General features: G+C 37.8%; 5 protein-coding genes and 1 pseudogene across 7 annotated transcripts; 4 read left to right on the forward strand and 2 right to left on the reverse strand.

Moving 5' to 3' along the window:
- The first annotated feature begins 281 nt into the window (after positions 1-281).
- LOC122022825 lies at positions 282-6,056 on the forward strand (annotated as a pseudogene).
- Positions 6,057-6,827: 771 nt separating this feature from the next.
- On the forward strand, positions 6,828-19,040 carry LOC122023457 (FAD synthase-like). 2 transcript variants are annotated; one of them, XM_042581573.1, is made up of 17 exons: positions 6,828-6,943; positions 7,077-7,314; positions 7,960-8,005; positions 8,081-8,250; positions 8,406-8,523; positions 8,681-8,763; positions 8,859-8,918; positions 9,090-9,335; positions 14,396-14,492; positions 15,024-15,074; positions 15,177-15,257; positions 16,362-16,433; positions 16,913-16,975; positions 17,819-17,965; positions 18,234-18,291; positions 18,442-18,494; positions 18,625-19,040. In XM_042581573.1, the coding sequence occupies exons 2-17, from the start codon at positions 7,214-7,216 to the stop codon at positions 18,706-18,708; spliced, it is 1,530 nt and encodes a 509-aa protein (XP_042437507.1). In that variant the 5' UTR covers positions 6,828-6,943; positions 7,077-7,213; the 3' UTR covers positions 18,709-19,040. The 2 variants fall into 2 exon arrangements, with proteins under 2 accessions (XP_042437507.1, XP_042437506.1); XM_042581572.1 differs by having other exon boundaries at positions 6,896-7,314.
- Positions 19,041-20,449: 1,409 nt separating this feature from the next.
- LOC122023458 (transcription factor RAX2-like) lies at positions 20,450-21,495 on the reverse strand. Its single transcript, XM_042581574.1, has 3 exons — positions 21,244-21,495; positions 21,037-21,166; positions 20,450-20,966 (listed from the first exon to the last, which is right to left on the reverse strand). Exons 1-3 carry the CDS (start codon positions 21,419-21,421, stop codon positions 20,621-20,623), a joined length of 654 nt encoding a protein of 217 aa, XP_042437508.1. The 5' UTR covers positions 21,422-21,495; the 3' UTR covers positions 20,450-20,620.
- Positions 21,496-48,985: 27,490 nt separating this feature from the next.
- Positions 48,986-52,385, forward strand: LOC122024247 (protein SOSEKI 3-like). 2 transcript variants are annotated; one of them, XR_006123383.1, is made up of 7 exons: positions 48,986-49,625; positions 49,711-49,780; positions 49,858-49,973; positions 50,050-50,950; positions 51,166-51,477; positions 51,570-51,698; positions 52,170-52,385. XR_006123383.1 is itself a non-coding variant. In XM_042582823.1 (6 exons), the coding sequence occupies exons 1-6, from the start codon at positions 49,415-49,417 to the stop codon at positions 51,634-51,636; spliced, it is 1,677 nt and encodes a 558-aa protein (XP_042438757.1). In that variant the 5' UTR covers positions 48,986-49,414; the 3' UTR covers positions 51,637-52,069. The 2 variants fall into 2 exon arrangements, 1 of the variants encoding a protein (XP_042438757.1); XM_042582823.1 differs by lacking the exon at positions 52,170-52,385 and having other exon boundaries at positions 51,570-52,069.
- A 2,362-nt stretch (positions 52,386-54,747) lies between these two features.
- On the forward strand, positions 54,748-56,467 carry LOC122024535 (nicotinate N-methyltransferase 1-like). Its single transcript, XM_042583189.1, has 3 exons — positions 54,748-55,571; positions 55,670-55,734; positions 55,838-56,467. The coding sequence occupies exons 1-3, from the start codon at positions 54,782-54,784 to the stop codon at positions 56,141-56,143; spliced, it is 1,161 nt and encodes a 386-aa protein (XP_042439123.1). The 5' UTR covers positions 54,748-54,781; the 3' UTR covers positions 56,144-56,467.
- Positions 56,468-67,296: 10,829 nt separating this feature from the next.
- LOC122022826 (uncharacterized protein At2g39795, mitochondrial-like) lies at positions 67,297-68,128 on the reverse strand. The gene is made up of 4 exons (XM_042580940.1): positions 68,033-68,128; positions 67,861-67,938; positions 67,604-67,704; positions 67,297-67,456 (listed from the first exon to the last, which is right to left on the reverse strand). Exons 1-4 carry the CDS (start codon positions 68,126-68,128, stop codon positions 67,297-67,299), a joined length of 435 nt encoding a protein of 144 aa, XP_042436874.1.
- Positions 68,129-70,969: the final 2,841 nt, after the last annotated feature.

Consider the following 70,969-nt stretch of genomic DNA (forward strand, 5'->3'; position numbering starts at 1 on the left):
TCACGATTGTTTTTCCTTTTTTTTTTTTTAACGAAAGCGCTAAAAAACCAAAGAAAAATTCGTGGCTGAGATTTGTCGTCCGTCGCCGAACCTCCGCTCTCTCCCGCCCTAGATCTCCTCCCTCTTCTCTCGCGGAGAAAAGATCTTGGAGCTCTATTCTCCCTCTTTTTGAGATTTTGTTTCAGTCAGTGAAATAATGTAGTAGAGGTGGCGGCGATGATTTTGAATCATCGATGCTGCGCTAATGATTCGTTGTTTCTATTTCCGTTCCGTTGCAGATCATGTCGGTTGGTGAAGTTTTGTGAGGAATGGATCTATGTCACGTTTCCAGTTCTTGGTGTTTGATTTTTTTTATTTCGTTGTCTTGTGGATTTCAGCGAGTTATGAGGTACTTCTTTCGTCAAATTGAGCGTGTGGTTGCAGATATGGAAGGAGGATTTTTGCTGTTTGTCGACGACTTCAAGTCCAATTGATCTTTTGTGTGTTTTCGTTATTGTGCTTCTGGCGATTGAGATTAGGTTATGGAAGGGAAATCTTCTGCAGAAGATGTCGTCCTTGTCAAGTTGGGAAGTAGTTGATCGCTTCTGCCCTATCTTTTAACACATGTGGATGCTTAAAAAAAGTGATTTTGTTGTCGACGACAAAACCGTACACGATTACAAAGCAAAGAGAGAGGTGGTCTGAGGAGGAGCACAACCATTTTCTGGAAGTTTTGAAGCTGTATGGAAGGGCATGCCAACACATTGAAGGTGTGTGGATTTGAATTTCCTTCTTTTTTTTTCATGTTTCAACTTAGAAGCTCCGGATGATGCTTTGTTTTGTAGCAATTCACTTTTCTCCCTTGAATGTCTGTTTTGAAGCTTGAGATTTAGAATGTTGATGTCTATGAAACTAGTGTTTCAGTATGTAGTTCCCTTAAAAGTGAGGATTATATTTATTGAAATTGTTTAATACATAACCAAAAAGAAATTCTTTGATACTTCATGGGTTTGGCATGTCTCAGTGTGTTTCATGAAAGATGAAGTGGAGTTATAATTGATGGTAGCAAGTATTCCTTTATAACAAACATAGATAAGATCATGCTAGAAATTCATCTTCTCTTTGGATTTATTATGCTTGTGGCAGAACATATTGGTACTAAGACAACTGTGCAAATTAGAAGCCATGCTCAAAAGTTCTTCACTAAAGTGAGTTGCCATTTGTGAAATCTATGAGTTTATACTAGTACAAACTGCATATATTCTTCTAATTTCAGCTTAGTAAATTTCTTTATGTTCTTTAGTTAATCATAATGATACACTATGTTGTAGTTTCGAGTTACTTTATTTTTATACTTAATATCTCTTGGATTATGTGGAACCTTAAATTTTCTGTGCATGAGTATGTCTTGTCTCATGATAAGTCAATCAACTTTTTGAGACTTACCAAGAAAAAATAATTCGTACAACCAGTATCTATTGGATCCTGAATTTGTTCTTCAATAGTGGATAAAGGCATATGACATCTTCGAAGATTTATCATATGTTTGTGATGGAAGAGGGACACAAATGTTATTTTTGATTAGTCTTTTTACAGATGGAACTATCAAAATGTTCATCATGTGCTGAATTAGAACAAGATAGTCATTGTAGAGATTTTTGCCAACTGTTAAATACAATCTTTATCATAGCATACATATCTCAAATACTAGCATGTTTATTACATGCCCTTCTGTATTCAACTCATTCATGGTACGAAGTGATTTTTACAACTTTGATTTTTGACATACATCATCTTTGGATCATCCTGGAAAATTTTCACAAAAAAGGCATCTCCAGTATGTTACATAAATTAAGGACTCTGAACTCCCTGTAGAAGACCTCTCTAGCACCAGTTGTTGATGTTGACGCTACTAAGAAACCACTGATGAGGCAATACCAACAAAGTAGATATTTGAATATGTCGTCTCAAACCTCCATGATTCACACATTGAAGTCATCAAAGTTGTGTTATTAACTCCATCTTGATCGAACTCACATATTATTGATCTAGTTGATTGATATGTGTTTTTACTCTTTTAATGTTTCTAAGATATAGTGTGCTACCTTTCTTAACAACTCAAAAAATGATTAACCAGGCTAGGTTACATCGAGCCTTGGGTGACCGGCCCACCTCCACGACATTACCCAACTTGTGGTGACCAGCCAGACCTTTATGGAAGTTTTCTACCGACTACTAGGATAAATCGAGAAGCACTTGTGGTGGGCGGCTCAGAAGCTTAGCATCCTTTAGTTGCAAGTCCTATTTGGAGGAAAAATCCTTACAAATACACCATAGTTGGGAATCGAACCGTGGGTACCTGGGAGACAACTGAGCGCTCTTACCACTGCACCATAACCTAGTGGCAAAAAAAATGATATGATTTTTAGAGCAAATGGTCAGCTAATCTTTAATAATAATGACAATAATTAAAAAAGGAATAATTTACTTAGCATTAAATGGTATGATATAAAAAAATTATTTGTGATAAGAAAAAAATTATCTGTTATAGGATATATCATATGTCAAATGTTAAAATGTTTAATAGAATGTGAATATATTCTTGTTAAGGTTGTCAAACATAGATCCTACATAAGAAAGGTTAGCATGCATAGGATTAGATAGTTGATTGGTAATGACATAACACAATCCAAATCTTAGTCAAGATCTAGATCGTTTAGGTTGGTTTGGATCATGAGATTCTAAGTTTTAGATCATAATCTTCGCAACCATGGTCCGAGGTTAGGTGTATCACTGGCAAAGAGAGATCGTTGAAGGAGCTGAAGGGGCTCAAGTTCAGTCCCATTGCTCAATCTCATAGAGGGTGTTGAGGTAGCCCCAATATATGTCACACCAAGGCTGCAGTTGGCCACTGGATTCATGAAGTGATCATGGCGTTGTTCTCTTCAGCAGTAAAGGGATCTCACATGAAGAAAATAAAAAATATCACAGCGGGAGAGCAGGTGACAATAGGAGCCATAGAGGAGGGCAGCAGCACACACATCAACAGGTTCCACAAAAAAGAACGAAAAAAAATGGATAAAAGCATTGGATCGGAAAGAAAGAGGAAGAAACTGCCTTACCACAGTTTAATTTAAGTAACATAATCTGTAAGAGCTGAAATTAAAACTTCTTATGAAGCATCGTCCTACCTTTATAATTGGAGGTTCTTGAGCTGCTGGGAGTAAGCAAGTGAATTGAGAGTGAATGCAAATGGTGTAACCTTGTGCGAGTTTGTTCGTCCACTAAGAGTGATTCCAGTGGGTGCTGATTGTTTGTCTATAAATTGTTGCTTTCTTATATTTAATTGAAGGTGGTTCCTTAAATATCAGTATCATACTGATCCAAGTTTGGACTGGTAATAGGACCATACTGTGACCTAAAACTTCAGCCATATATTATGTACTCAATGGTCGCTCTACTGGTCATGGTTGAGTAGATTCTTTAAGAGGAAAAATAATAATAAAACTGAGGAGATAAAGCATGTTTTGTTGAATTACATGACTAGTTTAAGATGAATGATTTTCTAATGTTGTCCTATCATCTCGATTAGGAATTTTTATACATTCATTGGAAGTGAAAAAATGGTCATCAACAAGATGGAATTTTAAAATGAAAAGATAAAAATGTTATTCATTGATGATGCGATTAATAAATTCCATATGGAGGTACATATTCATCAAGAGTCCTGGTAACTCGGTATCAATTGATTGCTAAACACAAGTCAATTACAGCTTGAGAAGGAAGCTCTTGAGAAAGGTGTTCCACCAGGACAATCTCATGACATTGATATCCCAGCACCAAGGCCTAAAAGGAAACCGAGCAATCCGTATCCACGGAAGTCCAGTTTGGGTTCTCTTGCTCCTCTTGGTGAAGTAATAAATGGGAAACCGTCTCAATAAATGTCTCTCTATGGAGAAAGTATAGTGATGGAAATTGGAAGTGAAGACCCACTGGAGATAAATGGTTTCAGTGGGTACTTTCATTGTTCCAATTGTCCAGTTGGAGTAACAGAATTTTACAGTTAATCTACTTTGTTTCATATTTTATACTGGTTAGCTACTTTGACTAGAAATTCACAGCATTGCAGAAGTTGCAAAGTAAATGCTTCCGAAGGTTCAGGTCGCTCAGAGGTTCTTAATGTCTTCCAAGAATCTCTATCTACTTCTGCTTCTTCTGCAAGCAAGATCTCTTCTGCAAGCAAGATCTCTTCCAATCAAAGAAAGTATCTGGAACTCTTCCCCTTCAAGAAGAAAATGGACGGTGATATTTCAATCGACAAATCCTTGATTCCTCATTATGTGGAAGAGGACCTAGGTAAAAGTTTTCTTTGTGTCGATAAAACAGGACAATCTACAAAGCAACAAATCAATTTGTCTCTGGAAGGGGGCAAATATTCATCAAACCTTCGAGATGCGACATCAAAGGATATCTTGGAAGTTGATCACACCCAGATAAAGCATCATCATCCTTCATGTTCTAATGTCACTGAAACTGAAAATACAGATGTTCAGCTGCTGCTGTAAGAGAACAATTAGGAGGGCAGATGAATACCAAACCATCCTCAAATGCTGCAGTTTCTTCGTCGCCATTCCTGAATCTACCATCAATTGGTTCCATGCATCAACAATTTCCAGTCTTTTTGCCCTTGGCTTACTTCCACAATAATCAAGATGCCTATTGGTCATTTCTAGACATGTCATCCACCTTTCCAAATCTGATTCTTTCCACCTTATCACAAAAACCATCAGTTCAATCAACAGCAAGTCTTGCATAATCATCATGGCCATCTGCTGAAGTTGAGACTCCTGTCCAACCAATCACAGGAATCCTAACTGGTGAAATTCTGGAAAAGTGTGCAAATCCAGCCACAAACTTGGGGACCATTGCTGTTGCTACAGTTGTCCTGTCCCTGCTTGGTGGACATCTTCTTGCCATGGTTCCCTCAGCCTTTTGCCAATTTTGCATTTTCTACACAGTATGCAAGCACTGCCCTCTACACATGCCCAGCCGGAGCTCGAGAACATGATGGAACTATTGAGGAATCTTCAGATGGGAACCCACAAGTTGGAAATGAAAATCAATTTGATGCTCTAAAACCTAGATACCACTCTTCTAAATCCTAATCATCATCAAACTCAGATGGTAGTGGAAGAGATGAGAATTTCAACAAGCAAGCCACTGGGTTCGATAAGATCAAGCCAGATAGTGGACTTCAGGATTCAGACAAGGCAAGAAATAAGAAAACACCGGACCGTTCTTCGTGTGGATCAAATACACCATCCAGTAGCAAAGTAGAAACAGACAGTATACAGAAAAAACATGAGAAAGTAAATGATGAGTCTAAGGAAGCCTACTTATAGATTTTCAGCTTGCGGAACCAATCATCTCAGGCTTAGAAATAGTGGAAGCTTGAATCATGGAAGGAGGTTTCCGAAGAGGTTGTAATGGAAACTTCTAGCTATCTGAATTTCCCAGCCACTGCCATTGGAGCACCATCACTACTCTTAATGTATCTTTCTCTCCTTTTGCCAGGATCAATTCGCCTTCCGAGCACTGTTCAAGAGAGAGGTGCTTCCACAATGCTCCTCTTCCACATACTGAAGAAGTTGCAGCCAGAGTTTACTGAATTGCCAGCTGATGTCAACAAGAACATATGCACTACAACCAATTTTAACAATCTTCCTGATGACTCTGAAAACAAGTTGTCTATCAGAAATAACAACTGCGCGGTGTCTGGGAGGTTCAAGCCTAGCCGGACTGGTTTGAAGCCTTACAAGAGGTGTTCAGTGGAAGCCAAGGAGAACAGATCAGCTGCCATAGAAAAAAGTGGCAACAAGAGAATTCGTCTGCAAGGGGAAGCTTCCACCTGATAACACACTTGCAGAGCACCATTCCTAATGGCATGTTGTTTATCTATGAATTTATAAGACTTTGTGCTTGCTAAACATCAAACTTTACAACTTAAATCTTGTATCTTCTTCGAATTGTAACATAATCCATTCGATCAGCTCTTCTACGAGGTAAACTGCTTGTAAGGTTGTGTTTTAAAGTGAACATATTGTCAATGTCTGGAGTTCATCCTTTCTTGCTCCGTCTTTACCAATATAATTTTGTTAGAAAATTAAAAGGAATTCCTAACTATCTATATCATTAAAAACGTGTCATATTTTTTTAAAAAATATTTTACCTGTAATTTAATACTAAAATATCCATCTGCGTTTCATCTGACAATAATTTTGATCAAAATTTATTAAAGTTGTTCTAACTCGAAGATATATTAGTAATTTTAATCAAAATTATACCATTTTGAAACTGTCTTAATTAAAATAGTATCATTTTAAAGTAATTTTGATCAAAAGTCGCTATAAAATTGAGCATCAAATTGGGTTGTTTTGATAAAATTTTAAAAGATATATATAGCTTTTTTTCCTTTGACGATATGGATAAAAAGGATGACTTTTTAACTTTTTGCCAATAATTTTTTTTATTGTCTTGATAGCTACCCAAACACAATGCTTGCTTATTTCTAAAAGATTCTTCATTTATTGGATCGTTAATTTTTTTAAGACGAAATTGCCCATTATAATTTATTTAACATATTTATTTTAATTTTCTAAATTATTATTTAGAGCAAAAAGATATTGCCCATCCCAAACATTCAGAGGATATTTTATTAATAAAAAAATTAAAAATATTTTATAATAAAATGATAATTGACTGTCACCAGAGGGAGCGGGTTAATTAATGATTGAGAAAATATTCTATAAATAGCAAAAAGTTATTTAGCAACAGAAAAGGGCTTTTACGTCCATATATGCGCGCGATGAAATCTCGATCCCCGAACCAGCCACAAATCTAAAGGCGTAAACGTAATCGTTGAAGAGTCAGAATGCAAGTAAACGCAAGATCTTTTTCGGCTGCGGTAAAATTCCTAATCGATTCTCTGCCGAAAGCGAGGGCGAGCGGATCGACGAACGCTCGTCGATGATCTTCACGGCGTACGCCCACCAATCATCTCCCCTGATAAGTTACTCTTTTGTTTCCCTCTCTCGCAGTCGCACGAGCGCACGCAATCGCTGCACGCCGCCCGCACCTCACCATCTGATTCTTACGCGGCCCTCTTGGGAGTAATACTCAGCGACTCCGACGGAAACGGTTCCCGTGGAGCTGGTGTTGGTGCCGCAGTGAAGCGATGGAGATCGATAGGGCCATCAGGGAAAGCACCGATCGGCGGCTGCAGACAAAGTACCAGAACGCCGTCTACGTGATTCAGAGGGCTTTTGCGCTCTACGAGTCAGATTCCTAACCTCCGCCGTTTAGTATGTTGGGTGATTTTTGCATATTTGTTTGCTTTTTGATTTTGTTGTGGTTTGCGTTGGATTTCTTTATGGTATGTAGTTTTGCGCTGCGATCCAAATCTTGGTTAAAAATAAATTTTTTGCTGGAATAGGTTGTTCAGTCTTGACCAAGGGGATCCTTTTCCTGCGTCAGTTGCATTTTCAACCTGAATTTGCAGTACTCATTTGTGTTTCTTCTTCGCCCTAGTAGTTACATCACTGAACTACAGTTTTAGAGCTTAGGTGCTAGGTAGGTCGATTATTCTTACGGCTTTCCTTGTTCGTCATTTTGTCTCGGCTTAGAAAGGGAGTGAATTACTGCTTATTTTAAACTGTATAGTTTAATTTAAACAGATTGATTAATTCAGGATGGTGCTGACATGTTGTTATTGACCTGATTGATTTTCAGTCATGGAACCTTCGTAAATATTCACAATTCACTGTAGCAAAAATTGCATATCAAAATGTTATTGTCATTGCATCTCAGAGTGTTGCAGTTGCCATGTTGCTTCTTTGATCATGACTGCAAGTTTGGCATATGATTCTTTACTTTGTTATTCCGAAAATAAGTTATAGTAACAGTTCAAAAAATTCTTAACAGATTTGAGCAGGTCGCCTTCAGTTTTAATGGGGGAAAGGACTCAACGGTACAGACTTTCATACCTGTCTTTGTTTTGCTTGTATCACATTTTAACACTTGTTCAATTGTTTTGTCATTGCAGGTATTGCTTCATTTGCTGCGAGCTGGCTATTATTTGCATCAAGGAAAATCAGAATGTTCAAATCACCATCTTTCAGATGATGCACACAAGTGTCCAATTCGGACCATATATTTTGAGACTCCATGTGCTTTCCCTGAGATTAATTCCTTTACTTATGAAACTGCTGCTGAGTAAGAATGCACTTTCGCACTTTTACTTTCTCATGCAAGGCCTTGTTTGTCTTTTGAAGTTAATGATGCTCCAACTTTTAAGCATGCCTTGTATCTGAAACTATGGGTTTATTTACTCCACTTCTGTTTTTTTTTTTTTTTTTTCTTTTTCTTAGTTACAACTTGCAACTGGAAAGTATCCACTCAGATTTCAAGTCTGGCCTAGAGGCTCTTTTGAAGGAAAAACCTACTAAAGCTATTTTTCTTGGAACCAGGATTGGCGATCCTAATGCAGTATGTCTTGTAGTAAATTACAAAAAGTTGCAGTACATTGTGTTTTTTTATCCAAGTTATTCAAATTTGCAGTAAAATGGGATTTTTTTTTCTAAGTTATTAATTTGCTCTTGGTGCAGATGAGAGTTTACATCTTTTACTTTATTTCGCCTCACAGGTTGGACAGGAGCAATTTTCCCCGAGTTCAATTGGATGGCCTCCTTTCATGAGGGTGAACCCTATCTTGGACTGGTCATACAGGTTATTTTTTGGATATACTTGTTAACTAATATACCAATTGAAGATATTTAGATTGTTATTTAAGTCTTTTCATCCCTTCAATTTGTCATTGTCAGGGATGTTTGGGCTTTCCTTTTAACTTCCAAGGTTAAGTACTGCAGTCTCTATGATCAAGGGTAAGCCACAAATTGTTTGATGCTGTCATTTGCTTGCCAATGTTGTTCCATTATGGTGCCATCATATCTTAATTTAAATTCATAACAGTTTGTGTCATTGTCATTTTGTGATACTACTTACATTGTTTAATTTCATCATTATTAAACCTTGTAAGTTCTATGATTGTTTAGATATACATCAATTGGGAGCATATACGACACAGTTCCAAATGCATTGTTAAGCATTGCTGATTCATCAAGCACGAAAAATAATTTTAAACCTGCATATATGCTCTCTGATGGAAGATTAGAAAGAGCTGGAAGAAACAAGAAGTTAGCTCTTAAATGTGATAATGCTTCTCTAAACAATGGTGTGATTGGCATTTCTCTGAATGGTTCCTTCAAGGCATCAATTATCATCGTAGGTGATGAGATTCTGTAAGTCATTTTTTGGATGTCATACCCTTTATATAATCTACTGATAAAAATTTTAAACAAATATTGTGTATCTTCTGGATAAAACTTTGTTGGATCTTTTTACCTACATTCTTCCAAATTTTTGTACCATTTTCTATTTTGCAGTATTACTTTTTCTTTGTATTTTATTATTAACCTAGTTGTCTACTCTCCAATGATGGCCCATTTTCATGCTATTAACAAGTGGAGCAATCTCTTACAGATAAAAAGGTCTATAAATTGTGAAAGATTTCATATTTTTTGTGTTTATAATTTATACTAATGAGTTATCTTTTAAAACTACTATGACAACAATAAGGGAATTCATAGTTCTTTTTCCATTTTTTATTACAGATTGACCTACTAGGAAACAACTCTTGGACCAGGTAGGTGGCCAGGAAGAGGGGGGTGAATTGTCTGTCGAAATAAAACAAACATCTTTCCCGTTCTTTCGACTATATTTAAAAGCAACAATAATGATAAGTTAAAATAATGACTAGAAAGAAGAGGCATAAGGTTTACTTGGTTACAACCTAGATGGTTGTTAATCCAAGGCAAGTGCAAGCGCAATAAAAATCTTCTTCGTTGAAGGCGGAGAAGCCTCTTACACTCATTGAAAAGCTCAGACAATTGATAGGAAATGATTACAATAGTTGATCTCTATTTCCTAGGTCTAGGGGTTTTTTTTATAGCCCCTGGGAATAGTTATCCGTGGTTGGAAGGCACCTTCAACAGGCTGGAAGGCGCCTCCAGCAAGCGCCAAAGGATAAAGTTTTATCCTTTGGCAACGACAATATTAGCCTGGTCGAAGGCGCCTTCCATAGAGTTGGAAGGCGCCTTCGTACTGTTCATCGAAGGCGCCTTCGTACTGTTCATCGAAGGCGCCTTCCATAGTGAATCTGTGGAGGCGTGCAGAGGCGTGCAGAGGCGCCTCGAAGGAGCCTTCAACTCCCTTTAAAGGCGCCTTCAGCAGCACTTACAACTACCTTTTGCTCTTTTGCTGCTCTGATCGCGTGGGTGATCGTGGCCATCCGGGATAGGGCTCACCCGAACCCATTTCCCGGTCTTCTCTTCGAGCAAGTTTTCGCTCCGGCTTCTCGTCCCTCGGAACGTCGCGCACATCCTTCTCATTCATTGGTGTACTCTTACGTTGGAACCTCGTCCCTCGGATGCATCGAGCCCGTCGCTCCCTTCCCGTGCCATCCTTCTCGCTAGCTGCGTCTTCTGCTCGACTTCTTGTGTTCCTAAACTCCTGCACACTTAGACACAAGGTTCAAACATAACAGGACCTAACTTTAACTTGGTTGATCACATCAAAACTACCATGAGATTCCAACAATTTCTCCCTTTTTGATGTGCATCAACCCAAGTTCAAGTTAAGGTAAAAAAAATGTAATAAAGGTATTGTAAAAAAATTGTAATAATAACATTTTTGGAACATTAAGTATAATGTTGCAAAATTCAAAATTTGTAAAATTTAAAATGTTAAAGTTAAAATCCAAAATTTTAAAATCTCCCCCTAAACTTATATCTATTCCTCCTCCTTTGATCACATCAAAAAATAGGAAAATAACATAAAAAGTTAGAAAGTTTGAAATAAATTTTTAGGGGACTTAAAAGAAATTTCAATAAAGTCATACTTTGTATTCGACTAGAAAGAGTTTTAAAGAAAACATTTTGTCAATTCTAAAAACTCAACTGATCCTAAAAAAACTTGTTAAATGATTATGACAGTAAATCGTTTAACAGTTAGTCAATTAAGTATTAAATTCAATAATTGGCTTCTGGCGAGACACTAGACCTTCTTGGATATTGGAACAACAACCACTTTCTTAGACAAAGTCTTTTAAAGAAATTAATATTTAATTTCCTTTTTGATATTTTAACCCTGTTTTTTTTTTTAAATTTTAGTCTAAGCATGACTTTGGAACTAATATAGGTTCCTATCTACTAGATTAATTAGAAATTTTGGAGGTATATAACTTTTGGGGATCTTTCTAATTTGACCCTGTGAAATCGTAAATACCAGTTTATCCTATCATGATTTCTAATTTTTTATTTTTGACAATTATTCAAATTCAAGCATGCATGGTCATTTTTCAATTTTTTTATTTCTATCTTTAATTTTTCGTTTTCTAATTTTAGATTATCATACAATTCTAGAGGACATGCATTAGCTAATTATTTTTTTAAATCAATACTTTCTTTTTCTAATTTGTACAAATTTTTAGAAAGCATTTTGATAAAATTAGAAGATTGTTCGGGAGATAGTGCATGTACCTCACTTATCTCGTGATCTGATGCTCCCCCTTCATCACGGCTTTCTTCTGATGATCTTCCCCCTTCATCGATGCTCATTTCTAAGCTTCTTTCATCTTCTGTTTGATAGTTTGCCATTAGGACTAGTCCAGAGAAGGCCTCGATCTCGGACTCAGAGGATGATGATTCATCCCATGTGGCCTTCAAGTTCTTGTGTTTTGGTTTGTTGCCCTTATCTTTCTCCTTCTTTAGTTTAGGACATTCATCCTTGATGTGCCCTTCTTCGTTGCAGTTGTAGCATCGAACCTTCTTTTTGTTTTAATAATCCTTTTTCGTTTGCGATTTAAGCTTATTAAATCGAATAAACTTATTAAATCTCCTTACTATTAAAGTCATTTCGTCTTCATCAATTGACTCTTCAGAGTCTGGATCGTCCGTTCTTGCCTTTAGGACATTATTCTGACTCGGCCCCTTTCTTTGTCTTGCACACCGAGATTCGTGTAATTCGAAAGTGGAGAAAAGATTTTCTAAAGTACTCATCTCGAGATCTTTAGAGATATAATAGGAGTCTACTATAGATGTTCATTCCGGTGTTCTCGGGAACGCATTTAAAGCATACCTTAGCGTGTCTCGATTGGTTACCATTTCTCCGAGGTTCGTTAAGCTAGTAATTAGCTCTTTAATTCTTCTATGTAGTTGAGCAACCAATTTGCCTTCTTCCATTCGGAGATTTCTTATTTGATTCCGGAGTAGGTCCCGTTTTGCGAGTTTGGCTTCGGACGTATCTTCATGTAGTTCCAGGAATTTCTCCCAAAGTTCCATTGTTGATTCGTAGGTGCCGATTCTGTTGACTTCTTGCGGAGGTAGCACGCTCAGTAGATGGAATTCCGCTCATCCATTTGCTACGAAATCTGCTTGCTCCATTTTGGTCCATTGATACTCCTCATTTTCTTTCGGTGCTACAAATCCATATTTTAATATTAACAATAATTCAAAATCGGTTTTAAAAAATACCTCCATGCGTTTCTTCCAAAACGCAAATTCTCCCTCGAATTTTGGTGGGTAAATTGTCGGTCCGACCATCGTTTCAGTGCTTCAGTCGATGATTAGTCCTTGTGAGGCGTTCTGACTCTGATACCACTTCTTGGACCAGGTAGGTGGTCGACAAGAGGGGGTGAATTGCTTGTCGAAATAAAACAAACACCTTTCCCATTCTTTCTACTCTAATTAAAAGCAACAATAATGATAAGTTAAAATAACGACTTGAAAGAAGAGGCACAAGGTTTATTTGATTACAACCTAGATGGTTGTTAATCCAAGGCAAGTGAAAGCGCAATAAAAATCTCCTTCGTTGAAGGCGGAGAAGTCTCTTACACTCGTTGAAAAGTTCAGACAGTTGCTAGGAAATGATAACAAGAGTTGATCTCTATTTCCTAGGTCCAGCGGTCTTTTTATAGCCCTTGGGAAAAGTTATTCGTGGCTGGAAGGCACCTCCAACAGGCTTGAAGACGCCTCTAGCTAGGTGCCAAAAGATAAAGCTTTATCCTTTGGCAATGACAATATCAGCCTAGTCAAAGGTGCCTTCCATAGGGCTGGAAGGCACCTTCGTACCCTTCATCGAGGATGCCTTCCAGCCATGGAAGGCACCTTCGACAGTGAAGGTGCGGAGGCGCCTTCAACTCCCTTTGAAGGCGCCTCCAGCAGCACTTACAACCACCTTTTGCTCTTCTGCTACTTCGATCGCCTGGGTGATCGTGGTCATCCGGGATAGGGCTCACCCGAACCCATTTCCTTGTCTTCTCCTCGAGCAGGCTTCCGCTCTCGCTTCTCGTCCCTCGGAATGTTTCGCACGTCCTTCTTGTCCACCAGTGTACTCTTCTGCAGCACCTCGTCCCTCGGATGCACTGAGCCCGTCGGCTCCCTTCTCGTGTCATCCTTCTCGTTAACTGTGTCTTCTGCTCGATTTCTTGTGTTCCTAAGCTCCTGCACATTTAGACACAAGGTTCAAACATAACGGGACCTAACTTTAACTTGGTTGATCACATCAAAACTACCACGAGGTTCCAACAACAACTTGTCCAGAAAATTACAATGTCCGGTGGAGGATTCTGTGATGGATGACTTGTATTATTTGCAAGGGCGATTCAAGGATCACTAGAGTTTTTTTTAGTTGATATTTGGGACAAAAAGCCTTTTTTGTTTATGTTAAACAATAATAATGTTCAATGTGAACCTTTTGAATATTACTGCCTTCAATTTCCCTTTCGCTATATAAACATGGAATTGTTGGTTTCTCCCTGAAGCACAACCCTTGAAGGGCTTGGGTGAGTGAAAAGAGCTTCCCGTAAGGGGAAAATTGCAATAAATTTATAAAGAATATTTTTGACTGAGTTCATGAGAGTTCAACCAAGACTTTTGGAGGTGGTTATAATGCTTTGCAACAATAATTCTAAACAAATTTAATCACAAATTATTCCTTCTCCTTTATACTATGTTTTCCCTTATCCTCTTCCAAGAAGATGGGTGTTCACTTTTCCAGAATGAATGCTTGAGCTATAGTGGTCACGTAGCCAAACAAATGCTAGTTACTCTCACCCACTGGATCTTATTCCTCGTATATCTAACATTATCCAGACATATTTTGGAGAGTTTTTTTTTCCATTTTTTTTTACTCGTTTACTGATTTTGCTAATTGATTCATCATAAACATTAGCTTTTGGCATTCAACAGTTCTTTTTATGGCTAAAGGGGCATTCATTATTCTTGATGCACATTTATTTCAGATTTGGCACTACAGAGGACAAGCTGAGTGCGGCACTGTGCAAAAAGTTAAATGCTATTGGATGGCAAACAACTCGTATAGCAGTTGTTCAGAATGAAGTGAGACAAATTTATGCAATAATAACTATCTCTATACTTTAACTCAAATTATGCAGATAATATGATCTTTTCCTATCTTTTCTGCCAATATTCATAATTTGTATATTGTCTTCAATTTAAACAGTTGCAACAAAAATTTACTTTTATTGAATACCGTGAGATTTTCACTGATGAGGATTAATCTTATATTTTTCTCCTTGAACTGTTACAACCAGCATGGTCCATGGCTTTGGAAGCTTGTTTTCTGGTCTGATTTATGCTTTGTTCTTTGCTATGAAGATGGAATTTATCTTCAAATTATTCTTAAATCTTCACCACTTTTTTATTTGTTTGCATCTGTTGCAATTACACTGTGATAGTTATAGGCTAAAGCTTTCAACTATGTTCAACTGTGCTTGCTAGTTTTCATAAATTTTTCTTGTAAATGATTTTATGCTAGATATATGCTACCACAAAGAACTTTCAAATTTTTCCTAGTATTTTTTTTCCATTCTCAATTAGAGTATATTGTGACCTCTTTTGTTCATCCAGATTGATTCTGTGGCTGAAGAAGTGGAACAGAGGAAGTCTACAAATGACATGGTTTCTTTCAGTGACCTTCAGTTATCTAAGTTCTTAATCTCTGAAGTTCTAATATTTTTACCGCAGTTCATACACATTTGATCTTTGAACATCTATTTACAGGTCTTCCTGTTTGGAGGGTTTGGCCCTATGAGTTCTGATGTTTCACTAGCAGGTGTAGCAAAAGCTTTTGGAGTTCGGCTGGTTAGTTGATGTGGGATTTGGGTTTCAACCAAAATATTTCATGGTTTAAACTTGGATTATCTAATCCATCATATAATGTTGCAATATGCTTTATGAAAAAAAAATCCTGCCTTCACAAGTTTATTTTGTCTTTTTTTTTTTGTCAATAAATCACAGTCATAATGCAATCCGCAACTGAAAAACCACATTATCTTGCTTCAAGTGGTGAAGTTTTGGTGAACTCTAGAATCTACATGGTACATATGCCATGTCCTATACCTGGTGTTAGGCTTCTAGTAGCCATATGTACTTGGAGAAATATAAATGCAAAGGGATCTAGTGCTTTTACATATCCTATATATGTATGAGAGTTTGCTTTAAATAGTGAAGAATATCATATGTTGCAGTTAAGAATCCACAATTAGGTTCTAACTAGAACTAATAACAAATTATTATAAATGTTTGTTATACTCATCAACATTTGTTTAGTACAATATCCATCACATGCTTTTGTAGATACATTGCTTTTACTTAAGAAACAATCTCAAATGATTTCCTTATTTTGGATGATTTTTGGATATTGATACTTGTATAAGGCATTTTCAAAATTTTTTTGGTTGAGCATGCTATATGACTAATTCTTTCCACTAGAGGGCAATTCCAAATTGTTTCCCAAGCTTCAATGTGTATAAAGTGAGTCCTAAAACTTTAATGATTGTTACAACCATGTCCTAAGTTTAGTTTTACTATATAATTGATAAATGATGATATGTCTCCACAACCATTTTAGACTACGCATCAACTATGGACCTGCCAAACTAAACAATGCTATGTTGAGTTCTATGAATGAAGAGATTAAATATTCATCTCCTTTCATTCTGTCTGAGCCCTCATTATGAGCCTTTCTTTCCAAAGCTTTGCAGTATTTATTTGACTACTGAAAAGTGAAAACATTAATCGCATTCTTTTTAGTCTGGATTTTACTCTAATCAGTTTTATATTCAGTGTAATAGTTAGGCCTACTTTCTCAGAGGTCCAGTCAATTTGCAGGACATTGATCTTTGTTATTTTGCATATAGCCTAAGGCAATATATTTCTTACGAATTATCTGTACTTTGTTTCCAGGCTCCTGATGAAGAGTTTGAGGAGTACCTCAGACATCTTATAGGACAGCACTGCATTGGGGACAGGAATGAGGTAATAAATAAATATTTGGCTTTTGCATGCTTTCTGTCATTTCTGTTAATATCTATTAAGTAATGGTAAGGCCATTTGCATGCACAGCAACATAGAAGTCCTTTACTAAACTTCGTATCCTGCAAACAGGTTGTCTGTTGCTGTTTCTGAAGTCCTTTTTTGGTTTGAATTTATTGTTGATTGAATTGGATGATACTCTGTGTCTGAGGGGAACCATGCCTATGTATATGCTCCAACTAATATGAGAGATGGTATCTTAGTTAAGGTCATTATAATAGCATCATATGTGACTGAAAAATGTTTCTTATACATTTATACAAGTTTTATTGCATATTGATATTCTTCAAGGCAAGACATTACCATTTAATATAGAGATCCACCATTTATGTGCAGAATGAATTATATTTGATAGTGCACCTAATGTTTATTTCTAAATTCTAAATGCTGACATTCTAACTCGTTTTTTCTTACTTTCTCAGATGGCTTTATTGCCTGAAGGTATAACAGAATTATTGCATCACAAAAACCTTCCTCTTCCATTGGTATGCTTGACATATTCTCTGGATATTTTGTTTTTCTATGTTTACTTAATTTATTTATTTTGAATAAACAGATTGTCTGTTACTTGTTGTTTTTAACTCCTATTATATTTGATATGCATTTAATAGTTTACCCTGTGTGTACTTGACACAAGGAGCAAAATGAACATCTATGAACTAATGTCTTAGTTTGCATGTTAATCTCTTTATCATTTTTGAAAAGAAACAGAATAACTCACCTAATATGCATAATGTGAATATTTTTAAAGGTCTCAACTCTTAACCTCTATTTACTTGAAACTAGGAGCAAAAAAGAACATTTATTAACTACTGTCTTGGTTTGCTTGTGAATCTCTTTATTGCTTTTGGAAACAGACAGACAAACTCAGCTAAGAGGTTTAATGTGAACATCTTTAAAGTTCTCAAGCTGATGTCAGTTTGAACATGTAATATTAGATTGTATAAATTTGAAAGGAAGTTGGTTAAAGGGAGGTGTGTAACAAATGAGCACGGAAACTGAATTATCTGGTGCACAATCGTGGTGGATCCAGAATTTGTGAAGTTAGGGTCAAATCAATGCTATATCTTTAAAGTAATAATTCAAGGAGCAAATGCCTAAAGTTACTGGTATTTTTTCAAAACAAGAAGTTAATAACTTTAATTACATTGTGTTGGGTTTGAATAATTTCTTAGTCCGTCTCTGGTGCACAATGCATGGAGTACATTTGAGAGTTTGCCTGCATTGAAATGGCAACAAGCCAGTAGTCTTTTTGAATACTATCTAAGAGTTTTCCTGATTGATGAGGAACTTTCTTTGTGCCTGATCTGTTGCTTCTTTCTTTGCAGATCAAATGTCACAACGTTATTATTCTTTCTGCAACAAATATATGTGAATTGGAAACTCAATGGGATTGTCTTTTCGAATTACCTAATGTGCCATTAGTGCAATTGGCACCATTCACATTGAAGCATCTTAGCACCACACTTTCTGATGTAAATCTCCATCTTATGTTTAAATGGTTCCCTCTCTCCGCTCCTTAGTCATTTGAAATTACTTAACTGTACCATCTGCGACGGATGTGATCTGCACCGAATGTTAATTTTAGTGTTGGTACAAGCAATTCTTTATGGTGCCATACTAATGTTTGGACCATAGTACATTTTAAATTTGTTTAGTAAATTACAATTTCTACTAGATGTATTTTCTCAATATTTTATTTTGCTAACAAACTCTCAAACATTACTGTTCTGTATTTTGCAGGTTGAAATTGCTCAGACCATGTCGCAACTGTGCCTTGAATTCTCAGATATTTACATAGGTAAGGACCAGAACTTTTCCACATAAGTGAACCATATCAGGTTTCCAAGCAGGAACTGCTGCTGCTGCTTAAATGTTTATCATACAGAGCTTTCAATCAATAATATAATTTCTTGTATCCCTATTGATTATTCATCACTGTGAAATATAGGATGCCATCGCATGTCCCGTGCCACACCTTCCATAATAAATTTCATCGGGAAGGTGAGTTCTTTAAGCATCAATAAATAATATCCGTCTTTGTTTTGTTTTACTGCCATTTAATAAAACACACATTTCTAACTTTCTCTGCGAACATGAAACTCCTAATATGCTCCCTTGACATTTTCTCTAGGACAAGTCTAGACTTGAATCGGCTGTCAAGAAACTGTCCAGTAGTTTCCCACCTGGAGCTTTCTTTGAACACAAGTGTGACTGATATACTTGGTTAAAGTTTAACTTCCAGAGGTCATGACCACCCAAAGTTGGTGTTAGAAGCTGATCTTGATTAAATATCGACATCAGTTTCTTCTAAAGGCTTCCTCTGCCCAACTACCTTTTCCCATTTGAAGAAGCAATCGCTGCAGTTTCTTTGGCAGAAAGTACCAGTTAAGCTGCACATCCTAAAAACTTTGGAAGCTCACTGATTAAACCACCAAAGTTCAAGCTAAATCGCCCATATGTATACAAGATTATTAGCTCGTATGTATACACGATTAAGAGCATCATGAAGAAATTGTCATAAGTTAAACTCAAATGACTTTTGGATCAGGTTGCAATGTCGTCTCTTGCTTATCTGTTAATTCTTTGTACAGCCAAAAGACATGATTCTTCTGCTGTGGCAGAGTGTTCAACCATTTCATCAAAATGTGTATCATCAACTCTTTTTTGGGGGTTGGGAATGGCACCGGCCAGATCACATTTTGCAGGAGAAAGAGGAGCAAACAGTCACTGCTTGGTAAGGTTTTTACTCTTGTTTCGAGCTCCTCTTCTTGTTTTTGATATGCGATAATGACATCTAAGGTCACTTGTTCTTGGCCTTGCCCACAATTTTTTTTTGTACCACTGGATACTATTGCCTGACCCGAAGACTATAGACTCGATAAGTGTAACTTCATACTTTGCCTAGTCAAGTTTCTCCTCTTGTTTCAAGCTCCTCATCTTGTTTTCGACATGTGAATGTGACATCTGAGATCACTTGTCGTTGGCCTCATTCACAGATGTTTTTGTGCCATTGGATACTATGCCTGACGAGAAGAACATAGACTCAATAAGAGTAACTTCAGGCTTTATTCCTTTGAGACGAGAATCTCTTTGACAATTCATTTTAGATGGTTTTTCACATTCCTTACTGAACTTAGGGTTGTAGTTTGAGATTAACGTTTAGACTTGTGATGTCAGTTTGTGATCTCAGTAGTTATTACTTGCAATCCAAGCTGTTCTTGCCCTTGCTGAAATAGCTATCAATTTGAATGTTCAAAACAGGTGGGTCCTCTTTTGATCAATTTTGATCCATTCGAACTGTTTGTCAAGTCACTGAAATGTGAGAGGGCCAAGTTTACTGATAGCCTGCCAAGATATCAGGAGACTAGATGGTATTCAACTTTTCTAGCCTTCAATGAGAACTAGTGCTATGCTGATGAGCCTAAAACTTAACCTTAGACATGCCTCTCAATTTTCACGGCGAACTGAAGAGATATACCTTCATTTACCAACTTTGCACCACCATTTAGCGAAGCTTTGATCATTCCACTTGTGGCCATCTAGATGCATTTATCGATTGCACATTATCTCATAGTTTCTCTTAAATCTCTCTGTTTGGTATAGTTATTCCTTCTAAGATGAAATCTTCACTTGTTGGGGTTTGTTCTTGTTTCCTATAAATCATATTATGTCGAAAGCCAGAGTTATATATACTAACAGTCTGCCTAAACGAATGTTGTTTTAAGCTCTATTTATCCTCTTGAAGAACTTCCATCACCATTTATTTAGTCTTCATCATCTGAAGTTGCGTCCAAACCTCTCCTCGATGCCTTTTGAGCCCTCACAAGCCGAGCCTTTATTTCACGTTCATTCGCCACTCCTAAGCCCTCGCCGGTGACACTCAAAGTCCTTGCCACCACATGAACCCCCCTCATCCTCTCCACTAGCGCTCGACTAGAGTAAATAAGCTAAAGAAGTGGAGCTCAACAATCATCTCTGTTCGTTTCTACCACTCGATGACAGAAAAAGGGCACCAGTCTCCACATGTTCAGTAAATCTCTGAACGATGAAGAGTTCACTGGATGCCATCAGGACCAGACTTAACACAACAACCACCACCTTGTCACTGCTATTTCTTGTCACTACAGTCAGCAATGGTACAGAGACGAAACCCATGACGCTTCCCCAGTCCCATACAACCCGTCGCCCTGAAACTCCTCAAACCTGACCAGGCCACCATTTTGGTGGCCTAAGCTTGTGAAGGAGCTCATCGGGCATGGAGGAATCGGAATGCCTTCCAAGTCTGTTACTGCTGGTGCTGCTACTGACGACAAGGTTGAAGGCAACAACAGTGGCTGCAGCAGCTGCTGCTGCTGAGGCTTCTTCATGTGTTTTGTTGTTAGCCCAAGCAGCTTCTTCTTCAGCTTGGTGTTCCAGTAGTTCTTGATGTCGTTGTCGGTCCGCCCCGGTAGATGAGCCGCAATGATCGACCATCTGCACTTTATCAACTCGGTTCATATTTTGCTCAAAAAACATAAGAAACCTCCAGCTAAATCATCATCACCTGCTTCCAATGGCAGCGACCAAGCCACAGATGATCCTGTCTTCATCCTCATTGAAATCTCCAAGCTTTATGTTCGGTCTCAGGTAGTTCAGCCACCTGAGCCTGCAACTCTTCCCACACCTCCTCAGACCTGTTCCACAGCCACAAAGCATTCATTCAATCGATGGATATGGAACTAATCATGAAGTAGTGCAGTACTTTCCTCACCAGCCTTCTGAGGCAGCGCGATCCAATTTCCTCCGGTGCCATGCCTCTCTATGAACTCCTTCAGTTGCTTGTCTTCCTCAGGAGACCAGGGGCCTCTCTTCACGTTGGCCTTGTCACAACAAGGAGCCCTCCCCATGCTTTGAGTTAACAATATTAGTTGCCGCAAGCAAGGAGACATTGGCACAAAGCTATATAGAGAGAGAACCCTGTCTAGTTTCAATCAAGTTTATCGAACTGCTCATGTACTTTAGGAGACCCTACATCAGGTCATCTATTCACCTTCTTTTGGCTTTCTCCTCCATTGCGTGCAGTTTACTATAACAAAAAGTCCTGGCTGTGGCAAGGAAGTCAGTGCTCCTGTTAGGTTGGTCTAGTCCATGATGTGCATGTACCATGCAGAGCTTTGAGTCTAAGGCCTCTGTCTAGAGTTGCCACCCCTACAGCAATAGACATTAAATAAGAAACAATTAGATGATGTATGATCTGCCAAACCTAATGCTTGATGATGTATGTGTTCTGTCAGTAGCCTAGACCTAGGCTGTGAATTCATGTTCTGATCATTTATTAATTGTTGGTCACTTTCATAATATATCTTTACTTAGTTATCTATCACTATTGGATGATGCAAGAATGTAGATGAAATGGACTTGCCAATTACTTTAGCACAAAAAAAAAATTTAGTTACTTGTAAAAGGCGTCATCTGAATTGAAAGCTTCTTTGATGTGGAGGCAAAAGGGAGAAGAAAGTAGCACACTATGATAAAGCCCTATTTGCCATGTTGTTATTGTAAGTCCTCTATCGATCCGATCCACATATTTTCGAAATGAATAATACATAACATCGATAACTACATCATCATTTTTGTGTCTACCAATTGTATGTTGTAATTACACATCTTATAAAAATGTTTACTCGATTGTCGGAGTGTGACCCTTATTGAACGCGTTCCTAACTCATCCTGTTTTATGTTTTCAAACTATCTAGACTTCCATCGAATCACTAAGAATGCCTAATTCTCGTTCCACAAATACCATTCCTCATCGGATATATAGCTAAACTAGTACATAAAATAAGAAGCTCTTCTGTTTGGTAAAACCTCTTTATTGTACAACTAAGCTATCTATTTGATTCATTGCATATTTGTATCTTCCACACATTATAATTGTTTTAAAGGAAGATGACTGCCAATAAATTTTTCAGCTGCTGCTTTCCTCAGTGTTCGGTGAAGACTAATCAATATCAATAAGACATAGGAAATGACTAAGAAAGTACTCTTCTAATCTCTAAAATTCAACAATGAACTCTGTCCACATCATTTAATCAATCAAGAAGAGAAATACCATCAAGAGTTTTAGATCTACAGCAGGATTGTGACTGTCACCAATGATTGATACATATCTAGCCATGACTTTGTTGAGTATTAGACATCAAAGCTTGTAAAATGACCACCATGAGGACATTGATTCACAAGTTTAGGGCTCAAGGAATCTTCAAAGGCACAAAATGCCAAAAAATAGTCTGATTACCATAGTGTTGGTTTCCTTTGCAGTAGCATGTCTTTGGCGGTGGCAAATGGAAGGACTTCAATTTTTCGATTGAATCGGTCAAAAGTCAGGTTCAACCATCGACTGGTTCGAGGAAATCTGTGACCTTAGGCACACCTTACCATTCATTAATATGATCAATTGTTTCATAATCAATGTTTAGACTAAATGGGGATTAGAAATATATCTTAGGGAAAAAAAAGGTTAAGGTGCTTTAGATCAAACATAATTCTTAGTATCCATGGTGTAGCATTGGTTTCTGGGACAAGAGAAGGCTTTGGAACCAAGGCTAGAAAACACCAAAATGGAGGAGCTACCAAACAAAGAGAAATAAAAAACCAAGCATGACAATGAAAGCTCTCTCTTGCTTGACTTGTCCTCTTCTCCCCCTTCTTCCTCTTTCTCATTTCCTCCCTTCCCTAGAAAGATAAAATGAGTCTTGTCAACCTCACTTGCACATAAACGTAGGCCTCTTTCAGTTTCAAGCTACTGTTTTGTTCCTTATTATGTTCATATCTGATCTTTATTCCTGAGTTTGCTATAGGAATGGGAGTATCTGTTTTGTGTTCAGAGGGAATTCATAGAGAGCTCTTCATTTCACCATCTTTATCAATATTCATGTTGGTGTATCTACTTTTAAGAGTGACCGCAATGCTGGGTTTACAAAATCCTAGGGGGTTGTTTGGTTGAGGGTCATCCGTGATAATCTTGGTTATCCATCCAAGGTTATCAATGATAACCGTGTTTGATTTAGAGAATCAACTATTCTCAAGTAATCATATATGCCTGCCAACATAAGCAAACATCATCAATTTGGGAATGAAGTCCGGAATGAGATTACCTTCAATTTTGGAGGTTTTTATCTATTCCTGAGGTTATCGAGAATCAGCGCACCCATTCGCATTCCTTCGTGAGGACTCGTTGAGGCCGCACTAAAGACTCGCTAGGGAGGGAGGACTCGTCGGGGTCGGAGGCCTTGCCGAGGTAGGAGGACTCGCCAGGGTCGGAGGTGGCAGCAGGTGACTCACCTCTGGCTCGACTAGCCTCCGAAAGTTATCCCGTGGTCGCTGTCCTAGCGAGAAGCTCACACACGCCACTCGCTGAAGGCAGTTGTTGGATGCCGGAGGTCGTAGTAGGCGGCTCATCTCCGGCTCGATGAGCCTCCGACTAGCTGTGCCCTTCGTCACCGTTCCAACGAGAAGCTCACACACGTCGACCGCCGAATGCAATTGTCGAAGGCCGGAGGTGGCAGCGACTCGCCGACGGCTCATTGGGCCGGAGGTGGCATGCGGCTCTTCAGGCCAGAGGTAGCAGCGACTTGGCAGGCGACGATTCTACTAGCGGCGTGCGTGAGAGACAATCACATTTTTTTTAATTAGATTTTTTTTAACTTAGGTTTTTAATAAAATTTTAATCAATTGAATCACTCTAACTCCTAACTATAGTTGGGATAAAGCCCAACAAAATTATCCTAAAAAAATTTCTAAAATAATAACAAATTCTAAAATATTACTGAATTTATTTATTTATATAATCACCATTAATATTATATATATATATAATTTTATTAGTTAATTTGGATAGTGATACAATTATCATTACTAAGTTATATATTAAAATCTCCAAACAAATAACTTGTTATTACATTATCTAAAATTAAATTAAATAATATTTAGTTATATTTTATTTTTCATAACCTAATCATACACTTTGAACCAAATATACCCTAGAAGTTGGATTTTGTAAATCTAATAGCATTGCAAATCACATGGGTTAAATTCAAGAACCCAACATCTAAAATTGGATGTTGATTCAGAATAATTTAAAAATGAAAAAGAATTAGTGGGTTTGACCCGAGCCACAATGACGGGTGGCCACTTGCTTTTTTTTATATTTTTTAAATGGAAAATTTAATAAATGGTCCTATTATAAAAATAGAAAATGATGTGGTGGGAATATAAAATTGTCTTTTGGATTTATAATTATGGGGAGAGGTTTATAAAAATTATGGGTTTTATATTTTAATGTGACAGTTATATGATATAGCAGGTCCCATAATAAAATTGGGTTTACAGATTCAGGTTATTATTACCCTAACGCATGCAGAACAATGAAGTGGATCTTTAGAGAGTTCAATGAAGTGCATGCCCTATTGTCTTATGATGGTTCATTAGCTATGATCACTTATTTCCTTGGAAAGCGGCGACTGGCGCTTCTCTTCCCAGCATCCTCTCTAGTGGACTGCTGCCATTACCAAGCAAGCAACAAATTGTCATCGCATCTTCTTCCTTTCTTTCTTTGCACAGTAGAAACAAAACCAGTTAAAATTATAAAATTTATGGTGAATTATATCGATACAAACACACAAATGATTCTTTAGATTCTTTCACTCAATGCTTCTACGTTCTTGACACGAACTAGAGATCCAAAGAGAGCTGCTTGGTGTCAGTTAACTGCACGTTTAGTGTCAGCTTGATATGGATGGCCATGTGGAAGCTGTTGAGCTTCTCTCAGTTGCTTGTTGGTTTAGTACGTACTCTGATCTATCTAACTCTTATTCTTCGTATTCTTTTTTGTTCTCTTAGTTGCTTCATGCTTGCACCGAATTTGATCTCTAATTGGCAGTATAAAACTAGTACACTTGCTCCAATACTAAATACACTTGCTTCGCAGTCAATGCTAACCACAAGGAGGTGTACTCATTTTTCCAACAGATGGGAAACCATGAATTTTCTTGTGTGAGTTCAATGACACAAACTTTGTAGGACCTTGCAAAATGGTATGCAGTGAAAGAAAACTAGTTACTTCATCTATTATAGATTACCAAGTAAAAGATCTTGAGTTTTCTTATGATTCAGTTATTTAAAGAAAATGATGCTTTGCCTTCGGTGAATTGTCACAGACAAGTCCAAGGACTCTACTACTTGAAGCAACACAATTAGCATTTATTATGTGGTACTTCGATCTGTTGGGATCCATCTCTTTAAGATAATTAATTCAAGGATCCGATCCTCTCTCACACATACACTATGAAAGAGTTCCTTCTCGGAAACAATCCGAAGATGGAGAAACCTTGTATAAGCTCAACCACGAAGAAATACAAGAAGAAGAGGATGAGAAGCTAATGTAAATGAAATCTTATAAGATTACAACAATAAAATCCTAGCTTGCTCTCTTCTTGCTTGAAACCACCTCTTGATCAACTTGGAAATGCATCAGCACCCTAAGTCTCTAAGAACTTGTTGTGTGTGGTTGAGTTGTTGTGAGCGAGAGTTCTGTTCGAAATGTCCATAAAAATCCTTTTCTAGGGTTCTTCGACGCCTCCCAATCGTTTCAGTTTTTTCCCTAATCTACTGTCATGTCATCCAATTGTCCAATACCTATAGAACGACTTTTTTTTCGAACCCTAATCGATTGGTGAGTCATCCCAATCGGTTCAGAAAGCCTTAATCGATTACTCAATCGATTCTGTAACTCTCTGTTCACTTACAAAAGGACCTTAATCGATTAGCCCAATCGAGTAAGCCTTCTTAATCAATTGCCTCAATCGATTCCCTCTACCGGGGACAAAGCACTGCCTAATCGATTGACCCAATTAATTAGAAGTGGCTGAATCGATTGGGCTAATCAATTCAACCTTGTTTTTCGTGTATTCCTCTTTGCGAATCTCCTGGCCCTAATCGATTGGTCCAATCTCCCAATCAATTAACCAATCGATTCGGACCCTTCTGTGTTCTCGCAAGAACCTCCTAATTGATTAGCTTAGGTCCAATCGATTGTCCAATCCTAACTTATTTAATCCAAGTTTAGTCCTTTGCTCAATATTAGGTTAACCGTGATCTATTGGGCTTCTCCACCAAGTGTTCGGTCAATCCTTTGACCCACCTGGATTTTCCAATGTCTAGCTTCACTCACTAGGACTTTTTGTAGGGGATTGGTGGTCGGCTAGAAGGGGGTTGGATAGCTGGTCACCCCCAATTCGATTGCTTCTCTACAAGGTGTTAGTGCATAAGCGGAAATACAAAAACTAAACAATGAAAGCGATAAGTAAAAGAGCAAACGCTAACACGATTCCTTTACGTGGTTCGGAGATTGCTTACTCCTACTCCACGGCGTGTCTTGAGGTGGACGAACCCTTGATCCTTTGGTGGATCAGTCTTCGGCAATCTCCGACTAAAGCTTTTTCCTTCTCGGTGGAGCAAATCTCTCACAAAAGATCTCTTCCTCTTTATAAGATGAAGTTTAGGCTTGGGAGGAAGAGAGTAGGTTTTGGAAGCTCTGAGCAATGACTAAGGAGTTCTTCAACAAGTATCAGTAACCTCCTTCATACCCCAAAGCTTCCTATAAATAAGATGAGAGAGTTGATCAACAAATCAACTCATCTCGGCACTAGTCGACTGACACTTCCATCACTTGACTGATGCTACCATTAGAGGTAGCCAACGGCTACTTCGCAGTGCTAACAGTTTGCCAACAGCTACTTACCAGTCGACTGGTCACTGTTGGCTGAGCGAACAGAATACTTCTGTTCGCTCCCAATTGACTGCATAGTCGACTGGACTAGTCGACGGGAACTTTCACCAGTCGACTGGTCCCAGTCACATATTCACACTCATCCTCTCCGGAGTCGCCCCCCTCTTCCTCGGCCTTCATCCCTCAAATGCACCTGAGTCCGCGGCTCTTCTCCGTGTCATCATTCACGTTGCCTTGAAGTCCGCTTCACTCGGCTCCACTCTGTTGCTCCTCGTCCGACGGTCCCTCGGATGTCTTCCACACCATCCTTCACCGACTCAAGGATCCGAGCTCTAGGATGATCTTCCCAAGCTTAGCTGCACCAAGCTCCTCATGTGTATTTCATCAAGTCCTGCAAGACTCAAACACACATATCAAACATATATGAAAGCCTAACTTAAACTCTTTGACACACACATCAAAACCATGTACCGATCAGACCTAGGTCGATTGCCCCAACACTTTTCTCCACCTAGCTTCACTTACTAGGATTTTTCCACCTGGCTTCACTCACCAGAGTTTTCTCACTGCCTAGCTTCATTCACTAGGACTTTCCAGCTGCATGGCTTCACTCATCAGGATTTTCCATCTACTACTTCACTCACTAGGACTTTCCATCTGTCTGGCTTTACTCACCAAGCCTCACTCACCAAGCTCGATCTCACACCAAGTGTTTGGTCAACATTGACTCACTTGGTTTTTCTTCTTCTACCAACTATTTCGTTGATTTTGGCCTTGCCTAACCTCCAGTTAGGACTTTCCTAGTCAAGTATCCAATCAACTTTGACATACTTGACTATTCTATCATATCAAATTGGTCAACTTTTGACAGAGGAGACATGCACCAACATTCTTCCTAATGGACAATTGCACCTACAATCTCCATGTATTGTCAAACATCTAAACTCAAACTTGAGTTAAACTGGTCAACTTTGACCCAGGGATAATTGTACCAATAATCTCTCTCCTTTTTGATGTTTGACAATACATTTAAGTTATGTTAACCCATATTAGCCCAACTTCAACTTCATCCCATGCTCGAAGCATGAATGTGAGTTTCTAACTTAAACTCCACATTTTTTCCCCTTTGACAAACATCAAAAACTCTTTTCCTTAAGAATCAATTTTGTCAAAGTAACTCAATGAAAGTCTCATACCCTTTATTTTATCCTATGCTTGCCCTTGAGCATATATTGTATGCTCACCCTAGAGCATTCATTTGTTTCAATGAAAATTTCCAATATTTCATTATAGAAAAATATTTAAATCATGCTTTTAAGGATAAACTCCCTCTCAAAACATACTCCAAACTTCTATCATTACACTCATAATGATTTAGAATTCATAAACCTTTAGGAAACCCAAAATTAAAGTTTTGAGGTTCAAAATTTAACTTTGAAATTAAACCTTCTCATAAACTTCAAGTTAGTCTTTCTTAACCATTTCGTTCTTGTTTTCATAAAGAAAACTTCCCTTAAATACTTATAAATGCATTTCAGAGGGTTAGGGATGGTTAACTCGACTAAATGTGGCTTAATGGATTGCAATCAGACAATTTCAACCAAAATCAGTATTCTTAATCAATTGATTTTCAGCTACCAATCGATTATAACCTCTCTGAATCGATTGAAGTTGGGTTTCAATTGATTACCTCAGTTCTAATCGATTGAGCTAATCGAATAGTACCTCTTAATCGATCACTTGATCGATTCCATAAACCTTTGTGCTTGCGAAAATTCACTCCAATCGATTGCCCATATCGATTGGAGTGCGGTAATTGATTGAACTAATCGATTACCATAACTGAATTTCTGATTTCGGTTCAGACCGAATTTCATAAATATATAAATAATTCTATAAAATTTTAAAAATAATGAAATTTTGAGTAGGCATTACTTATATCATTTACTATTAGGAAAAAGATAATTTCTATGAAAATAACCCTCGTTTTCAAAAATTGACATGTAATTGGAAACTATTGAAAACTTCAATCTTTCTCTCAAGTTTGTGTCTAAGTATTTAATGGTAATTGTTATCAACAAATAGTTTTCACCATGTTTTCAAAATATTTTTAAAATCATTTTTAAAAATCAATTTCCAACCATGATTTTTGAGCTAAATGCACATGATTTGTACACATACTTTTCCTATAATTGGATAACACATAATCTATGTATTTTGATGAAACTAAAACTTAAATAGATGTACTAAATCAATATCTTGAGTTTTGTTCATCCTCCTGACATCTCACTATATCCATATGCATCAAAACACATACAAGCTAACTTATTATTTTTTTGAGATATAGATATTGATTTTTCCTAATCTAAGGGATCATGTATTTCTAACTATACATTTTAAATTTTAATCATCTACCTAAGATGTCATTTGATAATTAATGTCATTGTCCTTAATTATAAGGAATTTAAACTAATGTATGAAAATGATTATGTCATACATCAAATGCATATTTTTCAAAAGAAAAATTATTATAAATAATGATATATATATATATGACATGACATATGTCATTTTTCATAAACATATTGTTAGAGTGTATACTAAAAGCCTAGCTTTTGGTATGAACATTTATCTAGAAATAAAAATCACATTGGTCAAATGTCTACATTTATGATAAATGTAGTTGCTTAATTAATTTATATTGTAGATAACATGGTGTGTGGTGTCACACACAGAAGATCATGTTATCGGTTCCTTATAAATTATAAATAGTGGCTCACGACCAAGATGGAAAGGAACAAACCATTGGAAGGTCGTAGTGTAATTAGATATTAGTTTATCTTAACTATATAATTACACTAGTACACTTAGAGTGTATTGAGTAGGACCATTTGAGGTCGTTTCTTTTATACTGACTTTATAAAGGAACAAAGACCTCAGTTATTATGGAAGTGTGTGCTCTTAAATCCTAATATAATAACAAGCACATATATTTGATATTTATTTCTTTAATTTATCAATGGGTGAGATTTAGTTCAATAAATCAATAAGCTCGATAAATTGGGAAATGATATCACTTATAGTGTGTGTTGTTGATTATAGAAGGAAACTGTGTCCTAGTGATCTAGGTTGAGAATGTCCCCAAGAGGAGCTCATAAGGATTGTCATATTAAACCCTGCAGGTGGACTTAGTCCGACATGACGATGAAGTTGAGTGGTACTACTCTTGGAGCTAGATATTAATTAAGTGAGTTGTCAGTAACTTACTTAATTAGTGGACATTTGTTATCTTAAACACAGGGAGACTAACACACTCATGATAAAAAGGAGCCCAAAATGTAATTTGGGATTGGTGCGGTAGTTCAATAATAGTTCTCTAGTGGAATGAATTATTATTGATAAAATTAAGTTGTGTGTTCGGGGCGAGCACGGGATGCTTAATTTTATCGGGAGACCAAAATCAATTCCTCCTCTCGGTCCCTATCGTAGCCTCTAGAGTACTATACCCACCTATACCCACCTTCTTACACATCCTATAGGGGCCGACCAAGCTAGCTTGGAGACCAAGCTAGGGCCGGCCATGGGTATATTCATGGGTGAATTCATGTGGCCGTCCCTATTAAAATAAAAAGGAATTTTAATTTTAAAAATTTTCTTATGTGGATAATATAATTTAAAAGAGAGTTTAAAAATTTAAATCCTTCCTTTTATAAGATTCTACAAAAGATTAAGAGAAGAGTTAAAATCTCTTTCCTTATTTGTAGATTAAAAGGTTGATTTTAATTTTGGTAAAAACTTTCCTTTTAATTATATTCATGATTTAAAAGAAAGTTTGAAAATTAAAAATTCTCTTTTATTAGTTTCTACAAAAGATTAAGAAAAGATTTAATATCTTTCCTTATTTGTAGATTGAAAGGAGATTTTAATTTTTAGAGATAACTTTCCTTTTTGGAAATTATCCACATGTTTAAAAGAAAGATTTTAATTTATAAAATTTCTTTTTATTAACCAATCATGAAGGGATTAAAATTATTGGAGAAATTTTTATAAATTTCTAGAAACAAATTAGGAAGTTTTAATTTTTGTTTTAATTAAAACTCTCCTTGTTTTGGGGAGAAGAGTGGCCGACCATTATAATTTGAAAAGAGAAAATTATTTTAATTAAATAAATTTTCCTTATCAATGGCAAAAGAATTAAGGAAGTTTTTATTAAATTTTCCTTATTTTCCAAGACCAAGGATTATAAAAGAGGGGGTAGAGGAGGCTTTAAGGCTAACGACTCTATTCTATTTTTCCTCTCTTTTCTCTTTGGGTGTGGCCGGCCCTTTTCTTTCCTCTCCTCTCCTTTGTGTGGCCGAAACCTTCTCATGGTGGAGATAGCTTTGATGGCCGGATCTAAGAAGGAGAAGAAGGAGAGAAAAGAAGCCTCTTTTCTAGCATCCCTTGGAGCATGGTGGTGGTGGCCGAACCTCTTCATCCTAGGAGAAGTTTTGATGGCCGAAACTTGTAAGGAAGAAGAAGGTGCTTAGGTGGTTCTCATCTCGGAAGATCGTTGCTCACACAACGTCCGAGGTTAGAAGAGGAATACGGTAGAAGATCAAGAGGCCTTTCTAAAAGGTATAACTAGTAATTTTTGTTTCCGCATCATACTAGTTATTTTTGGAAATAATACTAAATACAAGAGGCATACGATTCTAGAGTTTCGAATTTGTTTTCGATATAATGTTCTTTTGTTTTTCTTTTCCTTGTGATTTGATTGTTCTTTTCGGTTAACCTAAAGTTATTTTAGGAAATTAAATATTAGCTTTCCATAAAAGGTTTTGTCTAGTCGGTGGTGGTTGCTTCCATATCCAAGAAGGCCATGTGCCTCGCCACGTCAGTACTGGAAACCAATTATGGAAATTAATATTTAATATAATTAATAACTTAAGGTGATTTGGGTCGAACGTGTTAAGTTCCGCAGGAGACCCAAGCCAAAACCTAAAAGAACGAATAGATTAAGTTTTGGATCAAACGTGTTAAGTTCCGCAGGCGATCCAAAATTTAATTTAAAAGAACACATGGTAGCTAGGAAAAGGTTCAGACCTTTGTACAAAATTTTTGTACAGTGGAACCTCTAGGTTTTCCTAGTAGCAACCAACAATTGGTATCAGAGCTAGGGTTTTGCCTCTGTGTATTTGGTATTAGTTTAATTATGCACATGTCATACATAATTTAGGCAGGATAATAGTAGGATGTGCTAACTTTGTGGATGCAGGATCCAACTATTATGGCTTATAGTTATTATGTGTGTGATTGGACCCTTGGACATGTCAAGGGCATTTTATTGTGTGTGCATGATTGTATTATAAAATACAGCAGGAGCTGTATTTAGTTTTATTAGGATTTTATTTTTGATCTAGTTACATGTACATTCCTTTTATGGAATATAGGATCAATGGATATAAATTTTATTTTATGTTCGATCTAGTTTACATGTACATTCCTTCGAGGTATATAGGATCAAAATGTAAAATTCTATTTATGTCGCGGATCGAATCTTGCAAAGCGTGGAACCTTCTAAGGACCAGAGGCGCAGCGGAACTAGGAGCAAGATGGATGGGACAGCTAGACCCGGTGGCAGTGGCCAAATATGACAGCAGCTTGGGATGACAACATACGGAGGACAACAAGAGATAAAAGCCTTAATAGTTGAAAATTAGATTTTCTATTTATTGCTTTTATATTGTGCTGTGTGTGCATGTTAGTTTACATATTTAGTAGGCTAGCATAGTTAAAATTCCTCATTTATAAATAACTAAGTGGGAGAGGGATTTTTAAGTAAATCCCATGGTCTCCATTACTGGTTTGTAAGTGATGCAAACAAGCTTGCGCGTTGGCTCTGAGTGCCTTCCTCCATAACGGATGAGCTTGTTTGTGGATCACTAGAACAGACTTCCATTTTTGGATGACTATAGGAAGTTAATTAAGAGCGTGCGATCTTCCCCAATGGAAGGGGCATAATCTTATTAATGGACTTAGTGTCAAGTAATGGTATACACTTAGACACATCTAATAGTATCCTCCCCATCGGAGTCACTGCTATTATTTGTGTGACCAAATGATACCAACTATTAATTTTATTTGTCAAAAAGTTAGGTTGACAAGATAATAAAATTAATGGGTTAAAACCCTCCTTTTACAAATGTTGAATTTGTATACGTCCACACTAACGTGGCATGTAAAATTCACGGTGTTTGAGGTATTGGTGAATTTAAATAATATTGTTTGAGGAATCAATATTTTTTTAAATTCAAAAATTTTTGACCAAATATTTGATCAAAGACAGATCAACTATTAATTTTATTCGTCATAAAGTAAAGTTGACGAGATAATAAAATTAATGAATAAAATCTCCTCTTCGATTTTGTATACACAAAATTCATGGAAATTTTAAGGAGTTGATCTTGACCAAATATTTTTGTAATTCTTAGGATTTAAAATGTTTGTCAATCCCTAATAGTCATACTATAGAAAAGACTTAGTAGTCCCAATTGTAATGATTGGAAATAGTACTTGGACATTAAGGTAGACTGTCTTCTTAGAACTAAGAACAATATAGGTGTATTTAATTCATTAGTTGAAACATGTTTAGTGGTGTTATCTACCAGAACCTGGAGTGTAGATACAGATGCCATCAATCATGTCCGCAATTCATTGCAGGGTTCCAGGAAACCCGGCAACTAAATGAAATTAAAACACCATCCACATGGGCACTACTGTAAAAATGGTAGTTGTTGCAGTGGGAGATGTTTATCTTTTGATAAGAATAAAACATGGATTTTTGAGTAATTGTCTTTACGCACCAAGTTTAGAAAGAACTAGTTTTCAGTTTCTAAACTATTCAAAGAACTTGATATTCTGCCTCTTTTAATAACAAAGTTGTTATTAAGAAAAAGAGGGAAGTTATCTGTTCTGGTACGTTGGTTGACAATTTATAAATCCAATAACTCTCACGATACAACAAATGAAAATTAGTAACACATCTTCTAATTTTAAGAGAAAGCAACCTTCGGAAATGAACCATTAATATCTTTGGCATCTAAGGTTAGGTTATATTAACTTGAGTAGGATTCATTGGTAGCTGATGAACTTTTGGGTTCATTAGTAGTGGAAATCTTTCCAACCTGCGAGTCTTACTTGGAAGGAAAAATAACCAAGAAGCTTTTAAGTCTAAGGGGTATGGAGTCAAAGATATGTTGAAATTGGTTCATTCTGATTTGTGTGATCCTATGACTATCCAGACAAAAGGTAGTATTGAATATTTCGTCTATTTTATAGACAACTATTCAAGATACAAATAAATTTACTTAATGTACCGCAAGACTAAGTACTTTGATTAGTTCAAATAGTACAAGGCTGATGCGGAGAAATGTTAAAGTAAAAGTCACTATGGTAAGAACATAGTGGCAAGTACCTCTTGGGAGAATTTAGGAGTCACTTATCAGAAGTAGGGATTCAATCCCAACTAACTGCACCTGGTACACCCCAACAGAATGGTGAAGAAAAAGGAAGGTATAGGACTCTTATGGAAATAAGTAGATTGATGAGTTATTTAGAATATTACCAAAATCATTTTTAGGATATACTCTGGAAACGGAAGTGAATATAGTACATTCCAAAGTCAGAACTCTCTACTCATATAGAATTGCTGAATAAGCGTAAGCCTATTTCGAAGGATATTCAGATACGGGTAGTTCAGCACATATGCTGAAGAGAGACAATGATAAGTTGGACAGGAATTCACTTGTTTGTGGGTTATCCTAGAGAAATGAAAGTAGGTTTATAGTCTTAAAAATCAGAAGGTCATTGTTAGCATCAATGACCGATTTTTAGAAAAAGACTATGTAATAAACCACGTGCCCATAAGAAAATTTGTTCTTAAAGAAATATTAAAAGGCATGTCTAATCTAGTACCAACTGTACAAGATGAGATATCACAAGGAAACTGCAACACGTATCACAAATGATACACAATTGCAGAAAGTGCCTTGTCGTAATGGGAGGGTTGTTAAGCAACCTAAAAAGATTCATGTTTTGGGAGAGTTTTTGGACTCGATCCCTGGAGGACATGAACCTGATCTCCGGACATATGACGAAACACTCCAAGATAAAGATGCAATATCTTAGCAAAGAGTAATGAATAACAGAATTAGAATATATGTATTCTAATAAAATCTGGAAGCTTGTAGAACCACCAAATGGTGTAAAAGCCTTTGGGTATAAAAAGGTCTATAATAGGAAAAGAGGGATAAACAGGAAAGTAGAAACTTTCAAAGCAAGGCTAGATGAAAAAGGAAACTTTTTCACCGGTAGCCATGCTTAAGTCTATCCGGATTCTTTTATCTATTTGGTAAGTGGATGTCAAGACAGCATTCCTTAATGGAAGTCTTGAAGAAAGCATCCATATAAAGCAACCAGAAGGGTTCATTGCAAAGGGCTAAGAGCATCTTGTGTGCAAGCTCAATCAGTCTATGGACTGATACAAAGCTTCAAGGTCTTGGAACATCCAGTTTATCAAAGTAATCCAGACCTTTGGATTCATTTAGTAACTGGATAAGTCTTGTGTATACAAAAGGTGTGATGGAAGCGTGGTGGTATTTCTTGTACTATACGTAGATAACATTTTTGGTAGTTGGAAACAATATCAAAATGTTGTCAGAAGTAAGGGTATGGTTGTCCAAACAATTCGATATAAAGGACTTGGAAGAATGTATATATTCTTGAGATCAAAGTAATAAGGGATCGCAAGAAAAAAATATTTTACTTATTCCAAGCTTCATATATCGGAAAAATCCTTTCTTGTTTTAAGCATGCAAAACTCCAAGAAAGGTTTCTTACTTTTTAGGATGAAGTAACTTTATCTAAAAATATGTTTCTGTAGACATCAAAGGAGATAAAGGAAATAAAGGCAGTTCTTTATGCTTCGGCTATCGGAAGCCTAATGTATGCTATGCACGAGATCAGAAATCTGTTTTACCAAGGGCATAGTTAGCAGATATCAAAGTAACCCTAGACAAGGGCATTGGACTGCAGTAAAGCATATATTAAAGTACCTTAGAGGCGCTAGAGATTATATGCTAGCTTACAAGGCAGTTAATTTGGTCCCTGTGGGTTACACGGATTTTGACTTCCAATCGGATAGGGACAATAATAAGTCGACCTCGGGGTTTTGTGTTTACTTTAGGAGGAAAAGTCATAACTATGGAAGAGTGATAAGCATAGGTGTTTTTTCTGGACTCCACCATAGAAGCTGAGTATATGGCAAGCCTCTGAGGTAGTCATAAAAGCTGAATGACTTAATTACCTCAAGATAGACTTAGATATGATTTCTAGTTTGTCCAAAGATTATTACAATTTATTGTAATAATAATGGTGCAGTAACAAACTCGAAGAAACCATGAGTCTATAAGGCAAGAAAACACAATAGAGCGCAAGTACTACCCAATACAAGAAATTGTATAACGAGGAGAAGTTGTTGCCGCCTAGATTGCATCAGATGATAACCTAAGGTCCTTAAGGCAAGAGCTTTTTGAAAGGCTTGGGAATCAGATGTATGGCAACAGATATGGCAGCTTAGTCTTTTAGTATAAGTGGGAGATTGTTAGAGTGTATACTAAAAGCCTAGCTTTTGGTATGAACATTTATCTATAAATAAGAATCACATTGGTGAAATGTCTACATTTATGATAAATGTAGTTGCTCAATTAATTTATATTGTAGATAACATGGTGTGTGGTGTCACACACAGAAGATCATGTTATCGGTTCCTTATAAATTATAAACAGTGGCTCACGACCAAGATGGAAAGGAACAAACCATTGGAAGGTCGTAGTGTAATTAAGTATTAGTTTATCTTAACTATATAATTACACTAGTACACTTAGAGTGTATTGAGTAGGACCATTTGAGGTCATTTCTTTTATACTGACTTTATAAAGGAACAAAGACCTCAGTTATTATGGAAGTGTGTGCTCTTAAATCCTAATATAATAACAAGCACATATATTTGATATTTATTTCTTTAATTTATCAATGGGTGAGATTTAGTTCAATAAATCAATAAGCTCGATAAATTGGGAAATGATATCACTTATAGTGTGTGTTGTTGATTATAGAAGGAAACTGTGTCCTAGTGATCTAGGTTGAGAATGTCCCCAAGAGGAGCTCATAAGGATTGTCATGTTAAACCCTGCAGGTGGACTTAGTCCGACATGACGATGAAGTTGAGTGGTACTACTCTTGGAGCTAGATATTAATTAAGTGAGTTGTCAGTAACTTACTTAATTAGTGGACATTTGTTATCTTAAACACAGGGAGACTAACACACTCATGATAAAAAGGAGCCCAAAATGTAATTTGGGATTGGTGCGGTAGTTCAATAATAGTTCTCTAGTGGAATGAATTATTATTGATAAAATTAAGTTGTGTGTTCGGGGCGAGCACGGGATGCTTAATTTTATCGGGAGACCAAAACCAATTCCTCCTCTCGGTCCCTATCGTAGCCTCTAGAGTACTATACCCACCTATACCCACCTTCTTACCCATCCTATAGGGGCCAGCCAAGCTAGCTTGGAGACCAAGCTAGGGCCGGCCAAGCTAGCTTGGAGACCAAGCTAGGGCCGGCCATGGGTTTGTTCATGGGTGAATTCATGTGGCCGTCCCTATTAAAATAAAAAGGAATTTTAATTTTAAAATTTTTCTTATGTGGATAATATAATTTAAAAGAGAGTTTAAAAATTTAAATCCTTCCTTTTATAAGATTCTACAAAAGATTAAAAGAAGAGTTAAAATCTCTTTCCTTATTTGTAGATTAAAAGGTTGATTTTAATTTTGGTAAAAACTTTCCTTTTAATTATATTCATGATTTAAAAGAAAGTTTAAAAATTAAAAATTCTCTTTTATTAGTTTCTACAAAAGATTAAGAAAAGATTTAATATCTTTCCTTATTTGTAGATTGAAAGGAGATTTTAATTTTTAGAGATAACTTTCCTTTTTGGAAATTATCCACATGTTTAAAAGAAAGATTTTAATTTATAAAATTTCTTTTTATTAACCAATCATGAAGGGATTAAAATTATTGGAGAAATTTTTATAAATTTCTAGAAACAAATTAGGAAGTTTTAATTTTTGTTTTAATTGAAACTCTCCTTGTTTTGGGGAGAAGAGTGGCCGACCATTATAATTTGAAAAGAGAAAATTATTTTAATTAAATAAATTTTCCTTTTCAATGGCAAAAGAATTAAGGAAGTTTTTATTAAATTTTCCTTATTTGCCAAGACCAAGGATTATAAAAGAGGGGGTAGAGGAGGCTTCAAGGCTAACGACTCTATTCTATTTTTCCTCTCTTTTCTCTTTGGGTGTGGCCGGCCCTTTTCTTTCCTCTCCTCTCCTTTGTGTGGCCGAAACCTTCTCATGGTGGAGATAGCTTTGATGGCCGGATCTAAGAAGGAGAAGAAGGAGAGAAAAGAAGCCTCTTTTCTAGCATCCCTTGGAGCATGGTGGTGGTGGCCGAACCTCTTCATCCTAGGAGAAGTTTTGATGGCCGAAACTTGTAAGGAAGAAGAAGGTGCTTAGGTGGTTCTCATCTCGGAAGATCGTTGCCCACACAACGTCCGAGGTTAGAAGAGGAATACGGTAGAAGATCAAGAGGCCTTTCTAAAAGGTATAATTAGTAATTTTTATTTCCGCATCATACTAGTTATTTTTGGAAATAATACTAAATACAAGAGGCATACGATTCTAGAGTTTCGAATTTGTTTTCGATATAGTGTTCTTTTGTTTTTCTTTTCCTTGTGATTTGATTGTTCTTTTCGGTTAACCTAAAGTTATTTTAGGAAATTAAATATTAGCTTTCCATAAAAGGTTTTGTCTAGTCAGTGGTGGTTGCTCCCATATCCAAGAAGGCCATGTGCTTCGCCACGTCAGTACTGGGAACCAATTATGGAAATTAATATTTAATAGAATTAATAACTTAAGGTGATTTGGGTCGAACGTGTTAAGTTCCGCAGGAGACCCAAGCCAAAACCTAAAAGAACGAATAGATTAAGTTTTGGATCAAACGTGTTAAGTTCCGCAGGCGATCCAAAATTTAATTTAAAAGAACACATGGTAGCTAGGAAAAGGTTCAGACCTTTGTACAAAATTTTTGTACAGTGGAACCTCTAGGTTTTTCGAGTAGCAACCAACACATATATGAATGCTAAATATGATGTACTGGCATATAGTGGGCACATAATCATGACAATTTTAGCATAAAGGAAATACCTAGACTATCTATCTAAGTATCAACAACTAATCGCTAAATTTAAAAATAATCCTTAGTTGCCCTATCTTCCAAAGAAATTGTCAAAATTCTAACTTGATATTTCTTTGACTTCTAACCTAATTGTGTCAATTTAATTAGGTCCAAATCTTTACATTTTGACACATTTTACTCTTCCAAAGAGTAAATATTAATCCTTTATTTTTAAGGTGTACCAATACCTTGAAAATGCCTCAAAATGTCAACTTCACTAAAGTTGGGTTAACTACCCTTCTAATTAGAGTTGACACTCTCTAAACCCATCTAGGGTGTAGAGAATACACTCTTAGGAACCCAAAATCTATTGGTACTTTTTGGGTGCTTTAGGTACTTATTAGGAATAACTTCCTTTAATACCTTCCTAATTGTTAGGATCCTTCGTACTCGGCTAGAGAGGGGGGTGTGAATAGCCGCCCCAAATCGATCGCGTTTCTTCCTACGATTAGGTTAGCGCAGCGGAAAATACAACAAAGAAACGAAAGAGAAGAAAATCAAACCTTAACACAACGATGTACGAGGTTCGGAGATGATACTCCTACTCCTCGGCGTGTCCGTAAGGTGGACGAGCCCTATCAATCCGTCGGTGGATGAGTCCCCGGAGAACCGGCTAATATCAACTCCTTGTGGGTGGAGAAACCTCGCCACAATCACTTGCAACAGCAAGCTAAGAGTACAAGAGAATAGCAAGAACAAAATGAATGTAAAACAAACAAGCTTGCCTTCTCGTCGACTGAGGTCCCGGATGAAGTAGCAACTCCACGGACAGATGCAACAGCAAGCCAGTCGGGGAAGCTCACGCGAAGCTTCAGCAGCGGTTGAGCTCAGCAAAGCTCGGAGCACCAGAAGAAGCAGAAGCTTCAGGCAGGAGAGAACTTCCAGAAGGAAGAAGTATCCCTGTAGAAGCTCTCAGCCCCTTTATACCTGCGAAGAAGAAACAGCGAAGAAACTAGCCGTTGCGTCGCAACGGCTAGAACCCTGATCGGTCTGTGAACCGATCAGTAACACTCCTGATCGGTCCAGGAGTGTTTTGATCGATCTTGGGTACCGATCAGGCTACGCCTGGACCGATCAGGCTATGCACTGATCGGTCCAGGAGGAGTCTGATCGGTCCCTGGACCGATCAGCCTTTCTCCTTGTTCTTCTTCTGTTTGCTTTCTGATCGGTCTCCGATCAGATAATCCACAGAAGTATTCTGATCGGTCACCGATCGGTCACCAGACCGATCAGCTGAGTCATTGGATCGGTCTGCAGCCCGATCCAAACTTTTCAACCCTAAACCTAAGGCTTCCACACCAACATCCGGTCAACCTTGACTGTTGGTACATCATGCCTAGCATCCGGCCACCCTTGACTGCTAGCACTCCAAGTGTCCGGTCAATCCCTTTGACTCACTTAGACTTTTCAACACCAGAAGTCCGATCATCCCTGATCCATCTGGATTTTCCCTTGCCTGGTTTCACTCACCAGGACTTTCCTACTGCCTAACATCCCAGTTAGGACTTTCCCACTGCCTAACATCCCAGTTAGGACTTTTCCACTGCCTGGTTTCACTCACCAGGACTTTCCACACTGCCTAACATCCCAGTTAGGACTTTCTCACTGCCTGGCTTCACTCACCAGGACTTTCCAACTGCCTAACATCCCAGTTAGGACTTTCCCTCGTGCCAAGCTCCCTGCTTGGACTTTTCCAGTACCAAGTCTCCATACTTGGACTTTTCGCGTGCCAAGCTCCCTGCTTGGACTTTTCCAGTGCCAAGTCTCCATACTTGGACTTTTCCAGTGCCAAGCTCCCTGCTTGGACTTTTTCCCGAATCAGGTCAACCAGGTCAACCTTGACCTACGGTTGCACCAACAATCTCCCAAACATCTATTCTTGTCCCACATCAAGAATAGAACTCTCTCACGAGTGTCAAACATCAACATGCAACACAACTAGGTCAACCTTGACCTAAGGTTGCACCGACAATCTTCCCAAGTCAAACATCAAAATACAACTCGAGTCACGTCAACTCGAGTCGGGTCAACCAGGTCAACCTTGACCTAAGGTTGCACCAACACTAATGACTTTCCTAGGCTACTTAAAATCCTTGGTCACAGTAGACTCCTCATGGTCAACTTTAGGGATAACTTTTCTTGTGACCTTATTAATGACTTTCTTTGGCTTCTTAGAAGCCTTAATCACACTAGTCTCCTCAAAATCAACTCTAGAGATTGCTTCCCTTGTAACTTTGACTTGGCTCCTAAACTTAGGGTTAATTTCATAACTATATAAAATTCTATGGTATAAAAGCACATCCTTCTTGGCTTTAGGTTTGTATCCCAAACCCTACTACTATTGGATGGTTCTTGCCTATTTGACCTAGGTTTTTGCTCTTGGATTCTTTTACTTTATTTGTCATTTTCTCTAGGGTCCTCTTTAATTTCTTAAGTCTTGACCTCAAGATTTGATTTTTCTTCCTTAAATCCTCTTGGGGATTCTTTTTCTTAGGCACATATCTAATTTTCTTCTTGCCTAAATCATTTTTTACCTTCCTATCCTTAGATAAGATAGTTCTAGTATGATATGACACATATTTTTTTCTTATTCCTATCATACTGTCTATTTTCATGATAATAGTATTAAAATAATATAAATTATTTCTAGCATGTGTTTTATTATTTTTTAAAGGAATTACATCAATAAATTATATCTTGGGTTTGCTCTTAAGAGATTCCTCTTGAATTAAGCTTCCTCCTTGTCTCTTGATTGAAATCCTCCCCCTTGGACATTAATTTTGGTAGTGACCCTTTTGATTGCAAGAGAACCATTTAAGGTGCTCCTTGCCAATACACACCAAGGTTTGTGTCTTCTTTGACTTCTCCTTTATCTTGGGTGTCACTTGAGCCTTCTTCTTGGCCAATTTAGGACACTTACTCTTGTAATGTCCTTTTTCTCTACACTTAAAGCAAATAATGTGATTTTTATTATTACAACTTGAAATTTTTATACCTTCACATGTAAGGGTGATACTTTCTTCATTCGATCAGGATGTAGAGGCTTCTTCTTGCTCCGGTGTCAATGATCTATACTTCCCCTCAATCCTTGAGGTGGATGTCTCTTTATATTCATCCTTGGACGTTGAGCAGCTCTCAACCTCCAAATCCTTATGTAGATGAAACAAAGAGTTTCTCTCTTTTCCTTTGTCGTTGCTCTCAATTGAGGATGGATCTTTATGGAGCTTCACCAATTTGCTCCATAGCTCCTTGACATCTTCATAATCCTCAATTTGGCTCAAAATGTTGCTTGGTAATAAATTGACCAATAATTTGGTTATTTTGTCATTGGCATCACATTTTTGGATTTGTTTCGTGCTCTATTTGCTTCTCTTGATGAGTTTGCTTTTGCTATCTGTTGGAGTTTGAAAACCCTCCATTAGAGCAAACCATTGCTCTATCTCCATTATCAAGAAATTTTCGATCCTTGATTTCCAAAGATCGAAGCTTGACATTATGAATGGTGGAGGTACTCGAGTATCAAATCCGAGTACATCTCAAAAATCCATCTTGAAGTTGAGCTCTCTAGTGAAATCTTTGACTTGTTGACTTTAGGGCTTCAACTTCTTCTTCCTCTAGCTCTAGCTCGTTGTAATTTTCAATAATGAGTTCAGAGAAGAGCGACATTGCTTTGATACCACTTGTTGAGACCAAGGGGAGCTAGATTGGGGGGGGGGGGGGGGGTGAATAGCTCGCTTGCTTCAATGAAGATGATTTGCAGCAGAATACTTGAAGCGAAAAACTCTTCAATGCTAACCCCTTGATTTACTCGGTATCCACCTCCTTGAGGTGATTAATCCAAGGATCTGATCATCTCTCACACATACATTATGAAAGAGCTCATTCTCGGAAATAATCTAGAGGCAGAGAAGCTTCGTACAAGCTGAACCATGAAGAAATACAAGAAGAAGAGGATGAGAAGCTAATACAAATGAAATTTTACAAGATTATAATAATGAAATCCTAGCTTGCTCTCTTCTTACTTGAAACAACCTCTTGATCAATTTGGAAATGCATAACCACCTCTTGATCAACTTGGAAATGCATCAGCACTTCACTTTAAGTCTCCAAGAACTTGTCGTGTGTGGTTGAGTTGTTGTGAGCGAGAGTTCTATTCGAAATGTCCGAGAAAATCCTTTTCTAGGGTTCTTTGATGCCTCCCAATCGATTCAGCTTTTCCCTAATCGACTGTCACGTCACCCGACCGTCCAACACCCGCAAAACGACTCTTTTTTTTTTAACCTTAATCGATTGGTGAGTCATCTCAATTAATTTAAAGAGCCTTAATTGATTACTCAATTGATTTTGTAACTTTATGTTCACCCACAAAAAGACCTTAATCAATTAGCCCAATCGATTAAGCTTCTTAATCAATTGATTCAATCGATTTCCTCTTTTCACGACAAATCACTACCTAATCGATTGACTCAATCGATTAGAAGTGGTTGAATTGATTGGGTCAATCGATTCAACCCTGTTTTTCGCGAATTCGTCTTCGCGAATCTCCTAACCTTAATCGATTGTTCCAATTGATTAGGCTTGACCCAATCGATTGACTAATCGATTCAGGCCCTTTCAGTGTTCTCGCAAGAACCTCCTAATCAATTACCTAATCGATTAGATTAGGAGCAATCAATTGCCCCAATCCATTGTCTAACCATAACTTGCTTAATCTAAGTTTAGGGTTCCCTTGTCTAATATTAGGTCAACTATGACTTGTTGCGACTTCTCTACCAAGTGTTCGGTTAATCCTTTGACTCACTTGGACTTTCGCTTCATGCCAAGTGTCCGGTCCTCCATGATCCACTTGAACTTCCAAATATCAGGTGTTCGATCAACTTTTGATCCGTCTAAATTTTTCTTCTCGTGTTAAGTGTCCGGTTCTCCATGACCCATTTAGACTTCTAAATACCATTTGTCCAGTCAACCTTTGACCCACCTGGATTTTCTAATGTCTAGCTTCACTCAGTAGGACTTTTCTCTATCTAACTTCACTCACTAGGATTTTCTCACCTGGCTTCACTCAACAGGATTTTCTCACTGCTTAGCTTCACTTATTAGGACTTTCCAGCTGTCTGACTTCACTCACCAGGACTTTCTATCTGCTTGATTTCACTCACCAACACTTTTCTTACTGTCCGATTTCACTCACTGGGACTTCTCACACTAAGTATCCAGACAATATTGACCCACTTGATTTTTCTTCCAATCATCCCGTTGGTTTTGCTCTTGCCCAATCTCCAGTTAGGGCTTTCTCAGTTATCCAGTTAATCTTGATTTACTTGACTACTCTTTCATATCAAATTGATCAACTTTTGACCAAAGGAAATATGCACCAATATTCTCCTCTAATAGATAATTACACCTGCGATCTTCATATATTGTCAAATATTAAAATTTAAACTTGAGTTAAACTGATTAACTTTGACTCAAGAATAATTGTACCAACACAATCTACTAGAATGTCAGTGTCGAGAACTAAGTCTAACTTCATTAGGGAAGATAACTAGAGGCATTCAGGTTACGGCAGGCAACTTCGTTAGAGTTTACTCAAACTGGAACCAGCTAAAGACATCGAGTGAAGATGAGACAATTGTCAACTCGCTCGAGTTGTTTGGAGATTTCAGTCAAGTTGTTTAAGGAAGATGAAGATTTGAAGTGGAGTAGGAAACATATGATGACCCAAATTAGGAGAAAACTTTGTTGCCTAAACTCCAAATGATCGAAAGCTCTCCTCTGTCATTCCAATGACCTCACCTCCTCTTTACTTACATTGATCATTTCAAATAGAGCCGAGTATTCACTTAAAATTAAACCAACTAAACTAACACTATCCAAACTCAAATTATTAAATTTTTATGGATTAACTAAACCTACCGAATTTTGTCATTAAAAATAACTAAAGTTTTGCTCAACCATGGGTTGTCAAGCAACACATTATGAGTATTTTATTGCACTTTGTACTTAATCTGACTATACTTTTAAATTTATCAAATTATGTATTTCTTTTTCAAAATACCCGGCTCATATAGCCCCTAAACCACTAAAGTATTTTAAAAATCTCAAAATAGGATTTTAAAACTATTATTGGTCTCTTTAAAAAAAACTAAACTTTTTTTAAAACCACACAAAAGGTTAAATAGGATTGAGAGTCAAGATTAAAAAGGATTGTTACACTTAAGAGAATTTTAAAAATATATTGATTCTTATTTAAATTAAATGATAAATATAAGTTTATTAGTGAGTTTTGATTAAAAAGAATTAATGATGATCAAATCGATATTCAAAATATTTGAAAATTGTCAAAAGTCACGACAATACAAATATCATAGTGGAGTCATCATTTCCAAAAGAAAATTAGTTGATGAGGTTGGAAAGTTGTCAATGATTGATTGTGTTATTGACTTTGACAGAAGAAGAAAAGTAAAGAGATAATTAAGAGGTTTTTATATAGGCGAATTAATCCATCAAAATTATAAGAGTTCGGCCTGATTAATTTAAAATTTTAATTTTTCGATTTCAATTTAAATGAATATTCACTCCTATTATATTTTCATATTTCTATAAATCTCATGAGATGCCAGGGAAGTTAGTCAGAATATCACATAAATGACAGGTTTAAATAGCAATCTTACATTCAAGAGAATTAAAAAATATATATTAATTCTGATTTAGATTTAGATTTAAATTTAAATTTATTAGTGAGCTTTGATTCAAAATAATTGATGATAACTATATATGATGACATTCAAAATATTTGAAAATTGTCAAAGGACAAGACATATATCATAGTTGAGATCATTTCCAAGACAAAATTAGTTGATCAGATTTGAAAGTTGTATTCAGTTTAGATCAAGTTTCTTGGGTAGTGCCGGCTCAAGGTAAAGGTCGGTCTATACTTAGGTCCCTTAAGTTTAGATCAATTTAAAACAAATATCAATTTTTAATTTTAAACTATTCTAATTTTGTTTATTCATGATTTTTTTTTGTATATTTTTTTTGTTTTTAAAAAAACATAATTAATTTTTCGCATTGATCTCTAAAATAAACATTCACTCTAATAATTAATTATCGATAATTTCTACCCTTTTCTTTTCTATCAGTGTTCTATCGTTTTTCTCTCTCACTTGCTGGTCTCGTATCCTTTTTCTCTCTCATCAATGATACTCTCAAAAGATATTATTTTTCTTTCTCACTGAGGATCCATCTTCCGTGTTTTTCTTCATCTTTAAAGATAGAACATACAGTAGGATTTCTTATTCATTCGGTTCAATGCAAAACAATGTAAAACAGTATAATATTTTTTTTAAAACATCAAATTGATTTCAGATATTAAAAACATATGAAAATACTAAAAAAATGTATTCAATCTAAAACGGTAAACAATATAAATTTGTTATTAATTAATATTAGAAGTCAAAACTCTAAACAATAATTAAAAATTTAAATAAAAATCAATTAAATTTTCGTTAGAAGATAGCACTTTAGAAACAAGAAATAACAAATCCAAATTAAAATCATTATTTGAGATATTAAAAAAATATTTTTTTAATGCACAGATAACTTATGCAATACTATTAATAATATTTGTTAATATAATGTCATAAAAAAAGTTTTCAAAATTAAAATCAATAAATTTTATTTACGTTCAACGATAACTTATGAAAAATTAAATTATTTAATAATTTTATCAAATTTTAAAAAATTATTATCAAGTTTAAATATAAAATTTGAATTAATATTTTTTTCCTTTCAAAAAAATATATAAAATAAATTAATATTATTTTTTAAAAAATATTAAAATAATACTTACGCCCTCGGAACTCGTCAAGACGACCCTCAAGTGGGTTATTGACTTTGGAAAAGGAAGAGAAGAATAATGCAAAAGGAATCATGTTAGATGTTTTCATATGACCATAAATCTTATGAGATGTGAGGGAGGATTACACATTAATCATTAGTCACTCACATGAATGGACAGATTTAGATAACATTTTTAAACGAAATCTTAGTTTAAATATATGAATAAATACAATCCCTATATACATTAAAAATAAAATAAATATTACACTAAACATTATTCATTTCAGTTGGCATCTCATTTCCATTTCTGTATATTCATTCAGCAAAGTTATAACGTAAGAGCATTACGAGAAGAACAATTAAGAGCTACAGTACGGATCCAGTCCATTCCCCACGAATTTAAAAAAGATTATTTATCTATTATAATAAATAATTCATTAGATGATTAACTCAGTCATGCATGCCCTACTTCATCAAGCTTTCTTTATTTTAATAAAGCATAAATAATTGTGTTACTGACAGGTCCAGTGCTTCTCCATGTGGCTTGCTCTGTACTCTCCTTCACCAGGTGGGCAAAGTCGATGTTGGAAAGCTGGAAGCTGACAGGCATGTGGATCCCGTTTACAATAATTCCTTGCAAGAAACAACAGATGAAAGAATCATCCAAAGGCAGACATGAAATGCTATAAAGTTTGTTGCAACAGGACTCTCAGATCACACACTCTTTTCACTTTATTCTGATTCTGCAACCATCATGTGCCTTTGCTCTCTTGTGCCCTTTTCTCTTTTCAGAAACGAATGCATTGTCGAACCAATGAGTTCAGTCAGGGTTTTAAGAACAGTGTTTGCACTTAACAAATTAAAAGCTAAGTATCAGAATGCCACTTATCCACTGAGGAATTTCTTATTCTAGGCAATAATGGAGGTGCTATAGTTAACCGATATTGGTTCCTGTTTTCAGTCTCATGGCGAATCCATTCAGAAGACTCTAATTAGATTGACTTAAAAGGAAGCCTTTGGTAAGAGAGAAAGCTTCCCTAATATCTGCTTGTTCGGAGCTAAATGCAGTCAAAAAGCATGTTAACAAAGCATTCTAAAGTAAAGATACTAAAGATATCAATTCAGCAGGGAATGCGGGTTTTGCTTACCCTACAATACATCTTTTGAAAAATCTTTTAGTGTATTTGCTGATTTTTGAAGACTAAGAAGAAATCAAAAACACTAAGAAACAAGAAGAACACTCCATTAATAAAAAAGGATCAGAGCACATGTGCATTCATAGGTTTCGCTGTCAAGTTGGTTAAATGTCTTTTAAGATGTCCACATCCTTATCCAACTTTTCCTAATGTAATCTTAAGTTACCCGGCTTCTTCTCAGAAGCCTCTACCAGCGCTTCTCGGATTTGTCGGATGACCGGTAGGAAATTTTTATACGATCGGATCGGATAATCTTAAGTTAGGGCTAATTTTTTTTTTTTTTTTTTCATTTATTTCCTCTTTTATAACAAAAGATGAGTACGCTTTATCCTAAGTGTTCTATCATCAGATCACGGAAATGATACATCTGCCACCCGGGCACCCGGTGGAGACTTCATTTACATCCTCCAACATTACGTAGGAGCCACCATGTATGATACATACAAACTGTTCGGAGATCTAATTTGACGGCGGTGTGCAGAGATCTCTCCGCCTCCATCGCTACAAACTCCACACCAAGATGCGAGATTGAAGGGGGAAAGCCTCCTGTTTACGTAGAATTCTCCGCTTTTGGGTTGATAGCGAGGCGCCGCCCACCAACTCCCCTGCTATTATACGATTCTCACTGGTTGCACTGCAAGAGTTCTTCTTGGTGCCATAATCTCAAGCTGCCATTTTGGATCCCTGCGTGCTTTCGATCGATGCCATTTTGATGAGAAGAAGCCGCCTTTTGGATCGGAGTCGATGTGAAATCGAGGAGTGAGGGAGTGAGAAGGGGATGGAAGCGAGGATGAGAAGGTACGCGCCGCCGCAAGGTAGTCCGGAGAGAACCAAGGTTTGGACTGAGCCGCCGGCGAAGCACCAAGTGCAGCAGCAGCAGCAAGGGAGGAAGGTTGCGGTGGTGTACTACCTTTGCAGGAATCGCCACCTCGAGCACCCGCACTTCATCGAGGTTCCTCTCTCTTCCGCGGACGGTCTCTTCCTCAGAGGTAAAAAAGCAAGCTTCCATTTTGACCGCAAAAAATTAGCGATTTGGGGGAGTTTGATTTGTAACGGTGTTCTCCTTTTGGACAGATGTGATCGATAGGCTCAATGTGCTGCGAGGGAAGAGGATGGCCGCCTTGTATTCGTGGTCTTGCAAGAGGTAAGGATTCGTGGATTGTTTAGGATCGGAAGAACCGTACTGTAGGTTTGAGCGGCGATCTGCTGCTGCTGTTGCAGGAGCTACAAGAATGGATTTGTGTGGCATGACCTTTCCGAAGATGATCTGATCCTTCCGGTGCAGGGCAACGAGTATGTGCTCAAGGGGTCGGAGATCTTGGATCAAACACCTCCAGGTAATCCATGGATTTTTCCTCTCTCTCTCTCTTTCTCTCTCTACGGTTTGCTTGATGAATTTTATGCTCGATTTAGATCGGAGAGATCAGGATTCGAGCAATGCCAAGATCCAGAATCTGAAGAACAGCAACTCTATGCAAGAACCACCTGTTAGCTACAAAAGCCAAGAAGCTTCCTTTTCACCTTCCTCAGCCGTGGTTCTAATCAAGGAGGCAAAGCTTCCCCCTCCCTCTCCCCAAGAAGGTGACCTCTCCCCCTTCACTCACAGCCACAGATCAGACTCCTCCGGCAATGTTTCGCCGGAGCCCTGCAGGAGAACTTCCCTACTTTGTGAAATCAGCTCTCCTAAGCCGGCAGAGCACAGTGTCCGCAAGCTCTTTGGGGCTGCTCAAGATGCTTCGACTCAAACCGAATTCACAGGGAGGAGAAGGAATGGATTGAGTACCCGGACGACTGGTGTCTCAACTGATGATAGCCCTCTAGAAATTTGCTACAATGCAAAGGAGGAATCCGAGACTGTTAAATCCGAGAGTTCTCCATCAAGTACTTTATCTTTATCCGGGAAGACGAACACACTCGAATCCTTGATACGAGAAGAAGTAAGCTTAAGGAACAACTATAGGAATGGGGAGGCAGAAGAAGTTTCCCTCTCAACTGTGTCAAAATTTAAAGCAACAAACATGCTGATGCATCTGATTACCTGTGGGTCAATCTCTGTGAAAGACAACTATGGCATTGGCTTTGAGCCGGACTATAAACCAAGACTCGCCGATACAAAGCTCACCCCTCCAATGCTTTCTACTTCCATGGTTCTTGGGGAGATCAGTTTCTTGCCGGAGGGCCAAAGAACAATAGTCCCGAGGCTGAACAAGAAGCAACATTTCAGTGGGAGCATGGTCGAAACAAACAAGTTCAAAGAGGGGCAACTAGAAGGAGTACCTAAGCTAAAGCGATCGTCTTCCTTCAATGAGGATAGGTACATTACTGATTTACTATACTGATCATAAACATGAAGTACCAACTTCGGCTCAAAATCTTGAGAACATTATTGCTTTTGCAAACATATTAGCAATTGGCTTGTTTTAACACTTACCTTTACTCACTGAAACAGTGTTCAGTCTTATGCTAATGCCGGTTTTTGACAGGATTTTATTAGATTCGTATGTAGACTAACAATTCCCTAACGTATAGGAGCTACAACATGCCTTGTTCAAGAAGGGAGAGCGAAAAGAGAGGAGAGCCATCTCAACTGAAGTGTCTCTCTAGGACTACCAAAAACACATCCAACAAAAATTTCATGTCGGGCGAGAATGCGGCAAAGATATCCCCCATTTCAGATGCAAGGAAGTCCTATGCAGGGCTGGACATTTCCAGGCCTTCCCCTCCCCATTCTTCAACCGATAAAAGTAAAAGATCAACAGAGTTCGACCCAGTTAAGGGCTCATCCACTGAGTTAGAATCTTGCAGAGAAGTCAAAGAGAAGGTGATCAAGATCGAAGAAAGTTGAGTTACATTGCTTGTTTTTCCCTGTCACTGAACTTTAATTTTGGTTTCGAATTTCATTCTTTCAACTTTGATTTGGTTTATTCTTGCAGGCTTACTTCTGGAGCTAGGGTTATAATACTATCAAGATCCCAATGTGATGAGAATGAAGATGTTTGACTTCAGAAATCCAACAAAGATTCAATCATCTCAGCTCACAATTGTGGAGCATTTAAGTTTTTGTAAGTGCCATTGGTTCGACACTATATCCCTCTACTTGTTGGAGTTATTTCAGTAGCTTCAAGCTGTTTTCTTGTGCCAACCAGCAAGTAATGTTATCATTCCATTGATATATTCTTCTAGATTTCCTTGAAAATTAGATAACTTTTCTCTTCATTTCAGTGGCTTGATAATTCTGTTCATTCTATTTCCAAACACTTGGTAGAACAAAAAAAGTAATTAATACTATTTAAGTAGGTGATTTATCACAGAATACTTAGCTTATAACATTGACCTTCTTCACCAAACACCTTGCTCCTAGTCTTAATTGCTGATACTGATATCGGTGTACGATTCGGTGTTTTGCCAACGATGTTTGTGGCGGTTTAGGAAAGAAAAGGAACTCAGATCTTTACAATTTTGCTTTCAACATATTCATATTTATGATCTTCTTGACTTGAGTAAAGCTCATAAAATCTACTGATTGATGCTAGTTGCTGAAGTAGCAGTGGAGATCAATATGCTACATAGGGAAACTTTGAAGCAGCTGATGACAGATAGTTGACCTTTGAGTTTTTTTTTTTAATGTGTATTTATGTTTGCTATCCAGTGTAATTTAGAACTCATTTTTTCTATTCCATTTTTATTTGTTTAAGCAAATAATCGTACATTAAATGGTAGTATCGATATATAATTATTCCATTGGTTAATTATTATTAGGTACTGATGTTCTTTTTTGTGTGTTTTATTATTTAGCATTTAAAGTGTTAATTTTGCAAATATTTTTTTTTATGAATTTTAAAATCTTATGTAAATGCTATTTAGAAGTTTTTTTTTGAAATATTGTGACGAAGCTAGATAAAGAAAATAAAAGAGCCTCGTTTTAGTAAGAAAAGAAATGATGTTCTAGAGAAAAACTAAGAAAAAACTGTTTTCTAAAGAATATATATTTTATATATTTTAAAAATAATAATGTTATTTTTTTTTAAGATGAATTCTATGCTTCGTTTTATTAGAATAGTGCATTCTCTGTCTAAAGTTGGGCTAAATTACCTCGGACTACGACGGAAGAGTGTTAAGTTATTGCTACTATTCGATCTTCGATCACTAATTATGATATATATATAGATTTTTCTTTTAAATGAGACGTATAATCATAAGATATTAAGCTGTTGGACCATGTGCTGCTAATCCTCAAGATCAATGTGAAATTTATGTTAGACCGAATCAATCGTGGTGTTATCTACCTCATTTTTTTTTTTACTAAATTGAAGGATTTTCTTTTATATTTTTTTTCTCTTAATTTTGTTGTACAAAGATAAAAAGCATCTATCATTTTTATTATCATTAAAAAGATATATTTAAATTTTTTTTTAAAAAGGATGTATTGTTATATCAATTTCGATTAAAACTATATAATTAGGTTAACTTTGATGAGCTCTAAAATATAACTGTTGGTTACAATTATTTAAATTTTAATCAATTACTTTATCTTTATAATTTTTATTTAAATTATAATATTTTTAATTAAAACTGTTCTAATAATATTTTATCAAATTAAATTAGATTAATGATAGTGATACGGTAATTAGGAGGGGTCTCACCCTACTGTCACGGTAGAGGTCAAAGTCAACGAGTGGACGGTGTTGGTCGGTTGGGCGAGACATACATCGATCGGGGATTAAGCACCGACCCACTGTCTTCGGCACAAGGAGTAATCAAACCGACGCTCAAAGGACGCGCAGAAGCCAAGCCGAGCGGCTCCTCCGCTCGGACTAGCAATAGACTTAACATCAGCTGAGCACGCAGACGGTGAACTACCCATCGAGTGGCTATCTTGCTCGGTCCATCAATCAAGCATATGGACAGTGGGCTTCTGGCTGAGCGACCTCCCGCTTGGCCCGACAACGAACGACACTTGGATAGCGGACTTTCAGCCGAGCGGCTATCCTGCTCAGCGTGACAGCAGACAGTGCAAGGATAGAAGAATTCCGGCCGTGCGATCATTCCGCTCGGCCAAGCAATAGACACAGAAGGATATCTTGCGACATCTTTTTGGGAGCTAGTGCCGCTGACAGGCGGCATGGTCAGACAGGAGATCGTACGGCGGAAACTTCCACTGTCATTTCAGAGATATGCTTGATCCGTTAAGGTATTATGTCAGGGACACTTTGCTGACATATCTTTTTAGGAAAGCTTTGAGATGCGTGCTCACCTTGGGAAACGTGCACACGCTCTTCCAGTGCACTATATAAAGGGGGTCCAAAGCATCGGCGGAGATATATTTTTTTCACGATTTCTACTGTTGCGTTACAGTTCTTTTTGTTTCTTCTTACTTCGTCAGAGACTGACTTGAACGTCGGAGGGCCATCATTGGGGATCCCTTCTCTGGCTCGGCACTAACGCTACTTATGTTGTAGGAGGAAACAGAGTCAACAGGAGGTCAGTAGGAGCACCACATCTCTAACATTCATCTTATCGATTTTCGGACAATATTGGGTAGAATTATAATAATTATAACTGATATTTGAAGATGACTATTAATTATTTAAATTAGGTAAAATTATTAATATGATAATAATATTTTTTAACGAGATGTGAAATGTGCTTTGGAATTTTTTTAAATAAAAATAATACTCTGAATAGTCAATTGGCTACTTCCAACCCATCGCAATTCTCGTCATAAATGTGCTGTCAAGTGATGTGTTCGGTTTGAATTGGCAAAAGATTAAAAATATTTAAATAAATATTTTAAAGAAAAACTATAACAAAATAATTCTTTAAATCTTTAAATGGAACTAGAATAGATGAAGTTATACCGATAAAGCCGCAAGAAGTGATGACTAGAAGGACGATCTCAGAATTTATCTGAGAGGATATATTAAAATAGTTTTAGAAATTTATTAATGTATTTTATTCATCATTATCTTTATTAAAATATATTTTAAATTTTTATAAAACGCAAGCTACCGACAATTTAATTTAATATATGTCGAGGCATTTTTAAAATCGTTTAAATATCCGTACGATATGCTCCATCCGCACCTTCCTTATCTCGGACGCCTCACGTGATCCGTGTCCTGTCTTCATCGGCAACGGGTCGGCAATGACGAGCAATTTAGACAATTCATCTTTCTCGAACACAATGGCGGCGAGCACCGGCGCCGGTGATTACGCATCGTCGGAGATGGCGAAGGAAGCCCGCCTGGCGATGATGGATTTGGCCAACATGATCTCCGTTCCGATGGCGCTCAACGCCGTCGTCCGCCTCAACGTCCCCGACGCCGTCTGGCAATCGGGCCTCAACGCCCCGCTCAGCGCGGCCGAGATCCTCGCCCTCCTCCGCCCACCGCCTCCCCCTTCCTCCGACCCCGAGATCCTCCAGCGCCTCCTCCGCCTCCTCGCTAGCTACGGCGTCTTCGCCGAGACCCGCTGTGGCGCCTCCGCCGCCCGCCGCTACGCCCTCACCGCGGTCGGCCGAACCCTCGTGCCCTCCTCCTCCGGCGGGGGGTCCTACGCCGCCTACGTTCTCCAGCACCACCAGGACGCGCTGGTCCGCGCGTGGCCGCAGATCCACGAGGCAGTGCTCGATCCCACCGGGCCGGAGCCCTTCGCCCGTGCCAATGGCGGCGTGCCTGCCTACGCGTACTACGGAGGCGACCGGGAGGCTAACGCCCTGATGCAGCGTGCAATGCAGGGGGTGTCAGAGCCGTTTATGGAGACGCTCCTTGTTGGGTACGGCGCCGCCGGTTTCGGCGGCGATGTCCAGACCCTAGTCGACGTCGGTGGGAGCTCCGGCTCCTGCCTCCACATGATCATGCAGAGGTTCCCTAACATCAAGCAAGGAATCAACTTCGATCTGCCTGAGGTTGTCAACGCGGCGCCGCCGCTCCCTGGTGAGTCCTCATTCTTTTGCTTCCTCGCTCATCGACGCCATCCCGATTTAAACATTGGCCCAATAAATCAAAATCCTAAAAAGCTTGTAATGGTTCAGGAGTGAAGCACGTCGGTGGCGATATGTTCCAATCCGTTCCAGCCGGGGATGTCATCTTCATGAAAGTAATTAACACCTCCAAAACCTGCAATTAACATTTGTTCGTCGTAATTTAAGATATTTTCTATCATTTCGAGGCGAAAAATCAAATCTTTCTTAATTCCACAGTGGGTGCTAACTACATGGACGGATGAGGAGTGCACTTCGATACTGAGGAACTGCTACGAGGCATTGCCGGAAGGCGGCGGCGGGAAGGTGATCGCCTGCGAGCCGGTGCTGCCTGAGGAGACGGACGACAGCCGGAGGACGAGGGCGCTGCTGGAGGGCGACATATTCGTGATGACCATCTACAGGACGCAGGGAAGAGAACGCACCGAGGAGGAGTTCCGCCGCCTAGGCGTGGCCGCCGGATTCTGCAGCTGCAGTGCCGTGTATCTGGATCCCTTCTACACCATCCTCGAGTACACCAAGTGAGGTCATAAGTCTGGACTAATTTCATCTCTTTTGGAATCAATGAGCAACTCTTCCTTGAGTTAGTTGTTCCTGTTAGTGGATATACCGATTCTTTGGCCAGTGAACACTGAACAGTGAGGGATGCCATAGTGAAGTAATAGCTAGTTCTTGATGGGTGAATGAATAGAGTAGTTCTTTATTTTTCACATTGTCATATTGAAGAGCATCTTCCATTTGGTGAATGAATAGAGTAGTTCTTTATTTTTCACATTGTCATATTGAAGAGCATCTTCCATTTGGTGAATGAATAGAGTAGTTCTTTATTTTTCACATTGTCATATTGAAGAGCATCTTCCATTTCATCCTTCATAATTAATAGTTCATTAAAAACAATTTTCCTGTGATATCTTCTTCATGAAAATATTTATGATGAATCAAATTGATTAGGAAATATGAACTCTAGCAGTACAAAATGAGCTCTACTGATGTGAGCTGAAGATGACCTTGCTCTAGGTGGAGTGATGCGGGGAATACTGGGAGACCCCAGTAATAGTGTGGGGATGACAGTTAAGATGATGGGATAATCAAAAGTTAAAAGGAGGTGATGATTAAAGTCAGGACTACACGTCTAAGCAGGTCACTCCCATTTGCCCGACCGACTCTTATAGTCAGACCTTAAGAGCTCAGTCCTCTCATTTCTTATGCATATGACTTCTAATTTATTCCTGGTCGATAATAAGCCCGTCAGACCCCAAGGCCTTAGTCCCCTCATTTTTCCTGGGCACCACTCTAATTTACTTCTGGTCGACTCCATGCCGGTCGGACCCTAAGAGCTCAGTCCCCTCATTTATCTTAGGCACCGCCCAAGTCTACTCTCGGTCGGCTCCATGCCGATCAAACCCCAAAGGCCCAGTCTCCTTATTTCTCTTGGGTATCGCCTCAATTTACTTTTGGTTGGCTCCATGCCTGTCGAACTCCAAGGGCTCAATCCCCTCACTTCTCAAGGCATAGCTTCCAGCTCACGCTTGGCCGGCTCCATACCGGTCGGACCTCATTCCACTTTGCTTAAATTCCAGTCTATGCCCGGCTTGCTCCATGTCGGGCAGACACTATTCTTATTTGCATAGCTCTTGGTCTATGCCCAGTCGACACAATGTCGGGTAGATTATTGCTAGGAGACAACATTGTCAAGGAATCACAACTACTTGTCAGAGAGTAATGGTTGTTCGTCAAGAAATATTCTGAGGCTCTGTTATATGCATGAAGCGAAACCTTCCTCCACCCAATGGGAGTTCACATCCTTTATCAGCTGATATACTCTGACACTCGACATTCTTTGATGCTTGATATTTGTGGAGGTTATGAAAGGTAGTATAAAAAGGGAGGTCCTCTCCGTTGGCTAGGTACGTGTGCTCGCTCACACACAAGCGTCTACTACAATTCTACTTTTATACTTTTTCTGCAAGACGTCTTTATAACTTAAGCATCGGAGGACCTACGCCAGTGACCTCTTTCCTGGTTTCGCTCTAATGCTCTCAAGTGCTTGGTCTGTGGTTTCTGTAGGTTTGTGGGTACCATTGGTGATCATCCCCCCTATTTTCTCCATTGGTCCCAGGGATGAGTCTTCTCTCCATCAACATTCTTGCCCTCGTCATCGGCACCTCCGTCTAATTCAACTTTTAGACGGGATCAAATTTGACATCGTCTGTGGGAACACATTCACTTGCTTCAAAATGTGAAGATGGAGGACACTAATAAAATCAATGCCACCATGACGGCAAGGGAATATGAGCCATTCAAGGAGGCCAAGACGCGAATGACCTCAGAAAAATAGATTGCGGATTCTCTCCCTCTGTCGCGCACTTGTGGCCTCGAGAGACGCATCCTCCACCTCGAATAGAAGGTCCAAGAGGAAGCAGCTATGTGACTTCCCCCAAGCATTGTATCGAGCCCTTGGAGAAGGTCACACAAAAATTTAATGATCTCATACTTCCTTGGTTGGGAACTCGTCCTCAAGGGACTTGAAGAGGGGAAATGCCTTAGCTATTCAGGAGATGTCTGAACAACCCAGTGTTCCTTTCTCTCGGGAAGTGCTAGACGAGAAACTCTCTAGGGGTTTTAAACCCTTCTCCTTTGGAGAATATGGAGGTAGCAATGACTTGGACGATCACCTTCGAAAATCTAGAATACTACTCTCCTGCACCAATATAGCGATATCATAAAATGCTGAGTGTTTTTTTACTACTGTTTCGGACTTGACACTAAGATGGTTCGATAGATTACAAGTTGGGTCCATCACCTTCTTCAAGGAATTCAAAAATGCCTTCTTGTATCATTTCGCTAGTAACAAGTCTATTCACTCTCAAGCAAGAGGCTATAGAGTCCTTGAGAGCATACATCAAGTGTTTCAATCAGGTGGCGCTGGACATCCCGTCCGCGACCTCTGAGATATTAATAAGCGCCTTTTCTCAAGGCTAGTTAGAGGAGGATTTCTTCCAAGGCCTCTTCCGGAAACCCACAAAGGACTTCGACGATATGCTGGGGAAAACAACTAAATACATTAAAGTGGAGTAAGGTCAAGCCACCCGAAAGAAGGAAGTAAAGACCCCCGCTCCAACCTTTTGAATAGAGAGGAGGCCACCACCACCTCCTGTTTGGCCTAAGGACCCCCAACCGAATCTCCCTCCGGTTCAAGAAGCAGGGGTAGCATAGCGGGTTGAGGCTATTCGAGCCCCTATCAACAAGCTTTCCCCGTGGGAAGCCCAGTACTGTACTTATCACCGGTCTCACACTCATGACACAAGAAACTACTTTCAGTTTGCTCGGGACTCTTGCTGAACAGCTGAACTAGGCCTGCCTCCGCCTAAAATTGCGCCTCAAATCCAGAGGCAGCAGGCTATTAACCCCAACATCTCTGTCCGACGACCAATCCACCTCATGGGAAAGAAGATCCGGGTGGCTCATCAAACGATAGAAGAAAGGAAATGAGGAAGACCTGGGAGAAGGACAACCGAGGAAATGTCTCAATCCGGGATATTATGTAGACGGGTCCTCTGCTCGATAGAAAAGTTGTGTAGGGCCGGTCGAAGACGTAGCTAAGCTAGCATCCCAAGGGGATGGGGCCGTATAAAATACCCTAAGAAACTTGTGTACAACAAGCACTATCTCTAAAATGTCAATGGTAAGAAGTTGAATTGCCCATGGAGTACGAATTACCCCCAACCTTACCATACTTAAGGAGAATCCTCTGTCTATATTAACTTTTATCTAATGAACATATTCCAAACTCTCACCCCAGTACGATTTATAAGTGAGTAGGACTCTCGTGTCCAACGACCATCCTGTCGGATTCCAGACTTTCGCCCAAGTGTAAGTTATAAGTGAGCAAGACTCTCCGTCTAATGACCATCCGGTCGGATTCCAGACTCTCATCCCAATGCAAGCCAACTACCATCCGATTGGATTCCAGATTCTCACCCCCAGTGCGAGCCAACTACCATCCGATCGGATTCCAGACTCTCACCCCAGTACATGCTTTTGTTACAGTATGAGTTAAAAGCGTGCATGGCTCACACGCCTCCCAGACTCTCATCCCTGTGGTGATTTATAAGTGTGTACGACTCACGCGCCCCAAGGACTCCCCAGTCGAGTTTGTTTAATCTCTGCCCAGCTCCTATCTCAATAGCCGTTCTGCCAGACTCCTATCTCAATCACCATTCTACCCGACTCCTATCTCAATAGTCGCTCTGCTCGGCTCCTATTTCAATAGTCGCTCTGCCCGGATCCTATCTCAACAGTTGCTCTGTTTGGATCCTATCTTAATAGTCGCTCTGCTCGGCTCCTATCTCAATAGTCCATCTGCCTGATTCCTATCTCAATAGCCGCTCTGCCCAACTCCTATCTCAATTGTCACTCTGTTCGACTCCTATCTCAATCGCCGCTCTGTCCAGCTCCTATCTCAATCGCCGCTCTGCTCGGCTCCTATCTTAATCGTCGCTCTGCCCGACCTGGCTCTTATCTTAATCGTTGCTTTGCCTGACTCCTCTCTATAATTGTTCTACTCAGCTACTATATCAATAACCACTCTGCTCGGCTCCTATCTCAATCATCACTCCGCTTGACTCCTATTTCAATCATCGCTCTGTTCGGCTCCTATCTCAATCACTACTCTGCCTGGCTCCTACCTCAATAGTCGGTCTACCCAGATCCTATCTTAATAGTCACTCTATCCGACTCCTATTTGTTGGTGCGGTTGACACCTATGATCAAACCTAAATTTTGATGAATGATAAATGGATTAAAGTTAGATGTTATGTTTATCTAATTTGTCTACTAAGTGTGTAGGATATGAACTTAATAGGTCTAGAGGACCGAAACACCAGGCTGAAGTCTAGATTGATTGAAATATGATAGAAGGAAGTCCGGGTTGGTTGAGATCTGGAAGGAAGTTCAGGTTGTCTGGTGGGTCAAGGAACCTGATATCAAGGAGGAAGTTTACGATTGGTAAGTGGAGGTAAGTAACTGGAGAAGAGATCCAGTGAGGGCATGTTCTCGGTTGAGGGAACAGTAGGCGTCGATTCGACCAAGAGTTTTAGCGAAACTCAAAGTCAGGACCGAATAGTCTGGAAGCTATCACAATTTATTGTTTATATATTATTGCCTAAACTAATCCTATTTTTCAGAAACAAGGAGTTGGCAAAAAGGTGGTCCAGGCGCCCAGAGTTGCTCTGGGTGCTCGGGCAAGTTTCGCAACAGAGTGCCCTAGAGGTTGCCTGGCCAGGCACCCGAGTGGTCCAGGCGCCCGGAGTTGCTCCAGGCACCCTGACTAGTGAAAACTCATCTTCACGCGTAGCTGGAGCATAGTGATTGGCTGACCCACGTTAACAATCCAGGTGCCTAAAGGAGGTCTGGGCGCCCAAAGGTGGATAAACTTCAAGAATAAAGTTCTGAAGAGAGCTCACAACATCAGCATAGTCCAGGCGCTCGAGAGGGGATCCAGGCGCCCGGACAAGGCTTTAAAAAGAGGCTTCGACCAGTAGCTTCAGGATATCAAGTGCTTCAACTTTCGCTCTTGCGTACTGCTTTGAAAAAGCTCTTACAATGCTGTAATGCTCCTCCAACAATCAACAATCAAATTCTACTCATGTTCTCTATTGTCGGTAACATTTCCTTATAGTTCTTGTACTTCATTTTTGTAATATTTTAAATTATTAGTGGATTGCCCAACAAAAGCACTCAACGAGTGTGTGCCTTTGAGTAAGAGTCATCGAAGGCTATGAACCAAGTAAAAAATTACTTGTGTTAGCACTTATCTTTCTCTTTCTTCATTCTTTCTTCTTAACTTTTTTTTCCGCTGCATTCTAATAACAATCGAGTTTTAGTACTTTTATTATCTCCTACACTGCTAATCCAAGACCTAGAATTGAGATTTCTTTGTTTGTTTATTTTTTGTGTGCAAGGATCTATCATTAATGGCCTAAGGAGAAGGTTATAGCACTGCTCACCCCCACTCTTCAACAGGGATGACTTTCCCTATTGGAAGAGAAGAATTGAGGTGTACCTGAAGACGAATATCGATTAATGGTTCACCATCGGATAAGGATTAATCCAGAAAGATGGAATCCAGAAGACAAGAAGAAGGCTCAGATCGACTCAAAGACATTGAATACACTTCAGTGTGGTTTGACAAAAGAAGAACTGAACTGCATCGGCCCGTACAAGAATGCGAAGGTGCTGTAGGACAAGTTGGTCGAATTATACGAGGGCACGATTGATTTAAAGGTAACTATGAGCAACTTACTTTTGAATAGTCTATTTAACATTAAAATGCAGGCTGGTGAGACTACAAGTAAGCTCCATACCAGAATAAAGAATATCCTGAATGGTCTTCACCTAATCGAGCATCAACTTGAGAACCATGATTTGATAAGGTACGCTCTCAACTCCTTTCCTCGAAATGCACTGTGGGAATCTATAGTAGATGCCTATAAAGTTTCAAAGAATCTATCTAAATTAAAATTATATGAATTATTTTATGAATTAAAATTACATGAATAAACTAACACTAAACAAGCTGAGAAGAGTATAGCTTTTCTTGCAGGTCCATCAAAAGAAAAGAAGACTAGAACTCAAGCCAAGCCTGAGTCAGAAGATGAATTTGACTCAAAAGTTGACGAAGAAGGAGAACTAGTGAACATGGTTAGAAAAATGTTCACTATAAGGAAGAACAACTTTACAAATAAAGATTTACAAAAAGTGATCAAATCTACACCCAATGACGCAAAGGCGAGGATGATGTGCTTCAAATGTAACAAAAAGGGGCATTTCAAGCACAAGTTCCCAATCAGAAGGAGGATAAGTCTAAGAAAATAAAGAAAAAGAAGGCACTCCACGTCACCTGGGATGAATCCTTCTCAAAAGAATCAGACATAGAAGATCAGAAGCAAGCCAGCTACCTCACACTCATGACAACCGGACCTAAATCGAAAAGTGACTCAGATCAAGAAGAAGAGTCCGAATATGAATCAAGCCACGAGTCCACACTCGTTTCAGAAGATTCGAACGAAGTATTATCTATCTTAACTGCAAAATTCTTTAAAATAATTACATATTTTAATAAAAAATTAATTAAATCTAAAAAAATAAACTGAAACACCTTGAGGAAAATCAATACCTCAAGGAATAAATTAATACTCAAATTAAAAATGGAAATCCAAATTAAGCTATAAAACTTAAGGAGGAAAATATGATTTTAAAAAGTGAAATCGATAAACTTAAAGGATTATTAGAAATCTTCACCACAAGATTAAAGAATTTAGACTTAATCCTTAAATCACAAAAAGCTATATACAATAAGTTCGGACTCGAATATAAATCTAGGTCAACAAATAAAAATCTAGCTCAACAAATAAAACTTTCATCTCATTAATAAGTCAAAATAACAACCAAACCAAAGCTAGAGTTCCAAAATATTGTCTAAACCAAGTAGAACTCAATCAATTTTATGTACCTAAAATGAAATTCATTACCTAAAACCAAATCAAAATAAACTAACAAATTCAAACCCAAACCTAAAATATAAAATGAAATCAAACAAATCAAATTTAAATCGAAAAACTAAATTTAAATCAAATAACTAAAATTCAATCTAAACTCAAGTTATACTCAAGTTTACTGCAACTATAAAATTAATCGACATAAACATAAAACTTAAACCCAAATTTAATAATTCAGGGGGAGACACTAAATTAGTTGGCACTTGCAAAATAATAGTTTACTCACCCGAGTAATTAAGACTAATTTAATTAGGGGCAAAAGTTTAACTTAACAAACAACACTGGAGAAATTTTGGATGATAATAGGTTAGGAAAACTATGTCTATGCATGTCTAGGAAGATATGGATTCGACCTGGTGCATTTGGCTTAGTGGAACTAACTGAAGCTACCCCTTACTAATCCTAGCTAGTTAGACTAAAGTTTCATACTAAGTTTAGTGGGAAGAACTATTTAGAAAATTTCAAAGGTATAATTACTCTAATGATGTCCAAGTGACTCACCATAGCTTAGACGTTTATCCAAAGAATATCTGCTTATTGAATCCAAAGCTAAACTTGAATCTAATGCAAATTAAATCAAATCATGATATTTAACTTAACTCATCTTACAAAATTATAGGATTCCCTTGATTGAAAATATCGATTGGGTGAGATGTAAACTTAAGTTAAAATTAAAGTCAAAATAAAACAACTTAAACAAAGTTAAGTTAACACTTAAGCTATTTTTTTTTTTACTCCTACTCTTTGTAGAAATCTAAATGGATATTGGACAGTGGTTACTCCCGACATATGACTAGGGATCAAACAATGTTCACAAAACTGACATTCAAAAGACTAGGAATAATTATCTTTGGAAACAATGACAAACTTAAGGTAATTGAAATATATAACATTGAACTAAAATCTAATTTAATTATTAATAAAGTATTGCTTATTGAAAATTTCAAATTCAACTTACTTAGTGTTAGTCAATTATATGATTCAGAGTATAAGGTTAGGTTTATATCTACTCACTACAACAAAAACATTAAAAGAAAACGGTTAAAAATCGTTGTCATAGGCCCTTTAAAACCGTTGTAATTGGCAGTGTTGTTAAAAGTAGGGGGCTACGACAACGGTTTTAAACCGTTGTTTTTGAATGAAAAGATAACAATTTTGCAATGGTTTTAAACCGTTGTCTTTGAATGAAAAGACAACGGTTTAAAATCGTTATTATTTAGAGCATTTTTAATAACACTGCCAGTTATAATCATTTTTGGGGCTATGACAACGGTTTTTAATTGTTGTCTTTGAGGGTGATAGACAACAATAATGGTTTTAAACCGTTATCTTTTAAATTATTATCTTTTAATACCAATATATCAGATTTCAATTTAAATATATAATAAAGAATTATAATCAAGAAAGAATATTCCCTACATCAATATCATTCAAAATGTTAGTTATACAAGAATTACAATTACAAAAGAAGAAGCATATCTCATGTTCAAATAAAATTTATCCCAATAGTATGAAAAGACAACGGTTACTTCCTTGAGCTGACTTGGTCCTGTGCTTGTTGTAAACCTTGCATTGAAGTCTTATAGCTGGTTAGGCTCCTATTTGCAGTTCTTCTATCATTGTTACTTCCTCAAGCTGACTTGGTCCTGTGCTTGTTGTAATAATTTTTCCTTGCTTTGGGAAGTTGATGGTGATTCTTCTTCACAGTGTGTGATAGTAAGGTGCATGGTGGATCATAGACATCAGGAGCCCATTTCACATGTAACTTGAAGTTCGATGGTGAACTATGTTGTGCGTGACTTCCCTTCATGGCAGAAATAAGCTTTGGAAGCATCTGGAGTAGCAGTCCAATAAATACATTAAGGAGAAGTATGAAATTTGCAAACATGAACGTGTATCACATATGGCCAATCCCACTAAAGAAATTATAATCCAATGAAAGTAGAATTAATTCTTGTGAGTTGCAACTAACATGGTCCTATTTTTTATAAATAGGAGCAAATCATTTTTGTAGACATGAATCTGCTGCATTTATGCAGAGAATGCAAATATGTCTTTTTTGGAGTAATACTAATTAAGGAAGTTCAATCCGTATGAAAAATTATAACGAGCTTATTTTCATACTAAAATTTTACAGCAAGTGCGTGTATAAACCTTATACAGCAAGTGCGTGTACCTTTGAGGATGATATTATTCCATGTAGTCTTGATTGTCAGTTGTCATACTATTTTGCAATGTTAGTGCTTGATAACACTAGTAACAAGGATCAACATGCGCATAAGAATTTCTGCTTCAAATAAAAGTGCAATTCATACGGGAACATAGACCAACATGTTCCATATAAGTCTATTTTAATTGTTATGTTCAACTAATGCATTTAATTAATTATGAAGAAAATAGATAAAGAAATATAGATTGTTGAGTGAATATTACTTGTAATTGTCAAATCCTGGACAACATTTGATGTTACTTGGAACGTTGGTGGCATGCTAGGAAACTTTGTCAATAGAACCTGCAAAATATAAACATATATTAGAAGATAAAAATATCCAAAATAAGGTCATTATCCCCTCAACTAGTTAGGTCTTTTTATTCTACTATGAAGCATTACAATACAAACATGTCTGAACTTTAAACAATGTAAACTAACCCTCATTTAAGTAATTGTATTTGATAAAAAAGAGAAAGGATAATGAATCATGCAATTAAATTTGAATATAAAGAACAAACTTTGCATTAAGCTAACAGAATTTTTATATTGATTCTAGCAATCTCTTGTCTAAATGAAATATTAATACATTGCATGTGATAGTAAGGATACATCAAGGCAACTATACATAGACTAAGAAATGAAGATTGACAAAATTACTTACAACTGCGATAGAAGGACTAGAATCTTCCCCAGGATGAGAATGTGTTACGCCAACACCAAATATTATAGTTGGTCGGTCGCTAACAAGAGGAATGTGCCTTGACAATGCATTGACAAGAACTGAGCCCCTTCCTCCAACCTATGAATCAAGCCTTAGTAACACAAAGCAGAACAAGAAAAATAGATCCACCTTCCACGTACTCACCTTTCCATTGATCTAGAGGCTAACATTGGCAAGGTACTATTTACTCATCCTGAAAACATGCTTTGTCAAGCAACATTGTGAAACTAAACCAAGGTCAGTCTCACATACCTGCTTTTGATCACCTGTAATAACTATGGCATATAATAATAACGCGAACAAGGAAAGGAAAAAAATTAAAGCTAAAAGGTTCAACCAATTGATATTTGTCAACAAGCAAAAATATCAAGTTGTGTCGAACAAGATCAAGTGCAAGAAAGACATCATACCATAAAGAGAACCATCATTATCATGCAATATTACAATAAGCAAATCAAGCTCCTTTTCTTGAGGTTGGAGTATAGTCATTGCATCATGATAGCATGCTGAAAGCGCTCTTTCAACATGATCAGGCCGAATAGTTAGAGGATGAAGCACAAGATCTAGAGAAAAATTCCTATAAAATATGTAGATAAAAATAATGATCTATGTGGTTCTTCTTCATATAAGATAATTAAGAATTAAGTTGCATGTAGTAAATCATATGCTGTAGTAAAAATGTTGAAGTCATATCATTCCTGATATCTGGCACATCTGAGCAAGCTCATGACAAAATCCCCTAGCCAAATTATCTTGCACATTCTTTACAAAATTGATACATGTCCAACTATTTACTCTCCCACCATTTACCATTTTCTACAAAGTTTAGTGTATATATATATACACACACTAAACTCCTAACCAATCAAGCTAGAGAGTTAATTCAACTAGATGGCTGGTTGGTCACGTTTAAATATAGAATTGTTGTAGCATCTTTGGCATTTGGTTTGCATACTACACAAAGAGCTAGTCTAAAGCATTGTAGATCACCCTACTGCCTCATCTACAAGGACATGCACATGTCAAGAAGTGGCAAATGCATACAATTGTCAAGTATCATCTTTCCCTACACCGAACCATCCAGAAACAACTCATACATCACATTGGTAGTAAAACTTAATAAAGAATCATGAGTTCGTGATAAGACTATATTAAATGAAAATCTATTGAATTTTTTTGAAACATTCTACTTTTGGACAAACTGCTTCAAATTCTTAAACCACAACAAATACTCACGACTGTCTTTATTTATCATGTACTCATGCAGGAAATTGATTGTCAAAGGGGAAATTCCTCTTATCTCTAGATACTTGTGAAAGGATTTATGCATATTCTCATCCAGATCACTACACAAAAAAAATATTGTATTGTTGTTCCTTAACATAAGCATACAAAATAACAAAATGAAGGAAAAGAATACAAACCTAAAATCAAGTCCTTCATAGGCAAGCCATGATAGTTTCTCTTCAAAGGCTAGGCATGGAAACTATGACCTCGATACTCTCTCTCCATGATAGTTTCTCTTCAGAGTAATAGTGTTTATTCCCTTCTCATCTTGGATCTCAAAAGGAAAGCCACTTGGTATCTCCTCCACCTGCTAAACCCATGCGCATATCAAGAACAACATGAATTAATTGGCTAGAAAAGTGTTTTTGTTTTTTGTTTAAAAAAGAAAAGAGAATAAATTAGCGACATTTAGATTGAGAATTGATTGAATTCCTAAATAAGATAATTTCCTGGCTTGACACACCCTGTCATAATCGTCAGATTCCAATGCGCACTTGATCTCAGAGTCGACACCTTGAAGGAGGTTGGAGTCGGAGGTTGGCTTCGTTGTAACATAAGAGAAAAATGTAGTACAAGGAAGGGGCCACGCAGTTCTCTCTGAGATGACATTCCTCAAAGAGGGGGGGATGGATAACGGTCGAGAGGCGAGGGTCGAGACTCCTGGAAAGGGAGCAGGCAACTAAATGAGAGGCAATGGAAGTGGCAAGGCAGAAGGCAGCAGAGAAGGCCATTGCCGCGGCAGCTAAAAGCTGAGCATGGAATTAATCGTAAGTTTTTCACTTCAGTCAATCCGATCAACTAAAATCTCATGCCATGAATAGATTCAATGTGCAGTCTTAATAGCGCCCTCTTTTAGTGTGTGTACGACAGCAATAAGTTGATGCAAAAAAAAAAAAAATCAATCAAAACAAACAAATCATTACTAAACAAACTCATCACCAAAGAATCGTCGATAACGATCATTGTAGCAAAAAAAATCCATTCGGTATCAGCCAAGTGCCATGAAGTGGCTGCATACCCATAAATTATTCGATTTAACCGGAAAATATCTCATGAGAAAAGTGATCGGACAATAACGAAGGGGGAATTGATATACTAGAAAGGAGTTTCCTTCTCTATGGGAGACGTCGCGCTAGGGATGATTGGAGGATGCGACAATCTTCCAAGGTTGTTGAGGTCGCCGTTGGTACGATCCGTGGCTGCAGATCAGAGGTACGCGATGAGGTTTAGGATGCCTCGACAGAGATCACTGAGCATTGAAAACCTCTAAGCCTTCTTCTATCCTTCCATTCTACTCCAATCCCACAGTCGCGCGCTCACCATCACCATAGAAAACGAGAGAGCAAGTGAGAGATTTTAGGGATCGAGAAGGTAAAGGGGCAGAATGAGGTGGTAAAAAATTTCAGAGAGAGGGAAAGATAAAACGCAGTGACAAAAAATTACAAAGGGGAAAAAGTGGCGAAAGAAAAAAAACAACAGTATTCAACAAACACTTAATAGACAACGATTTTCAAAAACCGTTGTAATAATTCTAAAAAAAGCGCACATAGACAACAGTTTTAAAAAACTGTTGTCGTAGACTTTAAAAACCGTTGTCGTAGTCCCAAAAAAGCATAAATAGACAACGGTTTTTAAAAACCGTTGTCGTAGGCCAAAAAAAAATTTCTAAAAGACAACGGTTTTTGTTAAAACCGTTGTTAAAAGGAAAAAAACAATGATTTGGTATAAAATCATTGTCGTTTGAGTGTTGTTGAATGAGGATTTTCTTGTAGTGACTGAATGTTTAATTAAGTATACGAATGATCCCACAATAAAATTAATTAGATTTAGGAATAATAATATTTACACAATTAACCTAGTCAACTCTTCACTTAAGTATCACTTGACATAAAAGGAGGAAACCTGACTATGACATAGAAGTCTGTCTCACTCTCACTTTAGAAACCTCACCAAACTAAATGGCTTAATTAGAAGACTACCAAAACTACCCAACTTAGACTCAATAATTTGTAATGCTTGTTAACAAGGAAAATAAACCAAATCAACCCACAAACCAACTAATAAAACTCAAACCAATTCAATATTTGAATTATTACACTTATATTTATTTGACTCATATGTGATTAAATCTATTAATAGAACTTTATATTGTTTAGTAATAATTGATGATTACTCAATATTCACTTGTATAAAATTCTTAAAAAATAAAGATGAAGCATTTGAAATATTTAGTAATTTTTGTAAACAAACTGAAAATAAAAAAGACTCAGAAATCAAAAGAATTAGGAGTGATAACGGTGGAGAATTTAAAAATCATATGTTTACTAAATTTTGCTTAGAAAATGGGTACCATGAAGAATTCTTGTGTTCTAATACACCTCAACTGTAACGACCCGACCCTTTAGCCTCTTGGGCGGCCCTTGTGGCGGCCCAACTGGCGGCCCTTATGTCGTCGGCCCATTTGGTGACCTCTAGACCTCCAGGCTTAAGTACTAGAGTTTATGAATCCTGGTAACCAAGTGAGATCATCTCACTTGGTTACCAGGATTCATAAACTCTAATACTTAAGCCTGGAGGTCTAGAGTTCGAATCCCGGTGGAGGCAAAAATCCACTGGCCAAGGGTGGAAAGTCCTAGTGAGTAACGACACGACACGACCAAAGGGTCGTCGGTCGACGACATGAGAGGTCGCCAAATGGGCCGGGTCGTTACAATAAAAGGCGTCTTTTTATTGTAACGACCCGACCCATTTGGCGGCCCATTTGGCAGCCCATTTGGCGACCCTCGGGTCGTCGATCTCGCTTGGTTACCAGGATTCATAAACTCTAATACTTAAGCCTGGAGGTTTAGAGTTCGAATCCTGGGGGAGGCAAAAATCTACTGACTAGGGGTGGAAAGTCCTAGTGAGTAACGACACGGTCGACGGTCGACGACCCGAGGGTCACCAAATGGGCTGCCAAATGGGCCGCCAAATGGGTCGGGTCGTTACAATAAAAAGACGCCTTTTTATTGTAACGACCTGGTCCTTTGGCCTCTTGGGCAGCGGCCCAACTGGCGGCCCTTATGTCGTCCGCCCATTTGACGACCTCTTATGTCGTCGACCGACGACCCTTTGATCGTGTCGTTACTCACTAGGACTTTCCACCCCTGGCAGTATCTCACTTGGTTACTATGATTCATAAACTCTAGTACTTAAGCCTGGAGGTCTAGAGTTCGAATCCTGGGGAAGGCAAAAATCCACTGGCCAGGGGTGGAAAGTCCTAGTGAGTAACGACACGACTAAAGGGTCGTCGGTCGACGACATAAGAGGTCGCCAAATGGGCCGACGACATAAGGGCCGCCAGTTGGGCCACCACAAGGGCCGCCCAAGAGGCCAAAGGACCGGGTCGTTACATCAACAAAATATAATAGTTGAAAGAAAAAATAGAACTCTTCAAGAAGCTATTAGGATAATGCTTAATGAATATCGGCTACCAAAATATTTCTGGGCAGAAGCTGTTAGTGCAACTTTATATGTACAAAATAGAACAACAGTAAATAAGAAATATAATAAAACTTCATTTGAAATTTGCT

This window comes from Zingiber officinale, chromosome 9B (assembly GCF_018446385.1).
Source record: "Zingiber officinale cultivar Zhangliang chromosome 9B, Zo_v1.1, whole genome shotgun sequence".
Classification (NCBI taxonomy): domain Eukaryota; kingdom Viridiplantae; phylum Streptophyta; class Magnoliopsida; order Zingiberales; family Zingiberaceae; genus Zingiber; species Zingiber officinale.

Excerpts from the sequence above, each read along its gene's own strand:
- LOC122023457 (XM_042581573.1), top strand. The coding sequence starts at position 7,214 with ATGGAGATCGATAGGGCCATCAGGGAAAGCACCGATCGGCGGCTGCAG. Across the intron at positions 8,251-8,405 it reads ACTTATGAAACTGCTGCTGA|TTACAACTTGCAACTGGAAA; the intron begins GTAAGAATGCAC and ends TCTTTTTCTTAG. Across the intron at positions 18,292-18,441 it reads ATTCTCAGATATTTACATAG|GATGCCATCGCATGTCCCGT; the intron begins GTAAGGACCAGA and ends TGTGAAATATAG.
- LOC122023458 (XM_042581574.1), bottom strand. The coding sequence starts at position 21,421 with ATGTCTCCTTGCTTGCGGCAACTAATATTGTTAACTCAAAGCATGGGG. Across the intron at positions 21,167-21,243 it reads CGCGCTGCCTCAGAAGGCTG|GTCTGAGGAGGTGTGGGAAG; the intron begins GTGAGGAAAGTA and ends GCTGTGGAACAG. Across the intron at positions 20,967-21,036 it reads GTCGCTGCCATTGGAAGCAG|ATGGTCGATCATTGCGGCTC; the intron begins GTGATGATGATT and ends GATAAAGTGCAG.
- LOC122024247 (XM_042582823.1), top strand. The coding sequence starts at position 49,415 with ATGGAAGCGAGGATGAGAAGGTACGCGCCGCCGCAAGGTAGTCCGGAG. Across the intron at positions 49,974-50,049 it reads CTTGGATCAAACACCTCCAG|ATCGGAGAGATCAGGATTCG; the intron begins GTAATCCATGGA and ends TGCTCGATTTAG. Across the intron at positions 51,478-51,569 it reads GTGATCAAGATCGAAGAAAG|GCTTACTTCTGGAGCTAGGG; the intron begins TTGAGTTACATT and ends TTATTCTTGCAG.
- LOC122024535 (XM_042583189.1), top strand. The coding sequence starts at position 54,782 with ATGACGAGCAATTTAGACAATTCATCTTTCTCGAACACAATGGCGGCG. Across the intron at positions 55,572-55,669 it reads CGCGGCGCCGCCGCTCCCTG|GAGTGAAGCACGTCGGTGGC; the intron begins GTGAGTCCTCAT and ends GTAATGGTTCAG. Across the intron at positions 55,735-55,837 it reads GGGATGTCATCTTCATGAAA|TGGGTGCTAACTACATGGAC; the intron begins GTAATTAACACC and ends TTAATTCCACAG.
- LOC122022826 (XM_042580940.1), bottom strand. The coding sequence starts at position 68,128 with ATGGCCTTCTCTGCTGCCTTCTGCCTTGCCACTTCCATTGCCTCTCAT. Across the intron at positions 67,705-67,860 it reads AATCTGACGATTATGACAGG|GTGGAGGAGATACCAAGTGG; the intron begins GTGTGTCAAGCC and ends TGGGTTTAGCAG. Across the intron at positions 67,457-67,603 it reads CATGGAGAGAGAGTATCGAG|TGATCTGGATGAGAATATGC; the intron begins GTCATAGTTTCC and ends TTTTTTGTGTAG.